Genomic DNA, 70,748 nt, shown 5'->3' with positions numbered 1-70,748 from the left:
GACACATGGAGAGACAGAGGCAGTAAGGTAATGGGGATGCAGAGAGGCTGCCAGGAGCACCTCTAGCACCAGCCCTGGCCCAGCGCTGCCTCCAGTGCCTCTAAATAACCAGCAGATGAGTAGGAGTCTTTATCCTACCTTTTACAAACACATAGGAGACAGAAGCACTTGGAGCCCTCACACTTTGCTAGAGCCACAAGCCAGCAACTGCTGGAGCCAGAATTTGAGCTCCAGTTTGTGACACCAAGCCCAGATTCTCTCTACTGTAGGGACAACTGTCCTGGTGCTTTCCTCAGTGTCAAAGTTAGTCACACTGAAAGGAAAAATCAAAACGAGGGCATAAAAAAGATAAAACAAACACAATCTATGCTCTCCTGGGCAAATGCTGCTCTACCAGGGTGCTGCCCCATCTTGGGCTCCACCCACACTGGGCTCCACCCTCTCTGGACTCTGCCCTCTCTGGGATCACTCCTCCCTGGGCATTGCCGTCCCTGGGCACCACCCTCCCTGGGTTGTCTCTGCCCTTGACTCTTCCCTCCCTGGACTCTCCCCTCCCTAGGCTCTTCCCCACCTAGGGACCACCCTCCCTGGGCATTGCCTTTCTTGCCCTGCCAGTGTGAGAATCTCTGGTCAGCCTGGCACCTGTAGGTCACTACTCACTTGAGAAGGAGAGGTCTTGTTAGCAGGTCACTAAACACTGGGGCTGTCCCACTTTCAGAATTCTACCAGAATTACAAGAAGATAATCCCTGGTCAGTACTTTTGGGAGTGTGCAGCCTTGTCTTTTTCAAGCCTGGCTTAACTCCCCAGCGCAGATGGAAGTGGGAGGCCCTGCCCCACTGAACTCAGAAGCTCTTTTTCCCTGTGGGGCACCAAGGCTTTGGTTCCGTATCTGGTTCTTCTGATCTGCTGTCTCTGCCCTGGACATCAGCTCCTCCTCAGAATCTTCCTTAGATTTCTGCTATGACTGCCCCTGGGGCCTCTTATTCTGGGCCCCTAAGATAGGCCCACTTGGACCTGGAAGGCTCCACGCCATCATCTCTGGTGGTCCTTACAGCAACCCTCAGGGAGGTGGGTTTGCTCCTCTGCAGATGAGGAAGGGAGGTGGAGGAGGCAGTGCTGGGCACACAGCAGTGGAGCCCGGACCACTGTCACCTCTGGGGGTGCACTCCCTTCCCTGACAGGCCCTGCAGCAGGCCTGGCCTCCAGCTGTGATGGTGCAGAGATGGAGGAGAGGCCAGTAGGACCATGCTGGCCTTTCACCCACAAGGGGCCTGGCTCCGAGAACGCTACAGCGCTCGCAGGCTCCAGTGTGTGGCCCACTAGGCGCTCAGGCTCTGCGCTTGGTTTAATGGTCTGCTCTTGCCATCTTGAAATGTGTAGTAAGTTTAGAAGAAGGGGCCCATGTTTTCATTCTGCACTCAGCTCCACCAATGATACAGCCAATTCTAAATGCATGTAGGGGGTGGCATCTTGGTTTCCTAAGTCCCAGGGATACTTGGGAGCTGTTTCAGGCCTCAGGCGTGACTCGGTCTTGGGAAAACAGGAGTCTGAACATTGCTGCTAAGAGCTTTCCCAGGGAGTCCAACAGCCCTGCCTGCCTCCCCAGGTGCAGGGTAAGAAAGCCCTGAGGCTTCTCCAATGTGTCAGCCAAGGTCAGAGAAACTGCTCATCTCTCAAAGACCAGCCTGTGACATCCGTGCAGCAGCGCCTTGGAGGAGGGGTCGGAACTGCTGCCACTTCTTCCCTGGCCTTCTCCCGAAGCACCAAGGAAACCGTGCCCGGGCAGGCCACACCTCAAGCCAGCAGGGAACACTGGCGGTTTATGCAGGGTCAGACTGAACAAACCTTCAGAACATTTTTCCTTTCCTTTACAAATCGTAGAATCTGAGCCTTCAAAAAGAGCACCTACTCCAGGCAGAAACCTGCACAGCAGTGGCCTCAGCTTCCCTGGAACACTTTTGGCTCAGCCGCCCACCACTCTCCCAGAAAGCCCGGTTCATGTGAACACGCCCATTTGTCAGAAGGATGTTCTCGAGCCTCAGCCAAAGTCTGTCTCTCCGCAGCACCCTCCCATGAGCTTCTGCTCTGACTCCAGGGTCCCCTGGGTCCTGGAGAGCCGTGATATATGACCCATCTCCCTGGAGGGTAGAGGGGGTTAGGCTTGGGCAGAAATGGTCAGGGTTCTAGCCAACCAGGGGCCAGGGGCTGGGTCACTTTCTGGATCAAAGTGAGAAAAATGAAGACAATGAAATATCGTTTGTAAAAGCCAAATACAGTTTCAAGAGTGTCCAAATATCTTCCTGCTTTTTATGAAATAATAGAGACAGTAAGGTAACAGGTTTGTGGGGGTTTTTTTAAGAATGTTCAGACTTGGCAAAATAAAATTGTGACAACTCTGCATGATTTTCAAAATGATTGTTTGAGACAGGGTCTCACTATGTTGCCAAGGCTGGAGTGCAGTGATCTTAGCTCACTATAACCTCTAGTTTCTGGGCTCAAGCAATCCTCTCACCTCAGCCTCCCAAGTAGCTGGGACTACTACTACTACACAAGTTCTGACCGGAGCCCAGAGGTGGGAAGACGAGATGAACACAGATGCTAGTCCCAAGCAGGCATCGGCACTGGCATACTCTGAGCCCTCAGTGGAAGGCGGCTGCTTTTACTACTAACCAAAGCAATGAAGATCAGATCAACAAGAAGTTTCTATTAAACAGCCTCCCAATACTCACACTCTCTGAAAGAGAAATCTTAACTCCAAGTCTGTATCTTAAAAATTAATACTTAATATGGAAAGATTCAGTATATTAAAATTAAATTAATTTAAAAAATAAGTTTAGCTTTAATTTAGTGTAATTTGATGTTAACTGAACATTGCTTTTCGTACGGAAAAACAGGAAACTATCTAAAATGACCAACAATAGGATAACAATTTAATGAACTGTGGTTAGTTCCCTTCCTCTTTCTTCCTGGACCTGATTTGGGGTGAGGTTAGAGAGCATCCAATTTTTCTCCAGAAGTCACTGAGACACACAGCTGAGGGGCAGCAGGAGATAGAAAGATAACAAGATTGTGTGTGTCTTCAGTTACACCAGAGACCAGCCTCTTTGCCTCATACAACACAGGTTTGAATTGAAGCAGAGCCTGACCAGGAATGACAGCGCCCTCACCCACACCCGCCCTAGACACGTAGCTGTTTACATATGTCCACGTGGACACACCACACACTACATGTGGACACGTCCACACATGGACACACCATATATAATTTAATATATTACAACTTAATATATTCAATCTTTCCATATTTCATATATTTTTTAAGAGAGAGGCTATAAGTCAAGATTCCTGTTTCAAAGAGTATGAGTATTGCAAGACTCTTTACAGAAACTTCTCACTGATTACATAGACATCACCTGTGTGCATCCATGGACACATCATACATTAACATATGCATGCATGCACGTGTGTGCATGGTATACATATGTGTACCACACATGTGCACACCCACACAGGCTCACACATGCATGCAACAGGACTTTCTGATGCATTAGGCAACTTCTGAAACTACTAAAAGGCTCAGAGGAAATGCCCTCTTCTTGGGCAAACTGAGGCAGAAAGAAAGGAAGAGAAGAAAGGGTGTCTGAGGATGCTGTGGTTTACATTCAGGGCCAAAGTCAGATGTCGAAGAGAGAATTTGCATCAAAGTGTTGTCTGTGTGTGTGCTTAGCCTTATTTATAATTATGGAAAAGCAAATGGAAATGATAACAAGATTCCATTCTACATTCATTAGATTTGCAAAAATGAAGGCGTGTAACAATATAGCATATTGGCACTGGTAAGGGGAGGAACAAGCACTATCATCAGTGGCTGGTGGGACTGTCATGGCTTCAGTCATCCTGGAGGACAATTCAGCAGCATCAAGTAGAGATGAAACACTTAGAAACTCCATTTATTTACACCCATTCTGGAGAAATGCTTGCACAGGAGCAAACGGGCACTTCAGAGAGAAGCACTGGAGCATCACTTGTAATCATGAAAGGCTGGCCATGGCCTCATAGTGGGTGCCGAGCACCTGCCCAGATCAGGACCCCTTCCCCTGGAATTGCCCTCAATAGCCTATAGGGAGCAACTTGCCCAGGTCCCATCCCATCCCTGAGGACAACCTCCATCCGAGAATGGCATGGGGGGCATGAAGGCTTGGCTCTGGCTTCAATTTGGGGTGACTTTGAAGAGACAACCCCACTACCCTTGGAATTGGCTGAGGTCCGTGGCAGCTGCATCACTCTCAACCTTTCCTTCTGTCTGTGCAGTCCAAGGCCCTCCCCTCCTGACAAGTGCAGCTCCCCAGGGTGCCACCTGCATGCTTCCTGCAGCCAGTCCCATCTCAGTCTGTTTCACTGTAAACCAGACCTGTGACAGACCAAATATCCATCAGTCAGTGAAGAGCTGACTAAAGAGTGATACATGGTTATGGTGACATAATGTAGAACCATTAAAAATCATCCTAGTTGACGCACACCCGCATGGCTACATGTCAAAAATATAGTGCTGAGCAAAACGAGCAGGTTGCGGAATGGCATGTGATATCTGGCACATACATAAAAACCCACAGAGCGTCTGTGTTCCAAGGATATGCTTATGTATAAGGAAGTAGTTCATAAAAGGACCAGAAAGACACACAGCAAATGGCAAGAAGGAGAAGAATGTCAAAAAGACATGTCACTTAATTGATAATGGTCTTTTTTTCTTCTGTGATTTTGTAAAATCCATACGTAGAAAAAAGAATGGAAGTGAATGAGCTGGTGTTGAGAGTAGGTGGTTCTGGGTGACTTTGTCCCCCCATTGCACAGACACCTTCGTGCCTGATGTCTCTTACTGACCTGTTAGCTCTTAGGAGAGCATGTAGGCAGAAAGCTAGGGAAGCGAGGCCTCAAAGTCCATCTGCACTCCCAGTCTCCTGGTGTTCTGAACTTGTGCACTGACATTTCTCCTCGGTTGGCGGGGGGTGACATCCCTAGTACTAAGGGCATTTGGAGGTCTCAGCATAAGTAAAATGAAGCTGACCCTGGAAATGACTCTTGGAAGCAACAGACTGTCCCCAGGCCAAACTAGACCGGGCACTCTGAGGCTCAGCAGTGGACACAAAAGGAAGGGAGACCCAGCTCAAAAGGCATGAAGCTGCAAACATTTCTCAAATCCCCGACAATGCCCGAGGTGTGACCACCTCATATGAGCCAGGTGGGGAGTGTGTGAGCACTCAGGACTCCCACATCACACTCAAATCCTGGAGGCCATGCTGCACCCCAACCTCTGGCACCTTTTGTGGTCATCTATGTTAGTGCTAGACCATTCTTCTTCCCTTCTCTGGACAATGCTCCCACTAGGCAGTACTTGGGCCACCTCTTCCTCTGGCTCAGTGACCATCGTCCTAGTTTGCCTGGCATGGTTCTGGTTAATGCCTGCTATTCCTGTGTAACTAGTACTAGGGTACTGGACGATGTTATGCAGTATCCCCAGTCAGGGGGAGCTCAGGAGCCAATAGCAGAGGCCAGCTTGAAACAGCGGGGTGGCTGGCAGGGCGCGGAGGGAGAGTTGGCCCTGCCTGTGTTCAAATCCTGACCAGGTCTCATACTGGCTGCATGGTCACAGCCAGGGGAGGTGGCTCACTGGGTCCTTGCTCATGATCCACAAAGTGTCACATACACAAATGTTTCCCGGGCTCTTGGGAAGCCTGTACTTCTGTCCTTGCCTGCTTCTCTTTGTGTGTAATGCTCAGGAAAACATTTGAGCCACTGCGTTCTCTGTCACCTGAAACCTTCATTTTGTTCCTCATTCTTTTTTTCCTTCCTCCTCTTCATTGTCTTTCCCATGCTCTCCTAGTGCCGTCGGCCTTTCTAGTCATACCTGAGTTAGAAGTTGCTGCGCGCACACCCCCAGGCCCTCCGTCTGCTGGGCAGCCACAGCCTCCCGAAGGCGAGCCAAGTGCCCGTGGCTCTCAGGGAAAAGATCATAACGCCTGTTCATTGCTGGGGTTCAGACACAAGCACATGTCTGATGGGCTTAGGAGAAACAGCAGGAAGAAACACAAAGAGAGAGGCCACGTCATGGAAGAACTTTCCTAAATGAGGATGTCACCCTACATTGCAGTGACTAAGAGTTCAGGCACAGTGAGAGGAGGAATGTATGCTTTAGAGAAATTCTAGTCATTCACACAATGTGTGTGTCTGCCATCAATGAAAAGGTACTTTTTCCTGGAACCTACTTGGAGTTCTGAGAACTCAAGTGCTCCCTAAGTCTGGACTGTTCTCAGAACAGAGAGGCTTAGTATGGGCATAAAAATGGAGTGCCTTGAGAAGCCAGCTTCCGGTCTAAGTGTCGTTTTTATCTGCGAGCTTTATGAGATGTCATTGACAAATAAAATTGCATATATTTACGGTATACAATGTGATGTTTGTGTACACACTGCAAAATGATTGAATCAAGCTAATTAACATATCCATCACCTTACACGTTTTGTGGTGAAAATGTTTAAAATCTACTCTCTTTTAATTTTCAAGTATACAATACGGCATTATAAATCACAGTCACTAGGCTACACAGATTTCTGGAATTTATGTATCTTTTGTACCCTTTGGCCAACATTTTCCTATTTCCCTTTCCTGACTCCTCACCCAGCACCTGATAATCCAGTTTATGTTTAGACTCTGCTACTAACTGTGCTTCTGGAGAAATCTTTTAACCTCTCCAAGCCTCAGATTCTTCTCCTAAGAAACGGCAACCATACTACCTATGATGACTGATTTTATGTCAACTTGACTGTCCTGTGGTACCAAGCTGTTTGGTGCAGCACTAGTTTAGATGCTGCTGGGAATGTATTTAGTGGATGCAATATACTTTTGCTACGAGTAGCCTGTACATGAAGCAGATTATCCGCCATAATGCAGGTGGGTCTCATCTAACCAGTTGAAGGCCTTATGAGCAGTTTCCTAGGAAGAAGCAATTCAGCCTCAAGACTATAACAGAGAAACCCTGTCTGAGTTACCAGCCAGCTGCCTGCCCTGTCAAATTTGGTCTCAAGACTACAGCATCGACTCTTGCCTGAATTTGCAGTCTGCTAGGGCTTGCACAACAGATTTCAGACTTTCCAGCTCCCACAATCACATGAACCTATTCTTTAAAATAAACATCTCCGTTTTACATCTCCCCGTAAGACTCCTTAAAGGGAGGATGTAAAACGGAGATGTTTATTTTAAAGAATAGGCTCATGATATCTCTGGGTTGTAATGATTAAATGAGAACATGGTGGGACAACTGGATTTCCATATGCAAAAGAATAAATTTGTTTCTTTACCTCATAGCATATACAAAACTTAACTCAAAATGGATCAAGGACCTAAAAATAAGAGCTAAAACTATGAAACCCTTAGAAGAAAACATAAGGGTAAGTCTTCATGAGCCTGGCTTTGGAAAAAGATTCCTAGATACGACCTCAAAAGCAAGAGCAATGAAGGCAAAATTAGATAAACTGGACTTCATCAAAATGAAAAACTTTTTTGCTTCAAAGGACATCTTCAAGAAAGTGAAAGATTAATCCACAGAGTGAGAGAGAATACTTGCTAATTACATATATCATCGGGGACTTCAATCTAGCATATATAAAAAACTCTTACAACTCAATAATAAAATGATAAATAACCTAATTTTTAAAATAAGCAAATCATCTAAATAGACATTTCTGCAAGGAAGATACACAAATGCCCAATAAGCACATGAAAAGATGCCCAATATCATTAGTCATCAGGCAGTGCAGATCAATGCTGTAATGAGATACCCCTTCACACCCACTGGGATGGCTATGATCAAAAAGTTGGATAATAATTGTTTGCAAGTTTGTGGAGAAATCAGAACTCACACATTGCTGGTGGGAGTGCAAAATTATACATTCTCTTTGGAAAACTGGCAGTTCCTCAAAAAGTTAAACATAGAGTTACCATATGACCCAACAATCCCATGCCTAGGCATGTATCCAAGAGAAATGAAAATGTATGTTCACACAAAAACTTATACAGACATTTTTATAGCAGAATTATTCATAATAGCCAAAAGGTGGAAAAAAAACAAATTTGTATCAGTTAATGAATGAATAAACAAAATGTGGCATATGCATAGAACGGAATATTATTCAACCATAAAAAGGAGTGAACTTGAGTCCAGGAGGTCGAGACTGTAGTGAGCCATGGATGAACCTGAAACATGGATGAACCTTGAATACATTTTGCTAAATGAAATAAGCCAGTCACAAAAAATCACATATTATATGATCCTATTCACGTGAAAAATTCCAGAACAGGAAAATCTATAGAAATCAAAAGTAGATGAGTGGTTTCTTAGAGCTGGGAGGCAGGGATGTGGGTGTGGATAGTGAGTAAGAGCTGAAGGTTACAGGGTTTTATTTTGAGGTGATGAAAATGTTCTAATATTATTGATTTTGGTAATGGTCATACATTTCTGTGAATACTAAAAATCATTGAATTACATACTTTAAATGGGTGAATTGTATCTCAAGAAAATCATTAAAGAAAAGATTAAACGAGACAATCTTCATGACAGGGTACAAACAGAAGCGGTAAGTATTTTCCAAAGCCATTCTGCCTTTGTCCCAGGTTTTATGAGTCAAAGCATCTCCTCCAATCCCTCACAGTTAGGCTGTCCTCAGATGCCAGACTCCAGGCTTTTCTTCTCAGAGACAGATCCACCAGTGGGGAAACAGATGCCCCTGTAGACCAAGTCCTCTCTGCAGCAAGGCTCAGGACACACAAGCCCAAGTTTCCAAAGCACAGGACTGTCAGGGCAGCGCCCGGCACAGGGCTTCGTGGATGTGGTGCTCCGCTGAGATACCTACCTCAGCATCCCTGCTCAGCTTCTAGAAAGTGCCTAGGGTGCTGATGAAGGAGGACACTCAGGGAGGAAGATGATTCCTGTGAGTGCCTGCTAGGGACCTCCTTGCCTTAGACCACCCTGATCCCCCGGACCAACATTTCCACTTCCTTGAATCAGTTCCACATCAGACACCTTAGGCAAGAGAGAGAGAAGGCTGCCTCCTGCTGCCTGGCCACGCTTTACACCCCCTGCTCCCTGCATACTCTGCCTTGCCCAGAAGTCGGTCCTCATGCTGAGACCACATCCCTATGAGTGGACCCAGCCTCGCTCCCTGGACTTTAAGCCAGCCCTGGGCCCTGAGCCCTCCCTGTTCTCAGGCCTCCCCGGTGAACCCTGCTTCCCAAACCCTTCAATGTCCTGCTCTCAGATTCCCAAGGCTGTGTTCCACTACCGACTCCCAAGCCCCCTGTGTCATCCCACCTAATGGCCTGGATTCCTGAAGGGCGCCCGGGGTGCTCTGCCTGTTGGGTTCAGGCTTCACCCTTGCATCTGTCAGTGCGGGGTCCATCTCCTCCGTCTCCTCTAGACTAATGCCCTGCAGTTACTGGAGACACAGCCTTGCCACGGCCACAGGGGTCCTAGTCCCTGCTGGAGCCTCTCTCCCCACCCCACCTCCTGCCACAAGTCCGTGCCTGGGAATACGACACAAACAGGAACCAAAGCTCAGGGGATTGTGTGTGGAATCCTCTCTCCCTTTAGCAGGTCCATGTCTCCTCAGCTCTGTGCTCTTGAGCAAGTTCTGTGCTCTGCCTAAGCCCCAGCTTCTTCATCCCCAAAGCAGAAGGAGCAGTGGCTCAGGAGAAAGGGCCTGGGTGGGGAGTGATGAAGGCATCATCCATAAACACGGCACATGCCCTGCAAATTCAGGCAGCAGGGACCCGACTCCGATCCTGGGTCGCTAGCCTTGTGGTCTTACCTTCCTGTTAAACAGTGTCATTCATGCATTCTCTCCAGATGCAAATTGCTTCCTCATTTCTTTGTGCAAATCAAGCCTTCCAAACCACCTAAGTCCCCGCCCTCCTGTGTTCAGTCTCTAGGATATCTCTGGCCGAAATTTACTGTAACTGTCTGAAAACTTGAATTTCTGCCCTCACTGCACAGAAAAGGTGTCGCGCAGGGAGGGGCAGGACAGCCATGTGCTTCCGAGGGGCTTCCATCCTGTAGAGAAGGGACTTCTATCCTTCCACCCAACCACTGTGTGGGTGATGAGCCCCCGGCTGACGGGAACTTGGTCGCTATTCTGAACCCATTACACACCTCAGAACTCGTCCAGGTTCAAAGGCCCTGGGCTCCGCTGCCTGACACACAGCACCCCCTGGAGGCAGCAGTGGGTAATGCACCCTCATGATTCCAGCTCCTGCCTTCCATCAGGCAAGTGATGTCATCTTTGAGGCTGTGAATACTTTCTAATATAGATCATCAACAGCTGGAATAATCTATGTTCTGATACTTCAGTTATCGTTTTCCTCTGATGACACAAAACTGTGAAATGCTCAGTCGAAAAGTAGGAATAAGGTATAAGCACAACCAGCCCTCCTTTCATGCTTAGCGCAATACTTCTCAGCCCCTCAAGTACTTGAAATAATATCAATTCCATACAAACTTTTCCCAGCAAATAGAAAGAGGGAGGAATAGGAAGAGAAAAAATTACTTTCCAATACTTTTATGAGGTAGACGTTACCTTGATACCAAAACCAAAAGAAAAGAAAACTTGAGAGCGATATTCCTTATAACCATGCAAAAGCCCTCAACAGAATACCAGTACATTAAATCCAGGAACATATTCAAAGGCTAATACATCATGAACAAGTGAGATTTAACCCATAAATGAGTGGCTGTTTCGAGATTAGAAAACTAGTCAATATGATTAACTATGTTAACAAACTAAAGAAGAAAAAACATCATGTTAGCAGATGCATCTGACTATATTCAAAACTCATTCATGATTTTTAAAAAATTCTCAAATTACTAGGAATAGAAAAGAATTTTCAGCTGATAAAGAGCATCTACAAAAAAAAAATCTGCGGCTAACTTTATACTTAATGGTAAACTGGATGTTTTCCCCCTAAGATCATGAACAAGGCACTGGAGACCCTCGCAAGGGCAATAAGGCAAGAATAAAAAATAGCATTCTCATGGCGGGTGCGTGTAGTCCCAGCTACTCCGGAGGCTGAGGCAGGAGAATGGCGTGAACCCGGGAGGTGGAGCTTGCAGTGAGCCGAGATCACGCCACTGCACTCCAGCCTGGGCAACAGAGCAAGACTCTGTCTCAAAAAAAAAAAAAAAAAAATAGCATCCATAAGTTGTCAGTCAAGAAATGCAACATGAACACCCCTTTAGAAAACTCCAAGGAATCTTCCAAATGTATACTAGAATAAATGAAGGAGTTTAGCAAGTTGTAAAATATATGATCAAAACATAATGAATAACTGGACATTAAAATTTAAAGAAAAAAGTGCCATTTACAATAGCACCAAAAAAAAAAATACCCCCACAAAATACATGGGTATAAACCTAGCAAAATATTTGCATGATCTATATAGTGAAACCACACAACACTGATAAATAAATCAAAGAAGGCCTAAGTAAGTAAAGAGATATAATATATTCATGGGTTGAAAGACTCCGTATTGTTAAGAGGTAAATTGTATGCAAACTCATCTATACATTCAACTCAATCCCAATCAATAATCTGATCGTAAAGTCAATGATTTGAATCAAAAATGTATATGGATAATCAAAGGAACTAGAATAGCCAAAATAATTTTGATAAACAATAACAAAGTTGGTAGATTCAGATTACATAATTTCAAGACATAAACTGTAGTAAACAAGAGAGTGTGACGTGGGTAGAAAACAGACAAATAGATGAACGCAGTGGAATAGACTGTGTAGAAATAGGCCCACACAAATGCGACCAATTGCTTTTTTATCAAGATGCCAATACACTTCGCTAGAACAAGGAAAGTCTTTTCAACAACTAGCGTGGGGTCAACTGGATATCTACTTAACTGAAAACAGATCATAGACTCACGTGAAACCTAATGCTGTGGAAATTCTAGAGTAAAATACTAAAGGAAAGATTTTGTGGCCTTGAGATCAGCAGATTTCTTAGCTGTGTCACCAAAAGCATGAATCATAAAGGGAAAAAAATGATAAATTTGGATTCATCAAAGAAAAACTTTTAATCTTCAAAAGACACTGTTGACAGCATGAAAAGACGAGGCATGGACTGGAAGAAAATATTTGCAACAAATATATCAGGCAAAAAACTTACATCCAGAACATAAAAATAACTTTTACCTTATCAATAGTAAGACAAACAACTGCCTCCCTTCCCCAACAAATGAGCAAAAGATTTGAACATCGATTTCACCATAGAAGACATACAAGTGGTCAATGAATACATAATAAGATGCTCAACGCCATTAATTGTTAAGCAAATACAAATTAAAATCACAATGAGATGCCACAACATACCTATTTGAATGGCTAAAATTTAAATGCCTCCCCTTACCAATTGTTGCCACTGATGTGGAAGAACTGGCAATCTCTTGCTGCTGGTAGAAATTTAAGTTTTGGAAAACAGTTGAGTCATTTCTTAAAATGTTAAATATACATTCCTATCCTAGGTATTATATTATTCCAGCAAAAAGAAAGACATATATCCACATGAAGACTTGCACTCAAATATCCGTATCAGCTTTCTTTTTTTTTTTTTTTTAAACAGAGTCACGCTCTGTAGTCCAGGCTGGAGTGCAGTAGTGCAATCTTGGCTCACTGCAACCTCTGCCTCCTGGGTTCAAGAAATTCTCCTGCCTCAGCCTCCCAAGTAGCTGGGATTACAAGCATCTGCCACCACGCCTAGCTAATTTTTGTATTTTTAGTAGAGACTGGGTTTCACCTTGTCGGCCAGGCTGGTCTCGAACTCCTGAACTCAGGTGATCTGCCCACCTCAGCCTCCCAAAGTGCTGGGATTACAGCCGTGAGCCACCACACCTGGCTCATATCAGCTTTCTTTGTAATATTCATCACTGGAAGCAACCTGAAGGGCTATCGACAGGTGCATGGATAACAAATTGTGGTCCATCTGTGCAATGGAAGCTACTCAGCAAACAAAATAAATGAACTATTGGTACACTCAGCAACCTGGGTGAATCCCACAATCATTATGCTGGGCAAAAGAAAAGAGATTAAAAAATACACATGGTATCATTTCATTTATAGCAAATTCTAGAAGCTACAAGCTAATCTATAGTGTTGGCAGCAAGTAAATCCATGTTTGTCTGGATATGGGAATGCAGAGGGCGACAGCAATATATGTTGCCCAGGTGGTGGCGAGAGTTTCGGGGGGGTATGCATGTGTCAAAACTGACTAAATGATACACTTCAAATAGGTTCATTATATGTTAATTATACATCAATTAAGTAGTGAAAAAAAGGACGTACTTATTAGGTAATTTAAAAGGTACTGAAAAAAATGCAACAAAGAAAACAAACGTGTGTATGCCCTTTGACTCAGCAAGCCCAGGTTTGGGAATTTATCCACAAACAAAAAAGCACCTTAGGCCCTTAAGAACGTGTTTTCAAAAGCACTTATCACAATATCACTGAAACAATATTGAAGCAAAAACAGAGACAACTTAAAATATGCCTCACAAAGGGAACAGATCAGTAAATCATCGAGAACTACTACAGGATGAGTATCCCTTATCTGAAAGTTTTGGAGAAAGAAGTGTTTTAGATTTCAGATTCTTTCTGGATTTTGGAATATCTGTATGTACATAATGAGATATCTTGGGAGTGGGACCCTAGTTTAAACACAGTATTTATGCCTCATGTATGCCTTATAACGCATAGCCTAAAGGTAACTATATCAATATTTTAAATAATTTTTTGCATGAAACGAAGTTGATGTTAAGTACTTATGTGTGAAATTTTCCACTTGTGGTGTTGTGTCGGTGCTCAAAAAGTTTCAGGTTTTGGAGCATTTCAGATTTCAGATTTTTAGATTAGGGATCCCCAGACTATAGGTAGCCATTAAAAGGATGAATTTAATGAGTATACTTCAACTGGGAAGGATGTTTGTGTTGTAAGTTTAAGTGAGTAAAACAAAATGCAAATTATCGTCTATGCTAATAAAGGGCTGACAATAGGATGGACAAATGGATGGTGTGCCCATAGATGTGTGGATGGATCTCTCCTGTATGTGCACCTCCCTGCGTGTACACAGAGACAGGTGACAATCGCTAGACATTCAAGGCTGATTATTTGTTACTAAAGGAGGCTGGATTTTAAAAGCTTTGGGAAAGGTTTGTTTGCACATTTCTACAGAAATGAGTATGTTTTACTCCTCTGATTTAAGAAAAAAGTTAAATGAAAATACATTAAAATGAATAAAAAGTCAAGGTTCAATTTGCTTTGAAGTGCATCTAAAAATGTGTTCGTTTGCAGGGGACAGGAGGCTTGTAGAGTAGAGGAGGCTAGTGAGGCGGAGCTGAGATGAGAAAGGGGTAATAAAATGTCTGTGGTAGAATCTAGGGAGGCAACCATTAAACCAAGGTGGCTCTAACTCCCTGATTTTCTAGAAGAGCAAATTGAAACCTAACTCAGACTCATTTACTGTAAGCAGCTAATTTAAAGGAAACCGAAGCTTAAGTCCAGCCAATCTCTGACGGCCAACTGGACATCAGTTGCATGGTCTCGAACTTTCCACCAGGATGTTCCAAATCATGCAAGGGCCGAAACGCTAAGCAACCAAAGCATCTGTAATATTTATTCCACTTCCGCCTTCACCTTGTGGAAGCCTCCCCTTGTGCTCCCTTGCAGAGCCCCAAACTACCCCTTGTGGGGAGCTACCGGATTCATGAATCGCTGTCTGCTCAGATAAGTTCTTTAAAATGTGAACATGTCAAAGCATTTCTTTAAATGATAGCATATAGATATTTGCTGTACCACTTGAACATTTCCATTATAAAACATTGAGGGGAAAACTAACATAAAACAATAGACAGACGAGGGCTTTGGCCATTTAAAAGACAACATCTGTGATGCAATAGGCAAGACGCTCCTTCCTGTACTGCCCGGCTCCACATGCTCCCTGACCATCCCTGCAGCAGCCCTGATGTGTCATTGTCCTCCTCTTAACCTGCACTGCAGGTGCTGCAGGGCTGGGCTCTGGAGCCTGGGTCTGGGCATTTCTCCTTAGATATGTAGAGGCCCAAGAAAGGTTTGGAGCCTAAGAAGCCCTAGGACTCCAGGTGTCCAGGGCAGCCCCAGCCTCTTGGAATGACTTTCCCTAATACCACAGGGGTGTTCTAATCCCAGGCAGAGCCAAGCTGCCCCTCACCAACTCCTATGTCCTCAACTTCCTTTCATAACTTCTGGGATGGTAACACCTAATCCTCCAGCAATACTGAGGCTTTTCTCTTTATTCTGTTTTCCCTTTTGAAGAAGCCAAGGCTCGGAGCAGTCGAGTCACCTAATCATGGTCTCATGTCACCTGATCAAGGTCTCATGTTACCTTATCAAGGTCTCACCCACTCACCTATTCAGTTCTCGCCAGTTCAGTTCAGGGTGGCTTCTAAGCTACCCTCCACAGCTCTGCCCACAGGACATTTGTATAAGTGAGGGGGTGCAGGGCCTTCCAGCCCCCTCCAACTCCAAAACTCAGCCTCCAAAATCAAGTGGACTCTCTGAACCCACCCCGGGCCTACAGTTGTCAGGGACTGGATGGGAAGATGTAGAGCTCTCGGCTTTCACTCTGGGGACTTACCCAGAACATATTCTCCTCATGAGCTAAGGAGGCTGGCCCCCCTGGAGTTTGGAGAACTCTGAGGACAGAACTTACTCTTCCACCTGCTTGGGCCTTACCCACAGGAGAAGCACTGCCTCTCTACCATGCCCCATCCAACTCAGGCACCCCAGGGACTTGCAACAGACTGATTTTTTCTCATGTCCCTCTTAAGGCTCCCGGCTAGCCACACAAATCAAATCCCAGTGATAGGTCCAGACATCCTATCCTGAAACTACATCTTAGTAAGACCCCAGGGAATCCTTTCTCTAAAGACAGTCTTACTCCTGTTCTCCCCCAAGCCCTTTCTGGGCCAGAAGCTTTGCCTGGACTCAAGCAATGGCAGACAAGTGCCCTCTGAGGACACAGAAGTGCGTGCTCAGAACTGTGATTCTCCAAGTGGAGGCAGAGGAGAAGGCCCAGCCTTCCCAGCAGGGCTAAGGATATGCAAGGAGTGCATTCATCCCGAGGTGTTGGCAGCATCCCAGCCCCACCCCATTCTCATAGTAAATCAGGCTCACTTCCATTGGCTGCATACAGTGGAGTGATGTGACCATATGTCACTTGAGCATTACACAAATCCTAATGAGCTAAAAATATGTTTGTTTTAGCTAATTGACCTCTTTGGCCTTCATAAAGCAGTTGGTAAACATCCTCAGACAATCATTTCCGAAGAGCAGATTGTGGGTCTCAGCTGTGCAGAGAAAGCCCACGTCCCTGAGACCACCTTCTCCAGCTGCCTGCTGAGGCACACAGGGGCGCCTGCCTGCTGCCCGCTCAGCCAAGGCAGTGTTGCTGGAGCCAGCTTGGGACAGCTCTCCCGACACTCTGCCCTGGCCTTGTGACCACTCTCTGGGCCGTAGTTGTCTGTCTGTTAAGTGAGGAAAGGCCCATCTCCAGAGGCATTCAGCGGCAAAGCAGGGATTCCAGGTTCCGACCCCATAGCAGGACTTCTTGGATTTCTACAGCCAGTCAGTTGCAAGCAGCACCCACACTATTTCTATAAGAAGTGGCAGGAGCTGGGATCTGAAGAGTTCCGCAGTCTACCTTTCCCTGTTTCTTGTGCTTTATGCAGTCAGGAGGAATGATCTGGATTCCATGTGAAGCCTGGGACCACAGAGGCCCAAGACTTCCTGCTTGATTCTCCCTGCAAACTGCGGGCTGTGGGCTGAGCCTTCAAGAAGCAGGAGTCCCCTCTAGCCATTAACTCTCAGAGCTAACCTCATCTGAATGGGAACACTAGTCCTGTGATGTCTGGAAGGTGGGCGCCTCTACACTCCACACCCTATGTGGTGGTCCAGACACATCATTCCTGGCATTAAAAAGCTGTAGGGGGACCCGTCCTATTCCCTGGAGGCATTAAAGGGACATAGAAATAAATCTCAAGATCTGAGGCTAATGCCAGCCTCCGACTCAGCCTCTGCACTGTATGGGCCAATTGTAGCCCCAAGGACTTCTTCTTGCTGCACCCCCTATCTGTCCACACCTAAAATGATGGGCTTCTATTAGTTACAGAACTCTGGCCTGTTTTTTGTTTTTTGTTTTTTGTTTTTTTTTTAGCTATGAAACAGAGGTAATATCTAATACAGAGAACTTACCAGTAATGCTTCCTACTTACTGGGTACTGGGAAGAAGTGCTTTATACATATTTTCTCATTTAATCTACACAATAAGTAATTAAGACATTTCCCTGAGGCCACGGGAAAGACAGTGGCAGAACCAGTTCTCCAAGGAGGACTTGCAAGTTCTTAACTGGACTTTGCAAGGCTCTGGTGGCAACTGTCAGCTTGTAAAGGATGGCGCACAGTGTCTGGCATGTAGCAGGAACTAAAATAATGGCAGTGATTAATGTTGTGATATGCAGACACAACACAGCAAGATAAGATGCAATGTACCTTCTGGGTCAAACCACCCTGGCCACTCCTCCCCGATACCCAGGGTTGACGTGCTTGAATTAGACAGGATTAAAGGCTTACTGGAGCTGGAAGCCTTGCCCCAACTCAGGAGTTTAGCCCCAGACCTTCTGTCCACCAGCTGAGAAGGACAAGGGCGGAAGGCAGCTGCACAGAGCGGGGCCACGGCCTTGCACACAGTCCAGGGAGCCTTGGTGCAGGAGCCAGGCCTCCCCCTGGGTCCCCATGATGAGAGAATGGGTTCTGCTCATGTCCACGCTGCTCTGTGGCCTGGCTGGCCCCACACACCTGTTCCAGCCAAGCCTGGTGCTGGACATGGCCAAGGTCCTCTTGGATAACTACTGCTTCCCGGAGAACCTGCTGGGCATGCAGGAAGCCATCCAGCAGGCCATCAAGAGCCATGAGATTCTGAGCATCTCAGACCCGCAGACCCTGGCCAGTGTGCTGACAGCCGGGGTGCAGAGCTCCCTGAACGACCCTCGCCTGGTCATCTCCTATGAGCCCAGCACCCCCGAGCCTCCCCCACAAGTCCCAGCACTCACCAGCCTTTCAGAAGAGGAACTGCTTGCCTGGCTGCAAAGGGGCCTCCGCCACGAGGTTCTGGAGGGTAATGTGGGCTACCTGCGGGTGGACAGCGTCCCGGGCCAGGAGGTGCTGAGCATGATGGGGGAGTTCCTGGTGGCCCATGTGTGGGGGAATCTCATGGGCACCTCCGCCTTAGTGCTGGATCTCCAGCACTGCACGGGAGGCCAAGTCTCCGGCATTCCCTACATCATCTCCTACCTGCACCCAGGGAACACCATCCTGCACGTGGACACTATCTACAACCGCCCCTCCAACACCACCACGGAGATCTGGACCTTGCCCCAGGTCCTGGGAGAAAGGTACGGTGCCGACAAGGATGTGGTGGTCCTCACCAGCAGCCAGACCAGGGGCGTGGCCGAGGACATTGCGCACATCCTTAAGCAGATGCGCAGGGCCATCGTGGTGGGCGAGCGGACTGGGGGAGGGGCCCTGGACCTCCGGAAGCTGAGGATAGGCGAGTCTGACTTCTTCTTCACGGTGCCCGTGTCCAGGTCCCTGGGGCCACTGGGTGGAGGCAGCCAGACGTGGGAGGGCAGCGGGGTGCTGCCCTGTGTGGGGACGCCGGCAGAGCAGGCCCTGGAGAAAGCCCTGGCCATCCTCACTCTGCGCAGCGCCCTTCCAGGGGTAGTCCACTGCCTCCAGGAGGTCCTGAAGGACTACTACACGCTGGTGGACCGTGTGCCCACCCTGCTGCAGCACCTGGCCGGCATGGACTTCTCCACGGTGGTCTCCGAGGAAGATCTGGTCACCAAGCTCAATGCCGGCCTACAGGCTGCGTCTGAGGATCCCAGGCTCCTGGTGAGAGCCATCAGGCCCAGAGAAACTCCTTCTGGGCCCGCGCCCGACGCTGCAGCCGAAGACCCACCAGGGGTGGCCCCAGAGTTGCCTGAGGACGAGGCTATCCGGCAAGCACTGGTGGACTCTGTGTTCCAGGTGTCAGTGCTGCCGGGCAACGTGGGCTACCTGCGCTTCGATAGTTTTGCTGACGCCTCCGTCCTGGGTGTGTTGGCCCCATATGTCCTGCGCCAGGTGTGGGAGCCGCTACAGGACACGGAGCACCTCATCATGGACCTGCGCCACAACCCTGGAGGGCCATCCTCTGCTGTGCCCCTGCTCCTGTCCTACTTCCAGGGCCCTGAGGCCGGCCCCGTGCACCTCTTCACCACTTACGATCGCCGCACCAACATCACGCAGGAGCACTTCAGCCACATGGAGCTCCCGGGCCCACGCTACAGCACCCAGCGTGGGGTTTATCTGCTCACCAGCCACCGCACCGCCACGGCCGCGGAGGAGTTCGCCTTCCTCATGCAGTCGCTGGGCTGGGCCACGCTGGTAGGTGAGATCACTGCGGGCAACCTGCTGCACACCCGCACGGTGCCGCTGCTGGACACACCCGAAGGCAGCCTCGCGCTCACCGTGCCGGTCCTCACCTTCATCGACAATCACGGCGAGGCCTGGCTGGGTGGTGGAGTGGTGCCAGATGCCATCGTGCTGGCCGAGGAGGCCCTGGACAAAGCCCAGGAAGTGCTGGAGTTCCACCAGAGCCTGGGGGCCTTGGTGGAGGGCACAGGGCACCTGCTGGAGGCCCACTATGCTCGGCCAGAGGTCGTGGGGCAGACGAGTGCCCTGCTGCGGGCCAAGCTGGCCCAGGGCGCCTACCGCACAGCTGTGGACTTGGAGTCTCTGGCCTCTCAGCTCACAGCAGACCTCCAGGAGGTGTCTGGGGACCACCGCCTGCTAGTGTTCCACAGCCCTGGCGAGCTGGTGGTAGAGGAAGCACCCCCACCACCCCCTGCTGTCCCCTCTCCAGAGGAGCTCACCTACCTTATTGAGGCCCTGTTCAAGACAGAGGTGCTGCCCGGCCAGCTGGGCTACCTGCGTTTTGACGCCATGGCTGAACTGGAGACAGTGAAGGCCGTCGGGCCACAGCTGGTGCGGCTGGTATGGCAACAGCTGGTGGACACGGCTGCGCTGGTGATCGACCTGCGCTACAACCCTGGCAGCTACTCCACGGCCATCCCGCTGCTCTGCTCCTACTTCTTTGAGGCAGAGCCCCGCCAGCACCTGTATTCTGTCTTTGACAGGGCCACCTCGAAAGTCACGGAGGTGTGGACCTTGCCCCAGGTCGCGGGCCAGCGCTACGGCTCACACAAGGACCTCTACATCCTGATGAGCCACACCAGTGGCTCTGCGGCAGAGGCCTTTGCACACACCATGCAGGACCTGCAGCGGGCCACGGTCATTGGGGAGCCCACGGCCGGAGGGGCACTCTCTGTGGGCATCTACCAGGTGGGCAGCAGCCCCTTATATGCATCCATGCCCACCCAGATGGCCCTGAGTGCCACCACAGGCAAGGCCTGGGACCTGGCTGGTGTGGAGCCCGACATCACTGTGCCCATGAGCGAAGCCCTTTCCACAGCCCAGGACATAGTGGCTCTGCGTGCCAAGGTGCCCACGGTGCTGCAGACAGCTGGGAAGCTGGTGGCTGATAACTACGCCTCTGCCGAGCTGGGGGCCAAGATGGCCGCCAAACTGAGTGGTCTGCAGAGCCGCTACTCCAGGGTGACCTCAGAAGTGGCCCTGGCCGAGATCCTGGGGGCTGACCTGCAGATGCTCTCCGGAGACCCACACCTGAAGGCAGCCCATATCCCTGAGAATGCCAAGGACCGCATTCCTGGAATTGTGCCCATGCAGGTGAGACCAAAGAAAGACCTGGCTGAGCCCAGTCCCGGGAGTGAGTTGACCCATTGTCCGCACATGCAGGGCTCTGGGCATAGTGCGTGACAATGGCTTTTAGATTTGTTCTCATGTTTAAGTTTTGACCAGTCAAGTCCTTTCCTTTTTCTCAACCTGTTCCATCCACTCTCTGTGACCCTGAGGTTGCTGAACACCTCTGTAGAACATTCATATTAGGTTGGTGCAAAAGTACTTTCAGTGGCAAAACCCGCAATTACTTTTGCACCCACCTCACAGGAAGCCAGTTTGAAAGCCAACCAATACTCACAGGAAGCCAATTCGGAAGCTCCTGGGATAGAAGGCATTTCAGCCTTGGCTGGGTGGAAGGTGAGTGTTGGCAGGGCTTCTCATTGTCAGTGTTGGGGAAGAGGCCAACACCTGGCAGAGGTGGCCATGGGCTTCACCAAGTGCCCCACCGCTGGCCGGGAGCTCCATCTAGGCAGCACTCACACCTGCACGCTGTTCTACCTGTGGTTTGCTGCATCGTCACAATTGGGCAGGGCAGCATTTGTCATGGGATCCCTTGCAAGGAGGGTCTGAGACCAGGGCTTGGGTGCAGACAGTTTGTCTGGGAGGCGGTTGCTGAAGCAGGCGTGAAGGAGGGAGCAGGGAGAGTGAGATGGGAAGCTGACAGGCAGGTGCTTCAAAGCTGTTCTGCTGAAGCCAGGACCCTGACGAGTGTGGGGATGCTCCCCAGCACAGCCCTCTGCAGGCGGGGCCCAGTGGCTCCTGTCCCGCATTGGCCAAGAGTTGCCCTGAGAACATGACTCAGGGTGGGACAGGCTCCCCCTTCTTGGAGAAGGCCCGAGCTGAGGGTGGAAACACAGGGCTGTGCTATAGGACAGCCTGTCGGTGGGGTCGTGTGCAGCTGAAAGCAGAGGGGGCTGAGAGTGCCAAAAGCATCTGCTACAGAATTGTCATCCCCATTTTCTGCAACTGAGGCCCAGAGAGGAGCAGAGGGGAGTGGCCTGAGGCCAGAGAGCTGTGACTGAGGGCAGGGCAGGGCCTGGAGGGCAGTGTCTCTGTCAATGAAGGCTCCTTGCCCGTCAGTCTCACCAAGACCTGCCTCCCTCCAGCAGCCTTAGTGAGGGAGGAGGAGGTGCATCCACTTGGGAGTAGCCTATGCTAGGCTTGCAGAATCCCCAGTTTCCAAATCAACAGCTCCTTCCTTTCCAGTATAGCCAAGGTTCACGATTTGGAGTCAGATGTGGATTCAGATTCTGGCTTCACCACTTACTGACTGTGTGACCTGAGACTAGTTACTTAATCTCTCTGTGCTTCAGTTTTTCCATGAAAAAGATGGGGATCATGTTATCTCCTGTAAGGTGGCTGTGAGGATGATGATAAGCTCTACAAAATGCTTAGGGCAGGGCCAGGCGCCTGGTAAAGGTAACTAACATGTTCCAATCCTGCCCCAGTGGAGCAGCTTAGAGACGTTAGGAAGTATCTGGTGAGGTCGGAAAGGTCAGAGGGGAGACCATTCCTGGGCCTTCTAGCTCAGGACACCAGGGCATGTGGGTGGCAGACAGGAGCATCCTCTGCAAGGAGGCTGCCCATAGATCACACATGTCCCAATGGCATGTCACATCCCAGACATGCCACTGGGAAAGTCCCTGGTGTCTACTAACTCCTTCAGAAATGTTAGTTCCTGTCCCATGCCCTTAATATTTCCCATGCCATAAAGGCGATCCGTGGCGCCTGCTTTCCTGGGCTCTAAAACTGGCTGCTCCTCCTGACACTGAGTAGGACCTCCACCTCTTACAGATCCCTTCCCCTGAAGTCTTTGAAGAGCTGATCAAGTTTTCTTTCCACACTAACGTGCTTGAGGACAACATTGGCTACTTGAGGTTTGACATGTTTGGGGATGGTGAGCTGCTCACCCAGGTCTCCAGGCTGCTGGTGGAGCACATCTGGAAGAAGATCATGCACACGGATGCCATGATCATCGACATGAGGTCAGTGGCCAGGGGTCGGTGCTTCCTAGCCAGGACGCAGGACTGCCGGGGGACAGTCAAAGCTATGGGCCACAGCAGGGAAGAAAAGGAACCCTACAACACAGCAGAGGACCTGAGGGGGCCAGGCCTCCTGCCTGTCAGGGATCCGGCCAGCTAGCCCAGGCGATCTGCTTTCATTGCAGGTGGGACCCAGCACTGGTAGTTTTTGCAAGCTTCCCCAATGATTCCAATGTGCATTCCAGATTGAGAATTACCCCAGATTTGCCTGGTCATAGGATTCAGTGGGGACGAGAGGAAGGAGACGTTAAAAACACTGATTCCTGGGCCCCACTGCCCCCTTACTGACTCAGAAGCTCCAGCGGACAGGCCTGATAATCTCTATTTGACAGGCATCCCAGGTGATTCTGATGGTCAGTGGCATGTGAGACAGCCAGGCCCCCCACCTGGGAGTGCACCTCACGTCATACAAAATCAACTCTTGACAATCTCCTGGTCATATGAATCCTACAGGCAGAATTTGGAAATCACACAGGGAGAATTTAGAAATTAATCACTATTGTTATCAAAAGAATTCTTTGCATCACCAAATGATGGTCAGAAGGATGTCTTCAGCTAGCCACCTCCCCTCTGTTTCTGTAAAAATATGCCTCATATGTCATGAGTTTACATCATGGACCGGGGTAGGAGGCGGATGAGCATCCTCAGGCAGTGGCCAGACCTGGCATCCCATGACTCCAGGGTTCATCAGTGGACGTGCCCCGGCACCCTCCATGGGCAGGCCGCCTTCCTCAGATAGGACCCTTCCACGCTCCCCTGTTGTCTGAAAGAAGTGGCAGGGGGTGGCGGAGCAGAAGCATTCACCCAGCTCCAGTTCTCTAGCCCTCAGCGCTCACTCACATGGTTCTTAGTGGTCACTAGGTGGCTCTCGGTCCTGCACCCGCTGCTTCTCCTCCCTGGGAGATAAAACATCAGCTCTGGCTCCAGTTTTGTGTGTGTTCACAGCCTGAGCTTGGGGCTCCTATGGGCTCTGATCATTTTATTCTTTAGAAGTTCTGTTGAGCACCCGAATGACACTCATGCTAAGTCCCTTTCTTCTGAATATGCCAATTACACTTTTTAAAGAGGAGATGGCCCCAGCCTGCAAGTACACTTTGCTTAAAGACACTTCCACCCCTGAGGTTTGTTGGGAGGTTCAGACACTGACATCACAGGCCCCGAACCCAGCCAGGCCATCCCAGGCCATCAATTGGACGAGGCTCTTTAACACATCACTAGCCCCAGTGGGGAGACAGGGGCCCAACGAGGTCACACAGTGGGACAAGTCTAAATGGCCTGGGAGAAATCCAGGCTCCCCTGCTCCCAATGTGGCTCCACAAGCCTGAATATTTCAATACACTAAGTGCCCTGTTTGCCCTGTTAAGACACCTGAACTAAGACAGCTGGTAGGTGTCATAAGATTGTCACAGAATGCAACTGGGAAAAACAATGTTTCCCAAAATGTGTTCCACTTATAGGCAGATATGGGTGCAGGGGAGCAGTCCATGGTCAATAAATGGGGGAAATTTATCAACCGGTTTCTTACTGCAGGACTTGGCAGGGCCTTTAATATATTAACATGTATTAATTATATAGCAGACGGAAAGGATAACATATTTGACCACTAAGTTTCTTGTTCTCAAGAGACTAGTACCCTTGGAAATACTCTGGAAAATGCCAACCCATGGAATTCTAGTGCAGTCTAGAGGCACTAGACTGAGGCTGCCAAGAATTAGAACCCTCCACAGGACAAAGATCCTGGCCTCCCCGAGGGGCACAGAGGGCCTCACTGTGAGCTCAGCCCCTGAGCAGGTTCTGCTTCCCGTCCTTCAGGTTCAACATCGGTGGCCCCACATCCTCCATTCCCATCCTGTGCTCCTACTTCTTTGATGAAGGCCCTCCAGTTCTGCTGGACAAGATCTACAGCCGGCCTGATGACTCCGTCAGTGAACTCTGGACACACGCCCAGGTTGTAGGTATGTGGAGAAGCTTTCCCCTTTCTGCTGTCATTCTAGAAGCTTCTGGGAAATCAGGGAAAGACAGCTTGGGTGTAGGGAAAAGTCATAGTAACCGGAATGTAAGGCCCTGTCCTAGTCCAGGCACTAGATGTGCATGATCTGGAATCCCTGAAAAGCATGTATCACTATGCCAGTTTTCTACAGGAAAAAAAGGGGGGATTGACTAGGTCAAATATCTTTTCTAGGGTCATGCAGCTAATAAGTGAAACCCAAAATGTGAATATTAGTTTGTCTAATACCAAAATTTCCCCCAGGCTTAGCACCATAATCACCAGCCTGCAGCACAAATGCAGAATTTGAAGGATTCTCCCCGCCCCTCACCAACCCCAGTGGGCATTTCCAGTGCTCACTGTACTTGAGCTCTCAGTCACAGTGCCACAAACTTGCCTGGAAAGGTCATGATGCTGATCGCGCTTCTGTTCCCTGCCCTGGGCCCAGAGCAGTGGCTACAGGAGCAAAGGCAGGCCCTGAGCTTTACAGAACCATGACTCTCAAAGCCCCATTCCAGGGTGGATGGCCTCCATCTATCTTCCCTGCCCAGTGTGTAAGACCAAGGAACTTGTGCTCCTATCCAACAAGAAAGGACTGGAGAGACTGATGGGGGTGTGCTTGTGACCAGAGAAACACCCCACCATTTTCATGTCCACGCTTCTGTAATTCACAGGCATTTTGCTGTAGCTTCTAGGACATACATTCCATAGTATTACAAAGTGTAAATACAAATCAGAACCAGGTGAATTCTAAGTTCAAATAGATGTTCAAGACTGGAAGTTAAAGATAGACTCAGTTCCACAGAAAGTGAGGTCCCAGAACCACGAGGTCCAATATGGGAGCCACAAGCCACCTGTGGCCACCGAGCATTTGAAATGTGGCTCTTCCAAGCTGAGATGTGCTGGAGGTGTAACGTGCATACCAGATTTTGAAGACATTATGAAAAAAAAAAAGAAAATACCTCATTAATAATTTTATTTGATTACATTTTGAAATGAATGTATCTTGGATACATTGGCTTAAACAAAACATGATTAAAATTAACACCATGGGTTTCTTTTTGCTTGCTTAACATGGCTACTAGGGAACCTAAAATGACATCTATGGCCAGCATTCTGGCTCACATTGCATTCCTGTTGGACAGTGCTGTCCTGGAGGGTTGTTCTTATGACATCACAAATTGGGCTTTTTTGAGTCCAAACTGAAAAGGAAGTCAGTTCAGTTTAGGTGTTCTCATTATTCATGAAGAGAGAGGACGCCCCTTTCTCAGAAGAGTCAAGCCTTTCCTATCACTTGGCATAAAAAGGCCTCGTTGGGAGTTGTCAAGCACTGAAATCATCGTGATTGGGCATGCATTCTTGTCCCCATTTTACGGATGCAGAAATGAAGGCTCAGAGAAGTCAAGTGGCTCACAAGTGGACACGAGGACACAGACCTAAACCCCGGGGCTTCCTCCATCACGGCAGGCCCAGGCAGGATAGAGAAGACAGGTGCTCCAGGGTCCTGACATGACCCCCATCCTGAAGGGCCTTCTGTCTTTCAGGTGAACGCTATGGCTCCAAGAAGAGCGTGGTCATTCTGACCAGCAGTGTGACGGCCGGCACCGCGGAGGAGTTCACCTACATCATGAAGAGGCTGGGCCGGGCCCTGGTCATCGGGGAGGTGACCAGCGGGGGCTGCCAGCCACCACAGACCTACCACGTGGATGACACCAACCTCTACCTCACTATCCCCACAGCCCGTTCTGTGGGGGCCTCGGATGGCAGCTCCTGGGAAGGGGTGGGAGTGACACCCCATGTGGTTGTCCCTGCAGAAGAGGCTCTCGCCAGGGCCAAGGAGATGCTCCAGCACAACCAGCTGAGGGTGAAGCGGAGCCCAGGCCTGCAGGACCACCCGTAGGGAAGGGCCCTGTAGGCAGAGCCCCAGGGCAGACAGAAACTCTGGGACACACACCAAGGGCACTCCTGCAGATGGCCCGGCCTGAGGTTCCCAGGGGCAGCAAAGGGGCCTGCTGAGCTCTGGTTAGGTTACAGCTGGAGGTGTGTGTACACACACACACACACACACGCATATACACTTATATATGTGTATGTATATATATGTATATATATATGGCTTTCCAGTAACAACCTAAATTTTAACAAAGGTTCCTTCTAGGTGGTAGAACTTGGGGTGGTATTTTTACCTTTATTCCTCATACTTTGCTCTTTTTCTTAAATACTCATTAATGTGCATATATCATTATTTTCAGATGCAGCCATCATTATTCCAAACTACAAAATAAAGAAGATAAAATAAATTATATAACCGAGCCATTAATCGCAATTTAGTGATCACTAGTGGTTGTTAAATCTCTTTTTTCATGAGTTCTCCATCCACATTATTTAGCTCTTCTGGATCTGCCCTGCTGGCCTCTATGAACAGCTGATTTTGTTTAAGATGTGGCACAAGATGCTGTGGGGTCAGCAGGTGGCAAAGATCCCACGGATCTTAAATAGGGAAAGGGCTGGTGCGGCCCTTCTGCTGGTGATGTACATATGCTGGCTGTATCTCTTCTGAGCCACATGCCAGCTGCATAGCTGGCCACTCTCATCTTCTACCCAGGAGCCAGCTGAGACACAGACAAACTCCACAGCTCACCCGAGGTCACACATCCAGCACGGTGGACCTGTGTCCTTTGGGCCACCCAGCATTTGCAGCACCTTTGGATGATCAGAGAATCACTGCCCATAGGAATCAGCCAGAAACAGTGATGTCAGCCCCGCCTGGGTGGGAAACCAGCCCAGCCACTTCCCCAGCTGAGTGGTTCTGGGCAATTTGTTTCACCTCTCTGGGCCTCAGTTTCTTCATCTGTTCAATGGGAGAAATAATACTACACTTGGAGTTGTGAGAATGAAGTGAGTTAATCTAGTGCCCAGCCAATGTTAGCTGTCGTAATTTCTCCACTACAAAGCAGAACACCCCGGAAGCCCCACTTTTCCAGCCCTTCTGGCAGTAGGGCATGGGCATGTGGTCCTGCCTTGGTCAACCAGAAGCTCCTGTGCAAGATGTTTAATCTGGAGCAAGTGGCCAGGGAGCCTGGGCAGTGGCCACCTGCCAGAAGCCTAGTGTACAGGGACAACACAGCCATGCCTTGTGCTTAGCAGGGACAGCAGCAGCACCCTCAAGAGGTGCTTCCCAGACTTCCTGGTGTGACTTTGGCTGTGGTCCTGGTGGAGTGACCCATTGTCCCAACCCACTGCTCAGCCAGGTCCCCCAGCCTGCCCATCTAGGACTGGGCACCATCCGGGCTCCTTCATGAAATCGCTGTCTGCTTCCATCCACCAAAGACTTCATTTTTCTATATTGAACAGCACAGTCTGGTGCAGCTGGTTAAAGGGTAGGTGAGATCTGAACCCATAGCTGTACAGTTCCAAAGATCCTTCTGTTTCCAGCACATCATGAAGAGACCCTGGGCCTGATCTGGAAAGGGGGTTTGAGATAGAGAGGAGCGAAAGTCCTCTGCGTAGCAAAGTACAGGCTCAGCCTTCCTAAATGCAAGCTTTTTTGCATTGTTACCTGCTTGCAGGCACAAGACTGGAGAAAAAGGAAATGGAAAACAAAATCCCATCAGGTCTCTTTTCTGGTGGGACACCCAGATGGCCGACAGCTGCCTAGAAGTTCAGATGAGCCCTGGGCCCCTTCAACTCTCTATGCCCTGGTCTAAGCTCATGGCCTGCACCCTGCCCAACCCTACTTACCTCCAGCTCACATCTTGCACACAGCCACACCTCCTTCCAGACACTCAGACTCCCTCCTCTCTGTCCCCCCACCTCTCACCCAGTGTCCACCAATGATCAGGACCCAAGATAAGTTAATACCTGAGTTAATGTCACTCTGCTCTGCACCCAGCCTGCCATCTTCTTTCACTTGTCTTGGGGTTCCAGCTTTGTGCCTAAATCCCTGACAGCCTCCTGCCCCATCTCTGTGGCCTGACCTGCAGCTAGGGGTTCATCTTCACTGGAAGGGCACTGTTAGGTGATGCAGACACTTCCGGAAGGTCATATTTATCTGTCCCTCTTGCAGATGTGGTGGAGAGGTAAGTCACCCAGGACCAAGCAGGGGTTCATTTGACTGGCATCCAGGGGTGCTGGAGTGCCCCCAGGAGTCAGCTCAGCCCTGTTGTGACAGCATGTATAATAAATGGATTATAAAGGCCCTGGCAGGGACTCAAAGCTGGCTCTCTGGGGCAAGACAGGCCTAGGAGCTTCCCTATTGTTCACCATCAAAGCCCAGGCCACACTCTGGGCAGCCAAGCCAGAGTCACTAGGTAGAGAAAGGAACTCAGGGTATACTGGGCCCATCTCTCCCTGCCTTTCTTTCCCCTCCAGGGCAGATCCCGAGGATGCCAGGCCAGCCACAGGGCAAGTGGTGGAAACAGAGCTGTCTCAGACCTGGTCCCTGGCGCCAGAGAAGACTTGGGGGACCGGATGTTAGCAGCAGTGGCAGGGCATGGGCACAGTCCACTCATGGGCATCTTTGCAGTCTGACGAGGAACTGACAGCACAGAGCTGGGAGGCGTGGTGGGGGTGGTGACTCTGAGTACTGGGGGCTCATTTCCAGATGCTCTCAGTCAGCAACAAGCCATGCCTCTGCCAGCCTCTGTAAGAAGAGGAAGGAAAAGGTGATCTTCACCTCCAAGTCCTTGCTGGAGACGTGGTGACCCCCATCCAGGGAAGGAGGGACCAGGGACTATTGCAGTGATATGCTTCATCCATAGGGAATGCAAAAGGGCCACATGGGGACTCTTGCGGGCCTCCTGCTTTCAGGTTAGGCTGAAGCAATGAGGGAGGAGCTTCCTCTTCCTGTGTCCCTGTGTCTGCTCCGCACAGGCCCACACAGTAGAAGGCCCTGACTGTGCACCAGAGGGCCCTGGTTACCCACACAGCTGTGATGCGGTGAAACGATGTGACTCAGAAAGAAAAGCAACACAGCCGGTTCACACTCCAGGCCAGGAAACCCACCTCCAAGGTCCCTGCCTGGGGGCACCCACCTCCCATCTCCTGGTTACTATGGGATTTAGCTGCCACCTGGCCTAGGTACCCTCTCTGCTTTGCTGACCAGGGCGGCCAGCACTAAAAATAGCCTCCTAATCCAAGCAGCTTAGAATAGCAATGGGATCAGACGACAGTGGCTTCCTCCGTCTTGCCCCAGGAAAACACGAGATGGCAAGATGAATGGAAAGAAAACGTTAGAGAACCCCTCCCATTCTCCCTGCAGGCAGTGCCTCCCCAACCCCTTCAAAACCGGTTTCTGGGTCGGGTGTGGTAGCTCAGGCCTTTAATCCCAGCACTTTGGGAGGCCGAGGCGGGCAGATCACCTGAGGTCAGGAGTTCAAGACCAGCCTGGCCAACATGGTGAAATCCCGTCTCTACAAAAATACAAAAATTAGCTGGTCGTGATGGCAGGTGCCTGTAATTCCAGCTACTTGGAAGGCTGAGGCAAGAGACTCACTTGAACCTGGGAGGCTGAGGTTGCAGTGAGCCGAGATCGAGCACTCTGGCCTAGGCAACAGAGCAAGACTCCATCTCCAAAAACAGAACAAACAAACAAACAAACAAACAAAACGGTTTCTGAAACTTCTTCTCTCTTAGGAAGTGCCACAACCTAACACGTGTTGGAGAACGGCTTATTTTTCAAATAAAAGGTTTATTCTATGAGGTTCTGATCTTGCTATGCCATCTGTAGACCTACCACATGACTTCTAAAAACACAACAAAATTAGGCAAATGACAAGCGTGTGTGATTCCCTCTGAAGGGAAGTGGCCTTCAGGAAGGCCTGCTGCCTCCAGATGGCGCCATCACTTTCCAAGGGAATGAGGAGTGCAAGCCTGGCCTGGGGGCTACTCTGGCGACTTTCACCCCTGATAAGGGCTCTTTCTCTGTGCTCACAGGAACAGGGTGGTACGGCTGAGGTTAGAAGCGCCAGGCCCAGCACCGGCGTGTTCCAAAGCTGGGAGCATAACAGAGTAAGGGGTCACTGGCTGGTGGCGACCCTGCACCGTCACCACCACTGACATGCTTCCATGAATCCGTGCCACTTTGGCCACCCATCAGTGTTTGCAAAACTATTGAGTCAGTTGACAATGAATTTCATATAAAGACCTGAACTCTGGCCTTTCTCAAGGCCTGCATCCAGCCTGGCTGTGCAGTCTTCACCTAGGCATTGAGCTCCCTACCATTGCCACTTACAGGCAGCTCTATCCACTCATTAGCCTGCTTCAATAGACGTTTGAGCTTAGGATCCCTGGCCTAGAGATGCAGGAACTGGCAAGAAGTTGAATTCCAGGAGCCCATCTTTGTAGTGGTTTTACTTCTCTCCCAGGTAAAAACAAAAAGAAAACTTGGCCTCTGTTAAAATTGAGAACCAAAATGAATCTGAATTCAGAATGTCTCAGTTTAGCCTTATTAGCATATTTTGAGGACTTTTATAAATCTGAATTGAATGGCTGCTGCTGGGAGATAATTTATTAAGATAGAATTTGCCATGTTTCCAGCTACTGTAGATATTTTCCCTCCTCTGTTCCACGAGGTCAGTCAAGACTTTCTGCTCATCGACTCAGTGTCTTCGTGTCACATGCCTACCAACAGCTTTGCCAGAAAGCCACCAAGGCCCTAGATCCTAGGAGAATGGAGGATAGAGGCAAAGCTGGCCAGAACAGCAAAGGGACACCCTGGGGCACCAAGTGACAGGGTACAATCTTAAGGTGGGGCATTGAGGAGCTTTTGTAAGCTTGAAAGACAGGTTAGGAATTCAATAGTGACAGGGTGAATATCTTACCAGGACCACAGGACGGGGTGCTAAGCTGATTCAATTAGACATAGAGAATTTAAGGAATGCAGTAATTCTTACCCAGGATTGTAAAACTAATACCTGCTGATGTGATATATTGTGGCAACATCTCATGCCAACTCTTAACTGGCGTATAGAAGGTGACTGCCTAGTCCATTTGGGCTGCTATAACAAAATACCATAAACCGGGTGACTTATTAACAACAGAAATTTATCACTGACAGTTCTAGAGGCTGGGAAGTCCCAGATCAAGGTGCCAGCAGCTTTGGCGTTTGATGCCATCTTCCTAGTTGGGAGATGGCAACTTTCAGCTGCATTCTCACATGGTGGAAGCAGGGAACTAGGTCTCTGAGGTTTATTTTTATTTTTATTTTTTAGAAACAGGGTCTCACTGTGTTGCCCAGGCTGGAATGCAGTAGCACAATCATAGCTCACTGCAGCCTTAAACTCCTGAGTTCAAGTAACTCCCCTGCCCACCCCACCCATCTCGGCCTCCTGAGTAGCTGGGACTATAGGCACACACAGCACCATATACAGCTAATTCTTGTATTTTTTGTAGAGAGGGGTGTCTCACTATGTTGCCCAGGCTAGTCTCAAACTCCTGTCCTTGAGCGATCTTTCCACCTCAGCCCCGCAAAGTTCTGGGATTACAGGCATGAGCCACTGTGGCCAGCCACTGGGGTTTCTTTCTTTTTTTTTTTCCCGAGACAGAGTCTTTCTCTGTCGCCCAGGCTGGAGTGCAGTGGTGCAATCTTGGCTCACTGCAACCTCCACTTCCTGGGTTCAAGCAATTCTCCTGCCTCAGCCTCCTGAATAGCTAGAATTACAGGTGCCCACCACCACACCCAGCTAATTTTGTGTATGTGTGTGTGTGTGTGTGTGTGTGTGTGTGTGTATTTTTACTAGAGATGGCATTTCACCATATTGGCCAGCCTGGTCGCAAACTCCTGACCTCATAATCTGCCCCCTTGGCCCCCCAAAGTGCTGGGATTACAGACATGAGCCACTGCGCCCAGGCTCTTTTGTAAGGGCACTAATTCCAACCTCCCAAAAGCCCCACCTCCTAATACCATTACCTCAGGGGTTAGGTTTTAAATAAGTTTTGGGAGACACAAACATTCAGACCATGGAAGTGGTAGAGAGAGCTTGGGCAAAACCATGATTTAACATGTCTACTCTTCAGGAGATACAGGAGGGCAGAAATGGAGAAGGGCTAAGAGAGGATTTGACTCCCAAAGAGACTCTGGGAACCCAGCCTGGTGATAATTAGGGACCGCAGTATTAACAAGCTGTAAACCCATCACTTCCACAAATCACTTTTGAGTTTGTCCATTTAAATGGCTGGCTGTGAGCAATTTGGATCTACATCCATTTTTACCAAAATTAACTCCAACTTAAAAATCAGAGTTGGAGAAGATAGTGTGTTGTTTTTTATAACTTCGAATTTTCCTAAATGCCTATCCTGCTTGGGAATGGTGTAACTGGTTGAGGTTAGTAATAATTACAGGTGAGGCTGTTCTAGTCACGTGCAGTGTAAACTGTCGCTTGGCCTAGCTGAGGTTCCGCATGGATTGTGGATGGGGCAAGGTCCAGCCCTCTCAGTGGTTCTAACCTTGACCTCACCACCACTTGTCCTGCAACACTGAGCACATCAGCTCATGTCTGTGGACCTCAAAGTCCAATGTTGTACAGGGAGGGGGTGGTCTAGAAATCTAAAATCCCTTCAGTTCTAAGTGTCTATCATGTCTTGGCACATGTCTGCCTTTCAAAGAGATTTCACAGAAATTGCAAACCAATCACTTAAGCCAGAGAAGGACAATTGCGCACAGCACTTGATAGATCCTAAAACCCTCCCGAGAAGCTGATTTGAGATGTGGCAAGTGCCAGGCCAGGACCAGGCTTCTCACTCATTCGTTCATTCATTCGACAAATGTTTGTTGAACACCTACTATGTGCCTACATTTCTGTAGATGCCAGCAATGCTGCAGGTAAAAAAAAACCACCAAAAATCCCTCACAGAGCTTACATTCTAGTGATAGGAGACACGGTGAGCAAGATAAATCAGTGAAAGACTTAGTATGCAAGATAGTGACAGTGCTGGAGAGAAGGGTGATAGGAAAGTGTGTGTGTTTACAAGCAGCAGGTGTGAGTTGAAATTTGAGACAGGGAGCCTACACCTGCTGCTGTCCCAGTTCCTGAACCATCCACAATGCCACCTGACCACACTGGGCTGGGCAGACAAGTGGCAGGCTAAAAAGGACACGAGCTCAATCTGGGGTCCTGGAGTCTTATTCTTGCACTGATGCTCCTGAGCCCATGGTCTTAGGAAAGTCCTTGACCTCTTGGAGTTTAATGTCATCTGCAGTAGAGTGGGAATTATTAATAACAATCTGCCTCCCGGCTACTGCGTGTCAAATGCATAGTGTGGGGCCTCATGCCGAGACCTTGAGTTGCCCTTTCCTGCCTCACCTGAGACAGCACACGGGGAGGCTCCCGTAGCTTCGGCTGCCTTCTGTGCTCAGCCTCTCCATGTGTAAATGGTACCCCCACACAGCACCTAAAGGGGCTGGCAAGGCTGAGCTTTCCTTGTCTTGTCTTAGCAAGCAAGGGACCTCCCAGTGTCCCTGTGGGAATGATGATGCCTTATTGGCACCTGCAGGGAGCACCCTTCCCTCTTCTAGATGTGAAAGACAATGAGCTCAGGGGGTTCAGACTCCCTTCTCCAGGCCACGCTTCCCACTGCAGCTGGAGAGCACCCCCAAAGTGCCTCTCTGAGCCAAGCCCTCAGTCCCCTCGGTCCAAATCGCTCTCCCGTGAGGCCCTACTACCCCTGCCCCTCCATCTCCTCCTCACACCCTGACACAATTGCAGACTCTGGACTGGTCTTTCTCCTCAGCCACTGCTCCCCTGCCTGCACCACCAAATCACCAGCACATACTTGTCTTTGAGGCTCAGCTCAAAGTGCCCAGGGATGCTGAATAAATGAATGGAAATGGACCCACTCACTCAATCCCTTGCCAGGCCAGGGAGACAGTGTAGGTGAAGGAAGCTCAGTACACATGGAAACTTCCAGCTGCATGGCAGCCTCCTGCAACCCTCCACAGCCAAAGGAAGATTGCACACATATTCAGACCCAGCTTCTCACAAAGAAATTATTTCTACAATATTTATTATGCACCAACAATATGGCATGCCCTGTTCTGGGCACCAGGGATGCACAGTAAACAAACCAACCTCTATTCCCAAGGAGGTGACAGTGTGGACGCAGCAAATCAACAAGACGACAAACAGAAAGATAGTTGCAGATGGTGAGACATGCTGTGAAGGAAGCAACAGGGTGATGCGGCTGAGAGAGACAGAGGCTGCAGGGCTGCTTTATGGGGAATCTGGGAGACCTCTCTAAGGAGCTGACCTGTGAGAAGAAGCCCTGTGGAACCACAGCAGGAGCAGCAGCATGAAGAGCTAGAAAGAAAATGCTGAATGAAGCCCAGGCTTGAGAAACGGCACGAGAGCTGCAGTCAGAACACGGGAGCAGACAGCAGAACAGCAGCGAGGTGGTATAGCGGGGTCCCCTCTGCCCACCGCCACCTGTGGGCCTCATAAGGGCAAGCTCAGCCCATGAAGGTAGCAGGTATAGCTTCAGGGAAGTGTCAGAAACACTGGAAGTGTTATAGCGTCATCTGCAATTGACTCATTGTAGAAATGGAAAGGAAACAGCTCTTGCCTCCCAGGGCTATTGTAGGACTCACTGTAAAATCTGTATTCTTCCAGTGCTTATGCTATTGCCTGGCACAGAGGGAGAGCGAAATGAGTGCTTAAAATTAACACGAGGCAGGGACTTGCTCATGAAGCAGCTGGCAGGTCTTGCTGGGGTTAGGCCTGTAAGTGTGAAGGGCAGCCACAGGGTTGGAGGCATCATCTGAGTTACACTTTCAGAAGAGTATCTGGTTGTGTGTGTGTGGACAATGGATGGGTGCATGGTGAGAGGCAGGAATGGAGGGAGCGAGGACATCAGAGCAGCCAGGTGGGAGTGCTGCTGCATGGAAGGGTGGACAGAGGAGAGCAAGAGAAGAGGTGCAGTCTGGGGGGCTGGCTGAGATCCCTACCTGCTCACCCTGGCTTATTCCCAGCCACAAGCCTGAGCTCTGTGCCGGGGACTCATTGGAGGGCTGGAAACCGCATATCAAAAGAACAATATCTGACAGTGAGGTGGAAACTAGTGCAAAAACGACACTGGCTTGAAAATTCCCCACAAAGGGCTTTCACGCAGACTGACCTGTGCAATGTCAAAGAGTATGGCCTGGGCTCCACACATCCTTAGGAACAAGGGCTGATGCGGGTACCTACAACAGCTACTGACCGAAACGCAGTAGATAATGAATGGTACCTAGAATGCTCCCCAGCCTCACGATGTGGAAGCCTAGTTTTTGCACATGTCCTATTCTTGGAAGGTAAAAGGGCATGTGTGTAGGTGGTGGGGAGGGGGTTCTATTTCCCCTATTCATATGCTCACAGTGTGAAGAACTATGGACCAGGTGTTGGCTGGAATTACCTGTCCCAATTCCTCACCCTCCTGTGGAGGGGATGGATGCTCACTCCCTTGTCATAGCTTCACCAAGGGCAGCCTACACTTTTCCACTCCTCAATATTGGGCCTGGTCCTGCCACTTGTATGGGCTGAGAGGACAGTGGCAATGTGACCCAATCAGAGGCTTGCGGTGTGCTTGTTAGACTCACCCTCTTGTATTCTTGGCATAACCGCGAGAGAAGCATGCTCGCTCTGGGTAGTTCACCAGCCGAGGAAGAAAATGAACATGACTTGATCAAATCTGAGACTTGCTGCCAAGCCCAGCCAAGCTCAGCTTAACCTGAGCCAACCCACAGACTCATGACTTAGACAGATGCTTTCACTTATCTGCCATGGAGATCTTGTTAATAACAATAGCTAACTAGTACAGACGTCATCACAAACCTTGTTGACTCAGTGCTCGGGGTCTGCAGGCAGAATGCTGGCCACTTTCCATACACCTTTCATGTGATCTGAACGCCAACCTAAGACACAGTGTTATCATCTCCATTTCACAGATGAGAAAATGGGGACTCAGCAGGTTAAAGCTCTTTGTCCAGGGTCACAGCTAGTATGTGAAAGAGCCCAGATTCGAATCCAGGCTCGTGTGCCTCCAAAGCCCACGATGTGTGCCAGGAGTTTTCCCTGCTCTCTGTGCCTGTTAGGGCCTCTACCCTGGATTTGCAAAGCCCATCACTTTATTTCAGGACTTCATTTCCTTCAAAACACATCATGCAGGTGTGGCTTTTTCAAATTATGCCTGAGCTGTTTATCCATGAATGCCAAAAGCGGCAGCTCTGCAAAGGACCATGACAGCCCCCTCAAGGCAGGCCCAGGGAGCCCCCCTCTGCCAAAGGCTGGCTGCCGCACCTGGCAGGTCATTCTGCGGCCACCTGCTAGCTGTGAGAAGTCATGTGCCGGGAGAGGTGGTGGCGCTCCCGGAAGTGCTCCTGGCACACAGGGCAGGCGAGGGCCTCTTCTCTCCGCTTCTGAGAATGTGGGTCAGGCCCCGTATGCTCCTTTTTGTGGTGGGATCGCATATGAAAGACCAGGTCGGATGTTAGGCGAAAGGACAGGTTGCACTTTGCACACCAGTTCTGGGTGGACAAGCCCAGGGAGGTGAGGGTGGGTGGCAGGAGGGCCCACGAAGTGGTGGAGGATGATGAGGGTGGGGGCACCTGGGCCCGGGTGTGCTCCAGCCACAGTGTAGGGGCACCCAGGAAAGTGCTACAGAGTGGAGCATTCTGTGGCAATGCTTGCAAGTTCCAGAAATCACCAACCAAAAGCTTGGGAGTTGAAAGTCGACCCCAACAAGCGAGGTCTGCGGTGTTGAGGAGTCCAGACAGCTCCCCCAGGGCGTCTGCAGATTCCCCTGCAGGGAAGACTGAGGTTGGCTCAGGCCTCTCTGCTGGTCGCTTGGTTGGTTTGCTAAAGGCGCTTCTCTGCTCACCTCGTGCTCCGCTGGGCCACACAGAGAAGACTCTGCTGCCAGCTGGGTCTCTGGGGATGTCCTGGGTCAGCTGTGGGGCACCAGGCTGGCCTGTGGGATCATCGTGCTCCCTCTCCTGGGCCTGAGCATCCACCTGCCGGTCCTTCATCCTCGGCAGCTCCGTGAAGGCGCTCTGCCTCTGCTCTCCAAGTGCCTTCGGGGGCAGCGGCTTGCCAGGTCGGGGCTTGCCTGGGGCTGCCAACAGTGCCAGCTCCGCACTGTCCACATCCCGGCCCACCCTGCCCACAGCAGCCTCAGGGCCCAGGCGGTTCGTCTTCTCGAGCAGCACTGGCTTGCAGCCCCGGCCCAGCTCAGGTTCGCTAAGTTGCCATCTGTTTTCAGCCGATGGGCTCAACGGGGCTCCCTTCCCAGCTGCCATGGTGATCACCAGGGGTGGGGCCACAGGATAAGCAAGGTAGCCACTCTGGCAGCCATCAGTCTTTGGGGGTTTGGGGTTCTGGAGGGCTTGGCCCAGCAAGGAGCCATGAGATATGGAAGCTCCCTGTGACACTGGGCTGGACACACTCGGCCACAGGGCCCTGCAGAGAGAGGAAGTGACAGGCAGTGAGATGGGCATTCATCACTCAGGCACAGTGCATCATGAGCTGGTATCAGACAGGACCCTGACGCTCAGGCCTCCTCCGCTGTCTGTGGGATGGGTGTGCTGACTGCACCACCTCTCAGGAGACAAGGAGCATGGATGGCACTGTCCTCCAGGGCCCACCTCCCTGAGGCAGAGTAGGGACTGAGGTCTCTACTGAAAATGCCCATGGGCAGCAGCCTCTACAGCTCAGTAGAGAGAAACGCAGGGTTCCCCTGTCAGAAGTGGTTCCTGGGGATTAACAAGGCATGAAATGGAGAGTCTGGAGGGGAAGGGAAAGAGCCTGCTCTGGGGGCTGCGTTAGGGCTTTGGGGGCCCTTCAGAAGTTTCTGGGTCATCTGTCAACAAGTAGACTCCATCATGAGGAAGCCACACACCCTCAGCCCCTGCTCCATGCTCGAGCTCACTCTGGCCCTGGCTGAGTGCTGAGGGCACAGGGAGGCTGCAGCATCAGGGTCGCAGTGTTGGAGGACCATGGACTTCATGGTCTTTGCTCCTCACGCAGCCCTCTCTGTCCCAGCCCTAATGTCAACCCATTGCTCCTCGGGCTACCAGACCTGCCTCCCGGCCTGGTGGCCCCTTTGTCCACATCACATTCCCTGTCAGCTTCTACATGGTCTCCAATTTTCTCAGAGCCATGCTTCTTGTGAGAGTCATGTGTCCCCACCCTTCCCCCAACTCCCAAGTACACATGGACAGCTTCATTCCCATCGTACCTGTGAACTCATTCCAAAATGCACCTCAGGCACAGCCTCCCCTTGAGGCTTCCCCAGTGCTGTCAGACACAGACAACACGCCCTCTTCCGTGCCATCACTGTCCTGGGCACCAAAAGCCTGCATGCACCACGTGCAACATTATATTTACTTGTTTGTGGTCTGCTAGAGGCAAACTCTAAGAACCCAAATATGTCAATTCACCTTCACATCTGCAGTACTTAATCATGCCTGCAACAGGACAGGAGCTCAGGAAGCCTTTGCTGAATCAATGAATGAATGAATGACAGGACAGCAACTGTCAGAAAGAAGTCAACTTTCTCCTCCCAAAGAGTGTGGCCTATGACCTGCTCCTCCACAGAGAGGAGAATGTGAGCCCACCATATTCCCATAGGACCAAGGGAGGAGACACCCGCATGGTGAGAAGGGTGAGGAACCGACTGCAGCCTGCCTCTGAGCTTCTCCACCTCCTGCTCCTTCCCTGTGCTCCTTGCCGGGCACTTGGCCCCTGCCCAGTCCACAGCTCAGGAGCAGGTGGGGAAACCACTAGCTGTGGCAGAAGGGCATGCTTTGCTTTCCAACTCTGATGTAAGATCAGACTATGAAGCCCCACCAAGGGCGTCCAATCTATTCCCATTTCCTCATCTCCCCTTGGTTCCAACCCCAGTGAGAACCCACCCAGCTTTTCCTTAGGGAAATAGCCCAGCAGCCTGTATTCTCAGAGCTCTCTGAGAATACAGCTGATTGGCCTGTGGGTGCCAAGAGTCACCTTAAGGGTGGAGGTCACACAAGGGCCTGGAACTCTGAAAGTACTCTCCCTCAGGCGCTGGACTAACAACAGTCTGACCATGGCTGGAAGAGGCAGGCTGAGGGGTCAGATCCGCCTAACAGGAGACGGAAATGAAGTATGGTTTATAGTGGTGAAAGCAACAAGCAAGTAAATGCATAACTCCAGAAACATGGTGAACTAAGCAGGATGCATATGCAAGACGAAGCCCTGTGCAGCCTCGGACAGTGATGCTCGCTATGCTTATGAACGAATGCTGAGGAGGCAAAGGGACAAAAAGATTATAGATTTGGTGTAACCTATTCTATGCACACACACACACAAAATGCATACACCAAAGGAAAAACCCCAGGAGGAAACACAGAAAATGACCACCAGGTCATTTGTTCATTGATTCCCTCTTCCGTTCATTCCGCAAGCATTCACTGAGAGCATCCAGCATGCGGGCCCTGCGTGAGGTGCGCTAGTGACAGTGGTGATGAGGCAGTCCTGAGTTCAGCTGTACAGAACACAGGGACCTGCACATGTGCCAGTGTTGCAAACAGGCAATGGTGGCATCTAAACTGAGCTCTGAGGACCCAGAAGGGGCTGCCCAGGGTTCACAAGAAGCTTGCATGGGGCCTGTGGTGTGGAGAACCTGAGCGCTCTCTGGGGAACTGAGCCTAACACAGTTCTGCAGTGGGAGAGTGCCCGGGGAGGGGCAGGATCCAGAAGACAAAATAAAATGGACCTGACTGTTTTTAGAAATAAATGATTCATTTTTTAAGTGTGGCTATAAAGACTATGCAATAGTATGGGAAAAAAAGCTTATAATACAATGTTAGTGTCAGATATAAATATGTTGTAAAACAAAACAGGAGAAAAGCCTATCTACCAAATAAACAAAAACATGAAAGAAAACATACCAAAGCAATAGATATGTGAAAAATAATTTTTACTATGTACATACACCATATAACATATAGTATACATAGTATGTGTACATAATATACCATATAATACGCTATATATGAAATGTGCTATATCCTATGATGATGCTGGTATCATGGAATTTGGGGGAGTTTTTTCTCAACTTTCCAATATTTTCAAACTACTCTAGTCTTATTTTAGCATTTTGTTTTGTTCTGCAGTCAATTGTTTTAAAGGCGGCAGTGCCCTTTTCTGCCTGGTTGGGGTCAGAATTCTGTAAGGGATTCTCACAGCCCAGTGGAGCTGAAGCCTCTGTGACTTCAGAGATGCTACTTTCCTAACTGCTTCAGGAAATAATTCTGAGGTGAATTCCTCCCGCTGTCTACTCTCCTTTGGAAAAGAGGAGTCCTAGCCCCCATGCTGGAGTGCTCTGGCTGGAGTCTCCTGGGAGTGGAGGGGCCTGCCCAGTGGGTGGGCTATTTCTCATGGGGGCTTCACAGTCTGTTTCACACTGCCTAGAGAGACCTCTCCTCTGCCAAGCCTGGAGCTGAGCATTCCCTGGGCCACAGGAACAAAAGGAGAGCTTTGGAAGAAGGGTGAAATGCCTGGGCACTCGGGTCAGATCAGATCAGCTTTTAGGCAAAGTGCATTTCATTTTCTGTTCATTCATTCACTCAGTAAACATGCACAAAGCACCTACTATGTGCCAGGCTCCAGTCTACATAAGACTGGTGACTCTCAACACTGACTGAATTCTAAGTAGTTGGAAATGGCTGGAGAGTAGGGTGAGTGTGCAGTGTGGCCCGCAGTGTGGCCTGGAGAATGCATGTGGAATTCAGAGCAGGAAGGTCCCCTATGGAGGCCCAGAGAAAACTTCAGGGCTGTATGCAGTCCTGAAACAGCAGCCCTGGCCCTGCCCATGCTTGAATGCGGGAAGAGAACCTGAAATGTGGGGACAAAGAGCAACTGGCCGAGAATAGAGCCACCAGTGATGCTCAGGGGAGGGACACCCTCCTGTCAGCCCTCCCCACACACCCCTTCCATGCACCAGCCTGTCTCCAGTAACATGTGGCAAGGTCTTTGCTGGAAGCTCAAGCCTCCTCTGCTTTCTAAGCATGGAGAAGACAGAGACCAGTGTGAAGCACAGGTCAAGAAAAAAAATAAAGAGAAGGAGAAAACAGAGAAAATGCATGAAGATTCCTAGCTCTAAACCTTCTTCCACCTCCATCATTGCCCCAAATTCCTCCAGGGCTCTCTGTCATGAAAATTTCAGAAAGTGCATGAGAAAACTTTGCAAATGAAGTCAGGGGTCACAGGCAGGGGAAAGTACTGGTCTCAAACTAGGCCAGATAAAGAAAAATATCAAGGACATCAGGACAGCACCGACCTCGCCCACAGGACGTCTGCCGCAGTGAGCTGCCACGCGCCTGGCCTAAGTGAGAGGTGGACAAACTCCCCTAGCAGCCATCATGTGGGAGTTCAACCTCATGTGTGTCCAGGGCTCTTGATGGGTGATGGAGGGATGGGCAGAGGCTGCTTCATCCCCCCTGGAATCAGGCACCTCCTGCCAGGTGTTTACACAGATGTGAGGAAGGAAGGAGGCCACACCTATGGCAGACTAAGCTCTGTGGTTTACTCTGCCTTGGCGTGTCATGGGGCTACTGACCCCCATCACACTAGATTTTTCCAACCCCAGCAAGCACGCAGAACTCAGCCACCCACACAGAGTCTCAAAAATAAAGGCTCTAGTGCTTGGCAAGTAAGAAATTAGGTCCATGCATGTGGCAAAAGTTAGACACGGTGAGCTTTGCTGGTTTTTCCCTCTGTTTTCCTTCCTCGGCAACATTCTTAAAAGAAAAATCAAAATAGTAATTACAACAAAAATGTCCTTGTTATCCTTCAGAGAGCACAACACTGTATTTTCTTTACTCTAATGACTATTGCATCTACTTCCAAGCTTCAGACTATTAATAATACACAGGAACACCAAGAAGCAAAATAAAACAGAAAGGCACAAAAAGTAGAATGGGAAAGACGTGGGTTCGAATCTCACCTCCACGCATTTATTATGGAGATTCAGTTGTGTAATGCAACTTCTCTGAATACTGGGCAATCGTGAAATGAGTGGGAAAATAATGCATTTAAATAGGAAAATAATATCCAGAAGGAGGCTCCCACCTCGCCTGGCCCATGTCAGTGCCTCAGGAACGTTCATTTATTTCTTGGTGGTCAAGGGACAGGAACAAAATGTAAGGCATGGAGAAGTAAACAAAAGAATCAATGACTGTACAGAGCCATGCTGCTGGGACACGGGACACCTTCTCCAAGCCCATGATGGAGAGAGGCAAAGTCTTCCATAGACGGAACATCACTCTCCTAACTAAAATACTTGCATTCTCAAAGATACAAAATGTGCCACTTTCTTAACTGAATAAACGCAGGCAGCGTGGCGAGGAAGGACGGCCCAGCAGGCCTTGCCCAGTGTACCCTGAGAGAACACCAAACATTCCGCTCTTAGGTGCTCCACCCACCTACACTGTTTTATTCCCATGTCTTCACCAGATGTTGAAACGTGCTTCCAAATCAAACCCAGACGTAAGACAAACCAAAATAACAAGGAAAACTTGCTGGTTAAGACTGAGAAACAGCGTGGGGTGGGCAAAAGTTAAGACGCTTGGGTATGAGTCTCAACTTCAGTGTTTCTAGACGGCCTTGGGCAGGTCCTTGTCCTTCAAAGATCTTGCTCAGCTGCAAAATGAGGAGGCTGGACCAGGTGGCCTCTATGGTCCTAAATACCATAAGGCGCCGAGTGACATCTTTATGTGGCATTATGATGCATCTCTTGTGATCAGTCTGGTTTTTTAGACATTATTTTGACAAGCTAAAGGGCAAAAAATGCAGATCTAATAATCAACTGTGCCACAGTGTGATACTTCTGTCAGCCATAGCCATACCCAGACTAAGTTGCTCTTCTAACATTCATGAATATTCAAACACAAACAGGACTGTGGACTCCTTCTAAAAGAGGCAGATTAACAGGTCCCAGGAGCAGATCCCTGGTTACCTTGACACTCCACAGTGATTTCTCACATCCCTTAGGTTCCAGCAATCAGGGCTTCCTACCTGCAGACAGCAGCCTCCACCCGGGTAGTTTAAACAGAAAGGAACTTATTAAAGGCTATCATGCAGCTCATTAAATCTCTGTGAGAGCCAGAGACCAAGCTTGGGTGCTCTCCAAGGGTCAGGATAGCCAGAAAAAAAGCCTAGCCCTGGCACTGTCTAGTAGAAACTCTGCTGGTACCAGCACCCATCACAAGGGACCAAACTCCTACAAACTCCACCACAGCCACCCCACAAGACCAGATGTCCCTGCCACTGTGACTGACAGATATCACCTGCCTGCCAAAGACTTCAGCTCATGGGACTCGACTGCACATCCAGGGCTGGGTGATGTACCTGGCTGCTTGTGGGGATCTATGTCAAAGGCCTGCACCCTGGCTGCAAAGGAAACACGGATTTAGCATCCCAACCTCTGCAGTGCAGGAAAGCCAAGTGAGATGGGGTTAGAAGCGGTTGTTGACTGAACCAATGACAGTATCTGTTACTGTGGCACTTAATAAAGCTCACCCCCTGAGGAAACTGAGCGGACACAGCCATGCAACTCTGTCTGAAGGTTTTCCTCTCTGCCTGCAACTTGATTTTCTTGGCATGCAGCCAGTGGTGTGCTGGAGCCAGCTCACAGCAGCTTGTGAGATGATCAGAAATGTTTCCAGTTAGCTGTTTTAACTCAGACATTATTCAAAACTAAACTATACAAACTTACAGTCAAAGAAATTGTATTAAAAACACAGGCAGTACATACTCAGAACCCATCACTTCCTAGTCATTCTACTACACGTTCCCATCGCCTACGCTGTGGATACTGCTGCACCTGCCAGTGCGGGGGCTCGCCGTGGTCCACTCCTCACGCCATGTCCGGGGATATCGTGAGCGGCCAGGAATCAGGAAATCAGCCAGAATGGGATTATTTATGGAAATGCTATAAATCAAGGCTTGATTTCTTGTTTTGTTCATTGTCTGGACTTAAGAAAGTAATGGGAAAAAATTGTCAATAATGCAGATTAAACTGAAATTGTTGTCTTGTCGATAGCTGTTGTATTTTGAATAGCCCACAAAAAGCTAAGGGACTATTCTTCTAGTATTCCAAAACTATTATGTGATTTAGGAAATAAGTTATTTAGATCACTGACAAACAAGTGAAGTTCTGACATATGTTCATTGTTCCACTTTCATATTACACTTCACTGTAAATGAAAATATCACCCAAAATCCATGTTGGAGCTACATGCTGAGAACCAGCTGTTAAACACTTACCACACACCACAGCGTGTACCCCACACACTTTCTAATTCTGGGCACCAGAATAATCAGAGAGACCTTACCGGAAGAGGCAGGAGGCCTCCAAAGGGCAGAAAGATACAAAGAAAAGAGAGGGCAGAGAGAACGGCACACGCGAATGCCAGGCAGTGACAAGAGTGGGTCAGACGTAAATCAAGAGTGTTTGTGAGGACTGTTTATGGGTAAGATCACATGGTCTAGCCACAGGGACCCACACCACATCTCTCAGGGGAGACAGTCATTCTTTTATTCTGTGATAACAGGATGAATAGCATGGAAGTATTGCTCCACATGCAGTGAGAGAGAAAAACACCTCTTCGTAACAGGGCCTGGGATGGAGACAAGCCCACTTGAGTGGTTTGGGAGAAATGCTTCAAGATCAGGGATGGACCATGGACTGCCTGGGATGCCTGAGGAATGTCCCACTGACGAGGTGATATTATCTCTGGGTGTTGATGGATGAATGCGAGTTCACCAATCAGGGATGGTAAGATGGCACAGGCAAAGTCCTAGTGGAAAAGAAGGGCTGGGTATATTTCATTCGTGAGGAAAAGGCTGAGGAGCAGGAATTCGGTGAGACAGAGAGGATCCCTGTAAATGACCACTTTTCATTCACACTAAGCCAGGTCAGACCCAATTGTGAAATTCAACCCTGTCAAGGGAGGTATGGGAGAATAAGGAGAGAGAGTTAGAGTGGGAGCCAGGAATTTGCCCAGCTCTTTGCTCCAAAGAGCTCTGGGCTCCTTGACATCCATTTGCACTCATATCCTCCATGAAGGGTGTACTCCCACTGTTCGAAGTCAGAGAACTCCCCACCCCATCCTCCTTCTCCCCCAGCCCTAGCACAAATGGAGGGGCTGAGGCAGTCACACTATGCCCAGCCTTCCAGACCACCAGATCCAGCAGAATGGGGGCTCAAGCCTGAGGGTCCTCACTGGTTCCCAGTGCAGACACCTACAGAGGAGCCTGTGGCCAAACTCACACTCAGAGACATGAAATTATAGAGGTCCTCCAGGGGAAATTATAACCCAGTGCTATTTCTCTCCAGAGCTTGCAGCTCTACCCTTGTATGCAGACTTGAGGTGACCCTCAAGAAGCAGCCCGGAAAGCAAAACAACTGGGCTGCATCTGCGAGCTGCTCACACCAAGACACCGTCAGGGCTGCCGCACTGACTCGGGGTGCAGAGACTACCTTCAGCAGCCTGCCTGGCCAGAGTCAGTGTTGCCCCTACCACCCACTGGACCGTTGGTCCCTGGGGAGAGACAGCCTGTGCCTGGCCTATCTCTGCAGCCCCCACAGGGCATCTCAGGAAGAGTGGGGTGGACTGCAGGGTCCTCCTTTGCCCCAGGTTTTTATACCAGCTGACAGGAAAGGAGGAATATGCAACCTCTATGACAAGAGCAGTCAGATGGCTTGGTTCTGTTTTATGGTACTCAGCATCCTTCCTAACCAAACCCAGTTTCAGTTTGAGAAGCTGCTTATGTGTGTCTGGTACTGGAACTCTGAATAGCTCAATCCTGGTCTTTTTTGAGCTTATTTCTCCAGTTCTTCCTCTGACACTGTGATCTACCTGCCACCATAACCTTCTAATTAATTCCTTCTTGACAAAGTTGGCCAGAGTCCATCGCTGTGGTTTGCATCCTGATTGCTATGGATGTGACAACTCACCTCAGCTCGGAGCGCTATGCCTCCAGGACTCTGTCATGGAACAATAACAATCACACACAGACACACACACAGACACACACACACACACACACACGGCTGCCACCTAGAGGCGCCGGCAATATCACACACACACACACACACACACACACACACACACACACACACGGCGGCTACCTGGAGGCGCCGGCTCAGCCCTGCCCCTGCATCTGTCAGCATCTAGCAGCAGCTGCCACATTCACAGAGCCCACAGGGTTTCCGCCTGCCAGCTCTGACTTAATTCGACTGCATTTGCACCCTGGTTGAGGGCAGTTTTCCTTCCTTGCTGGTTGCCATACTCATTTTTTCTCCTGACCCTCAGGAGTGCCAGGCCACTTCAGGTACCTGGGAACCGGGCTCTGCAGGCATAGGGGCACAGAAGGACAAACGTTGGAGCAATGCACATGCAGGCTTGGCAGGATGGGTCTGGCTGTGCCTGGCCCCCACCCCCACACTAGGGGGCAGCCACCTCACCACCTGGCCCTGCCCCTAGAGAGAGCAAGTGTAACCTCATCTCCACTCGCCAGAAGTGCTCACTCTTGGTTCTCCCCACACATGAATCCACTCGCTTCTCTGCTCCCCTGGCAGAGCTTCGCGAATGGTCTGCCTGTGCCAAACTGGACCTCCATGGATGGACCAGCTTTCAGCCTCACCCTGGAAGTGCCCATGGTGTGGAAGGGAAGACATGCACTGACCACATGTAAAGGTGGCACCCATGGGGAGGTGGCATCAGCCTTGCTGGGATGCCTTCATCCCTATCCGCTCTCACCAGCCCCACCCTCAAGTTCTCGAAACTAGAACTCAAGGTCTTCAAGTGCCCCCTCCACTGGTGAGAGGTACTGGCAGAGCCAGACTCCACTCAGCATTCCAGAATTTTCATCCTTAGAAAATATTTATCCCAGGGCTCAGGGAGAATCTAGGAGTGGATGAGAGCCTCCATGGCTTGCTATGCATAAATATAGCCTGGGCCAAATAAGCTTCTTCCTCTCCCTGCTTCCCGCCCAGCCATGAAAGGATGTACCTGCATCCAGCCACTTCCTGCAGGAGCTCTCAAGGAGATGAGACAGAGAGGCCAACCCTCTCATGGAGTGAAAGCATGGGATAAATCAGAGAGAAAGCAAGAAAAGTGAACGTAAAACCTCAGCGTGCCCTTTTGTCACAAGCTTTTGACTAGCTCCTGCGGAATATCGCCACCCCGCCTTGCCCTGCAGACCACCCTGTGTGACTTCTGGAAGTCCAGGTCCTTTGCCGCATGAAGAGGATGCAAACCACGTGGTGCAGCAGGCTCCGCAGCACTCCTGATGCCCTTTTTGAGTGGATTCCTCAGAGGGGGTGCCTGATGTCAGAGAAGAATGTCGGCCAGTGTCTCCCAAAGAGGCAGAGGCTCCTCCCATCACTCCTCCCTGTGATCCTGAGCAAAGCACTCAACCTTTCTGAGCCTCAGGTTTCCATCTGTAAAATGGGCTCAGGCTAAGCTGTCTCTCCAGAGAAACCCAGACCTACTCATGTATGACTAATTGGATGAAGCCAGTTCTCCTTAACAGCAGGATGGAACATTTGCTTTCAGGATGCTTCAGGGTATCAGAATAGAAGTCACCATTTATCGGCTACGTAAGTGTCTACATGACAAACAATAGTATTAACAAATGAAATAAGGCAACTTGTTCATTTCATTTTCATAAAAACCATATGAGGGAAGCTATGTGTCTCAATTCAGATGCACTTATCTCCAATCTGCCAAATGCCATCCTGATAAACTCAGGGCAGCATCTCAGCTTTCAGAGACCATTGTGGATCCAGACACTGCCAACTGCTGAATTAAATATCCCACCCAGCTTCACACTACATCAATGTTAACATCCAGATCTTAATAAGGAGCAGGAGGATGGAGAAAATGAGGAGATGAAACTAGGAACTAGCTGGGGACCTTTCATCCCACCTGGGACCACAGAGGGTCACCGCTGTGGCATGCATCAGCACTGCATGGAGTAAGGTCAGTGATGCCAGGGCACAGGATGTCCTCCAGAACCCCGACAGAACAAGGGCCACACCAAAGACCTGCAAGGTGGAAAATGACGTGAGTCTGGCATGACTTGTCCCCAGAGAGCCCCCACCAGCTCCTCATGCACATCTCTCCTTTGCCCACAGACTCACAGCCTTCTTAGTCTAGGATCTTTCCCAGGGCCAACATCAGATTTGAGTCTCTTCCACCTGCAGGCTTCATCTCCAACATCTCTCAGACAGCACCTCAGATGGGGGAATCTCATTCCAGGTCATGCTATACCCTGGCCAGGGCATTCTCTGGGTCAGAGTTCTGAGCACACACACTGCAGCCCAGCGCTACCTGGCCCCTGCTTTCCTCCAGGGACCTGCCTGCGCCCTTTGCAACTGCAGATCCTCCTCTGTCCAGACCGCTGTGGGCACAGTGGAGCTGTGCCTTCCTCCCCTTCACAGACACCAGCTGCCCTAGATGGCGATGGATCTATGAAGCTCTTGTTCTCCTTGCTCCGAACATGATATGAAAAGATGCTTTGTGGTCGTCAGCTCTCCTCAGTAGGTTCAGTTCACACCCGGGCTCTCACCCCCTGACACTCTTTACTGGCCCTCGTCACTCTGTCATTGTGAGTGTCCTGGGAAGGGCTCCTCTTGTCCTCCTTGGCTCTTGTCCCTCTGACCTCAGCAATCTTTCTGAGCCGCACAGATGTCTCTCATTGCCACCCCATGTCTTTCCTACTTGAAACAAAACAGATTTAATTCCAGGACTCACCCACCACTTTCAGAGCCCTCAGATCACGTGAATCATAGAAATCAAGTGATGATCTTTGAAACTTTCTGAAACTGAGCTCCCCAAGTCTACAAGGGATCTAACCATGCCTGGCCTTCCCCACCAACAAAGGGCACATCTCCCCAAGGCTTCCAACCACCCTGGGCCATCAACCAGGGTCCCCTATTGCCCAACTCAGCAGGTGCTGCATCCTGGGAAATGAAGCCTCACCCACCCCACAGTGTTAGGAGCTTGTGGTTCTCGGTTTATCACCCATCCTCTGGGCCCTGACTGCACACTGATCATTCACTCATCTGGGAACCACTGGCCACATTCTCCCACATTATCACCTTAACCAGGCTGTCTCGGGTAACCTTCGAGCCTTCCATCCACATAGATTTTAAGTGCACGGGCTCCAGGGTCAGAGGCCAGCTCTGCTCTATCCAACCTGTGACCTTGGGCAAGGCGTGGGTCCTTTCCAGGCCTGTTTTCTGATCTATAAAGAGGGTCACCTTGGTGTTTTCTTCACTGGGTTGTTGGAAAGATTAGAAGGATTAATATAGAGAAAGTGCTAAGGAACCTGGCTCAGTAAACATTAGGGGTATCACTTCTTACCGCACTGAGTGCAAAGGGACAGAGTCCACCCCATGGCAGCCTTCCCATTACTCCTGAGCTCTCAGGGACCAGTGCACAACAGTGTTTAATGAATGACCAAACAGCCTGGGCATTTTTCTCCTTCCCGCTCCACCTACAGAAGAAATAACTCTTGGCAAACAGCTGGATAACCTCTTTTCCTGGGATGTCTGAAGTCACTCCCTAACCCAAGCCAACTGGCCAGCCTCAAGCTGTTCTGAGCTGCAGGTCAGGCACCAGATCTTATTCAGAGACACCATGTACCCCCACCGCTCCCCCCAACAGTGCTTTGCTGCATCTGCCTTTCTTTTCAGCTAAAACATGCAAGAGCAGAAAATACCTCCTGTCTTCTAATCCTTTGGTATCCCTAGTCTCTGCAGAGGCTTCCCAGACCCTTTTGGAAGATTCCAGAGGACAATCATCTATAGGCCTTTTCTGCATTTGGATTGTGAGGTCCTGGGGTCTCCTAAGAAAGGAAATACACCTGTTTCCAGGAATCCTCCTGGCTCTGGCACACTGAGGAAATTCAACACTGAAGGTGATCCAGGCTTTCCCAGAGGCTGGCTGGTGGCACTGGGGAGATGAGCAATTCCTGGTCAGCCCCTACCAGCTCTGTGGCCAGCTATGCCTGGACCCCTCTAGCAGCAATGCCTGCTGCATTCCAGGAAAGCCAAGTGCAGGAGACTGCGGACACAGCCAGTACCCATGGAAGCAGGGAGAGTGGCCCTAGTACAAAATAACTTGGCCACGTGGACCCTCATAGGGGTGGATGTGATCTCACTACCCACTCAGATGCCTGAGACTGTGCAGAAGCAGGGCCAGTGAAAGCAGAGGAAAGATCCAGTGCTTCAATGGGGCCCTGCTGTGCAGATCGAGAGTCTGCCATGGATATGACTGAGGATGGCCAGGACATAGAACAGGGAGCAGTGTTCTGCCAAACAATGCCAATAGGCAATGGCTGGTGCTGTGTGGAGTGATATTTTAGACGTTATATGTGCCAGGGCTGCAGCAACATGGAAGTCACATAATGAGACTGAATTAGCCCTGGTCACTCAGGCTCCAGGGCACTATTTGTGTTCCAAATCCACCTTGCCACCACCTGCCGGACCTCAGACAAACACTCTGGGCCTCCGTCTCTTCATAAGTAAAACAAGAATGGTGATCTTCACTTCAGGCACTCACGGACAAGACTCAACAGGGCTCTGTGCACACCAGATAGCAAGAGCACAAGGAACAGCAGCTCTTTTCCTAATACAACTAGAGAATAAAGGTGGAGCCTGAGAGGGTGGTCTCAATTCTACTGGCAGCCTTCAGGTAAAAAGTCCATGATTTTACCTCAACTACTCCTTCTGACCTTCCCAGGTTCCAACAAGAGCATCATCTAAGGATAAAAAGACAATGATGTTGTTACAGAGGCACAGACCACTAATGAGGAAAAATAAGTTTAAAAATATTTAAATTTGTCTTTTTTTTTTAAATAATTGGTGTGATTATATGTTTCAAACAAAAGTTGCCACCTCTTGGATGTCTGAAAAGAAATCTGCCTTGGCCGGGCGCAGTGGCTCACGCTTGTAATCCCAGCGCTTTGGGAGGCCGAGGCGGGCGGATCACGAGGTCAGGAGATCAAGACCACGGTGAAACCCTGTCTCTACTAAAAAATACAAAAAATTAGCCGGGCGTGGTGGCAGGCGCTTGTAGTCCCAGCTACTTGGAGAGGCTGAGGCAGGAGAATGGCGTGAACCCGGGAGGTGGAGCTTGCAGTGAGCCGAGATCGTGCCACTGCACTCCAGCCTAGGGGACAGAGCGAGACTCTGTCTCAAAAAAAAAAAAAAAAAAAAAAGAAAGAAATCTGCCAAGCAAAGCAGACATGATGATTCTAAATCATTTGCAAAGTCTTTTACCCCTCCCCCCCAGAATCCTCATATGTTGGGGATCAGGGATTAGACATAAAGGCAATTTAACTTTTTAAACCAGAAAAAAGCCTCACAAATCACAGTTCCATGCACATACCTATGAATTTGTCCAGAATATCTAGCATATGCAAATTCTTTCACCGAACACACTGCAATGTGCCTTCATCATACTTAATTTCTGTTTAATTCTGTGTGATTTATCTATGGCCAAATTTCCATTTCTGTATCAATCAAAAGTAAATTAGTTGAATTTTCATTAAAGGTCATAATAAACTACAATATCATGTTAACTTATTTCCAAGAAGTGAAAGCTTCAAGCTTTATTGGTAATTAAGATCTTTACAAACAAACAAGGGCTCTTTAATAACTTAGTGCATATATGTTATGTATTTGTGTATGTTTGAACATATAAATATGTATGTGTCATAAAAATCATTAAAAACTAAACCACATATCTCTGATAAGATTACATTTTAACCAAGAAACAAAAAAATTGCCTCGATATAGTTCTATTTTATCCTTCAAAAAGAATGAGGCTTGATTTTCTAGAGTTCATCCCTTATGCATCTACGACAATCTTTGATACTAACAGGAAATATTTTCCCCTTGGCCCTCCTATCTAATGTACATAAAATAATTACTTTCAAATGCCATAATTACTGCCATAAAATGTCTAATGTCTCCCTCAGGAGTAATTAAGTAATTTCATTTCTGTACATCAGTGGCATTGGCAACTACATATTTTAGAAATTTACTGTTAATTTCTTATTTCCAGGCTCCCTCAAATGTTTCAGGTGCAAAGCTCTGGCCTCCCACTCTCTTCCTGCAACCCTGCTCTGAATCCTGTCCCCTCCCTCCCCTGCACCTGGCATTGCATAGCCTGCCCAGAAGGCAGGTGTGGGTGGGAACATCCCCTAAATGCTTCTGCAAGGCTTAGCTTCCTGCTGTGCTGTCTGTGTCTATTAGTAAAGGCAAAATGTCAAGGAAAGGATTCAATCAACCCCTTGTCTCTAAAACCAGGTATGTTATTTCAGCTTATTCTAAAAACTCATTATAATGTGATCATTTGGTATTGTTTTGTTTCCTAGGAAAGGCAGTGAACAGGTTACATGTCCAGATCTTTGGATATAATCTGTTGGAGAAAGGATCTGGGGCTGATGCATAGTTCTTACCCTACTGCCCAGCGCAAGCCCGGGCTGAGAACAACAGAGCAATACAGGATAAACCCCGGGAGAGACAGAGGGAGGGATGAAAAGTACTGCAGCCTGAAAGTCACCCTGGGAGAAAAAAAAAATCATAGGCAGAATTCTTGAGTGCTGAAAAAACAGGGGGGAGAGGGGGAAGGTAGGGGAGAAGAATAAACAAAGAGAGGAAAAGAGAGAGGGAGAGAGAGAGACTGACACAGAAGTAAATGAAAACAGGAAGACAATAAAGAAGAGACAGAGGAGAAAAAGTGAGAGAAGAGAAGGGGAACAGAAACGGGGATGGGACTCGGAGACGACGTGGGAGAGAGCTAGAGGAAGCTGGCGACACTGGGAAGGAAAGGACCCCACAGTCAAAGGCAGGACTCAACAACCCTGTCCTGGGGAAAGGCTGATGTGGAAGTGAGATGGACCCCGCCGCCCGCGCCCGTTCGCGGCTCTGTCCCTGCAGACAGGAGGGCGCGCCTCACCTGAGCTCTCTGGAGACGTGGAGCAAGAGGTGCACAGCCTCCTCCTGGCCAAGAGCACAGCGCGTGGCTCTGAACTTCGCGCTGGAGCCCTGAGGGCGGCCAGGGCCCGCCCCCAAGCCGCTCCCGCCTTTGGGGCGTGGCCTCGGCGTCGCCCACCCCCAGGGAAGCTCCAGCCTTCGGGGCGGGGCTTGCGGGTGGGCGGCCCCAGCAGGGGAGGGCGCCTCTGGCCGAAGAACCCGCAACCCCGGGAGAAAACCCCCTTCTGACCCCCTTCTGACCTTCCGACTTTCTGACCTTCCCCGGCTCAGCTCCGCGGAGACGCCCCCAGCTGGCTTGGTCAGGGCCGGGCGCCATCGCCTGCGGGAGGGCGAGGGCGTCCTTTGGAGGCGGTGCCTGCTCTCGCCGACGCCCTCTGGTCCTGGGCGCCCGACTTCTCGCTCCTGGGCCCACGGGGCCTCGGCGATGCGGGCGAGGGCTGCGCGCGGTGCCTGCGGCTCCAGTCTGCGCCGAGGACCCCCACCGCCTCCTGGCCCTCTTTCCCCCCTCAGCCTGGCGGCCCCTCGATCCGCACCTCCTCCCGCCGGAATCGCCCAGTTCCCCCCGGGAGCGCCCGCCGCCTCTGCTCCCCAGACCTCAGCTGTGACCACGCAACGCTCTGCCAGGAAGGCGAGCTCCGCGACTCGGGCCATGGTGGAAAATGACAGTTCAAGTGCGTTAAAATTAAGAATTTATACTTTGATTAAAAAACAACAAACGGAGTGAAAAAGCAAGCCACACACTGAAAGAAGATACTTGCAGCAATTGATAAAGGATTAATATCCAGGATATATACTTTTAATGAATTAGTGTGAAAGAGAGGAACACCCAAAGCAAAGAGTGGACACAGACATGAATAGGCACTTCAAAGAGGAACCATTAACGACCAAAATCATGTGAACGGACGAAGTCTCTAGGGTAATTAGAAAATGCAAATTAAGACCACAAGGAGATGTTTAATCATTAGGCATAAATGGTAAAATATGATAATAACAACTGTCATGGAAGGCATGAAGCAAGGGAACCGTAATATGCTGGGGAGAAGTACACCCAATGTCATTGATTATAAAAGACCACTAATTTAAGATATTCTGTTATACTAAATACAACTCCAAAAGAGGGGAAACAAACTGACAACCAACCAACTCAAATGCTTTTCATCACTTGCAATTTTTAAGTTATATAAAGAAAGATCTATTTTAGGCTGTATTAATCCATTCTCACACTGCTATAAAGAACTGCCTGAGACTGGGTAATTTATAAAGGAAAGAGGTTTAATTGACTCACAGTTCAGTGTGGCTGTGGAGGCCTCGGGAGACTTACAATCATGGTGGAAGGGGAAGCAAAATAGGTCCTTCTTCACAGGGTGGCAGGAAGGAGAAGAATGAGAGAAGTGCAGAATGAAGGGGGTAAAAGCCCCTCACAAACCCATTAGATTGCCTGAGAACTCACTCACTATCATGAGAACAGCACAGGGCAACCACCCCCATGATTCAATCACCTCCCACTAAGTCCCTCCCCCTACATATGGGGATTACAACTAGGATTATAATTCAAGATTAGATTTGGGTGGGGAAACAGAGGCAGGCCATATTATTCCACCCCTGGTCCCTCCCAAATCTCATGTCCTCATATTTCAAAACACAATCATGCCTTTCCAACACTGCCAAAGTCTTAACTCATTCCAGCATTAACCCAAAAGTCCAAGTTCAAAGTCTCGTCTGAGACAAGGCAAGTCCTTTCCACCCATGAACCTGTAAAATCAAAAGAAAGTTAGTTATTTCCTAGATATAATGCAAGTACAGGCATTGGGTAAATACACCCATTCCAAATGGGAGAAATTGGCCAAAACAAAGGGACTACAGGCCCCATGCAAGTTTGAAACCCAGTAGGGCAGTCATTAAACCTTACAGTTCCAAAATGACTTCCTTTGACTCCATGTCTCACACCCAGGTCATGCTGGTGCAAGATGTGGGCTGCCACAGCCTTGGGCAGCTCTGGCCCTGTGACTTTACAGGGTACAGCCACCCTCCCAGCTGCTTTCTTGGGCTGCCTTTGAGTGCCTGTGGCTTTTCCAGGCACAAGGTGCAAGTTGTCCTTGGATCTACCATTCTTGGATTTGAAGGGCAGTTGTCCTCTTCTCACAGCTCCACTAGGCAGTGCCCAAGTGGGGACTCTGTGAGGGAGCTCCAGCCCCACATTTCCCTTCTGCACTGCCCTAAAAGAGGTTCTCCATCAGGGCCCTGCCCTCGTAACAACTTCTGCCTGTTCATCCAGGTGTTTCCACACGTCCTCTGAAATCTAGGCAGAGATTCCCCAACCTCAATTCTTTTTTTTTTTCTCCTGACATGGAGTCTCACTCTGTTGCCCAGGCTGGAGTGCAGTGGCATGATCTCAGCTCACTGTGACCTCTACCTCCTGGGTTTAAGTGATTCTCCACTTCAGCCTCCCAGGTAGCTGGGATTACAGGCACCTGCCACCATGCCAGGCTAATTTTTCTATTTTTAGTACAGACAGAGTTTCACCATGTTGGCCAGGCTGGTCTTGAACTCCTGGCCTCAGGAGATCCGCTGGCCTTGGCCTCCCAAGGTGCTGGGATTACAGGCTCACGTGAGCCACCACACCTGGCCCCAAACCTCAATTCTTGACTTCTGTGCACCCACAGGCCCAACACCATGTGCAAGCTTCCAAGGCTTGGGGCTTGAACCCTCTGAAACAATGGCTCAAGTTGTACCTTGGCCCCTTTAACCACGGCAGGAGCTGAAGCAACTGAGATGCAGGGCACTATGTTCCAAGGCTGCATAGAGGAGATGAGAGCCAATGGCCAATGAGCCTGGCCCACAAAACCATTTTTACCTCCTAGGTCTCTGGGCCTGTGATGGGAGGAGCTGCTGTAGGTCTCTGAGATGACCTGGAGACATTTTCCCCATTGTCCTCATGATTAACATTCATCTCTTCATTATTTATGCAAATTTCTGCAGCAGGCTTGAATTTCCCCCAGAAAATGGGTTTTGCATTGCTATCACATCTTCAGGCTGCAAATTTTCTAAACTTTTATGCTGTGCTTCCTCTTGAACCCTTTGTTGCTTAGAAATTTCTTCCCCCAGATACCCTAAATCATCTCTCTCAAGTTCAAAGTTCCACAGACCTCCAGGGCCGGGGCAAAATGCCACCAGCCTCTTTGTTAAAACATAGCAAGAAGCACCTTTATACTAGTTCCCAACAAGTTACTTATCTCCATCTGAGACCACCTCAGCCTGGACTTCATTATACATATCACTATCAGCATTTTGGTCAAAGCCATTCAACAAGTCTCTAGGAAGTTCCAAACTTTCCCACATCATCCTGCCTGTTTTCTTGTGAGCCCTCCAAACTGTTCCAATCTCTGCCTGTTACCCAGTTCCAAAGTCACTTCCACATTTTTTGATATCTTTACAGCAGCACCCCACTACCTGATACCAATTTATTGCAGTAGTCTGTTCTCATGCCGCTGTAAAGACCTGCTCAAGACTGGGCAATTTATAAAGGAAAGAGAGATTTAATTGACTCACAGTTCAGCATGGCTGGGGAGGCCTCAGGAAACCTACAGTTGTGGCGAAAGGGGAGGCAAACACGTCCTTCACATGATGGCAGGAAGGAGAAGAATGAGAGAAATGCAGAATGAAGGGGGGAAAGCCCCTCACAAAACCATCAGATCTCATGCAAACTCACTCACTATCACGAGAACAGCACATCACCTCCATGATTCGACCACTTCCTACGAGGTCTCTCACTCAACACGTGGGGGTTGCAATTTGAATTATAATTCAAGATGAGATTTGGGTAGGAACACAGAGCCAGAACATATACACCTGCTAGAAATTTTCTAAAATCGTATGCCACCCTTGTGCATACAAAAATGGAGAAAATAAAATTGATTAAGGTATTTCTACAAATGTTTTACAGTAACACTCTGACTTCTGAATCCCGTTTGAATCCCACTTGGTTGTGCCAATGTTTTTCCACATGCTATACCCTCTCTGCCATTCAAAGCCCTGGTCATGCAGCAGTTTTGACACTGGGATGTGAACTCATTCACACTCCTGCCCTAGAGATGGGGCCTGTGTTCCCTCCCATTGACTCTTGGTATCCCACTGACTGCTTGGATTAATAGAGTACAGTGGAAGTGACATTGTGTGATTCCCAAGGTGATGCCATAAAAGGCTCTACAATTCCTCCTTGTACCTCTGGTAGAATTCGGCTGTGAATCCATCTGGTCCTGGACTTTTTTTGGTTGGTAAGCTATTGATTATTGCCACAATTTCAGAGCCTGTTATTGGTCTATTCAGAGATTGAACTTCTACCTGGTTTAGTCTTGGGAGGGTGTATGTGTCGAGGAATTTATCCATTTCTTCTAGATTTTCTAGTTTATTTGCATAGATGTGTTTATAGTATTCTCTGATGGTAGTTTGTATTTCTGTGGGATCGGTGGTGATATCCCCTTTATCAATTTTTATTGCATCTATTTGATTCTTCTCTGTTTTCTTCTTTATTAGTCTTGCTAGCAGTCTATCAATTTTGTTGATCTTTTCAAAAAACCAGCTCCTGGATTCATTAATTTTTTGAAGGGTTTTTTGTATCTCTATTTCCTTCAGTTCTGCTCTGATTTTAGTTATTTCTTGCCTTCTGCTAGCTTTTGAATGTATTTTCTCTTGCTTTTCTAGTTCTTTTAATTGTGATGTTAGGGTGTCAATTTTTTATCTTTCCTGTTTCCTCTTGTGGGCATTTAGTGCTATAAATTTCACTCTACACACTGCTTTGAATGTGTCCCAGAGATTCTGGTATGTTGCGTCTTTGTTCTCGTTGGTTTCAAAGAATATCTTTATTTCTGCCTTCATTTCGTTATGTACCCAGTAGTCATTCAGGAGCAGGTTGTTCAGTTTCCATGCAGTTGAGCGGTTTTGAGTAAGTTTCTTAATCCTGAGTTCTAGTTTGATTGCACTGTGGTCTGAGAGACAGTTGTTATAATTTGTGTTCTTTTACATTTGCTGAGGAGTGCTTTACTTCCAACTATGTGGTCAATTTTGGAATAGGTGTGGTGTGGTGCTGAAAAAAATGTATATTCTGTTGATTTGGGGTGGAGAGTTCTGTAGATGTCTATTAGGTCCACTTGGTGCAGAGCTGAGTTCAATTCCTGGGTATCCTTGTTAACTTTCTGTCTCGTTGATCTGTCTAATGTTGACAGTGGGATGTTAAAGTCTCCCATTATTATTGTGTGGGAGTCTAAATCTCTTTGTAGGTCACTAAGGGCTTGCTTTATGAATCTGGTTGCTCCTGTATTGGGTACCATTCCTTCTGAAACTATTCCATGGAAACTAATCAATAGAAAAAGAGGGAATCCTCCCTAACTCATTTTATGAGGCCAGCATCATCCTGATACCAAAGCCTGGCAGAGACATAACCAAAAAAGAGAATTTTAGACCAATATCCTTGATGAACATTGATGCAAAAATCCTCAATAAAATACTGGCAAACTGAATCCAGCAGCACATCAAAAACTTATCCACCATGATCAAGTGGGCTTCATCCCTGGGATGCAAGGCTGGTTCAACATATGCAAATCAATAAATGTAATCCAGCATATAAACAGAACCAAAGACAAAAACCACATGATTATCTCAATAGATGCAGAAAAGGCCTTTGACAAAATTCAACAATGCTTCATGCTAAAAACTCTCAATAAATTAGGTATTGATGAGACGTATCTCAAAATAATAAGAGCTGTCTATGACAAACCCACAGCCAATATCATACTGAATGGGCAAAAACTGGAAGCATTCCCTTTGAAAACTGGCACAAGACAGGGATGCCCTCTCTCACCACTCCTATTCAACATTGTGTTGGAAGTTCTGGCCAGGGCAATCAGGCAGGAGAAGGAAATAAAGGGTATTCGATTAGGAAAAGAGGAAGTCAAATTGTCCCTGTTTGCAGATGACAGGATTGTATATCTAGAAAACCCCATTGTTTCAGCCCCAAATCTCCTTAAGCTGATAAGCAACTTCAGCAAAGTCTCAGGATACAAAATCAATGTACAAAAATCACAAGCATTCTTGTACACCAATAACACACAGAAAGCCAAATCATGAGTGAACTCCCATTCACAATTGCTTCAAAGGGAAGAAAATACCTAGGAACCCAACTTACAAGGGATGTGAAGGACCTCTTCAAGGAGAACTACAAACCACTGCTCAATGAAATAAAAGAGGATACAAACAAATGGAAGAACATTCCATGCTCATGGGTTGGAAGAATCAATATTGTGAAAATGGCCATACTGCCCAAGGTAATTTATAGATTCAATGCCATCTCCATCAAGCTACCAATGACTTTCTTCACAGAATTGGAAAAAACTACTTTAAAGTTCATATGGAACCAAAAAAGAGCCTGCATCGCCAAGTCAATCCTAAGCCAAAAGAACAAAGCTGGAGGCATCACGCTACCTGACTTCAAACTATACTACAAGGCTACAGTAACCAGAACAGCATGGTACTGGTACCACAACAGAGACATAGATCAATGGAACAGAATAGAGCCCTCAGAAATAACGCCGCCTATCTACAACTATCGGATCTTTGACAAACCTGACAAAAACAAGCAATGGGGAAAAGATTCCCTATTTAATAAATGGTGCTGGGAAAACTGGCTAGCCATATGTAGAAAGCTGAAACTGGATCCCTTCCTTACACCTCATACAAAAATTAATTCAAGATGGATTAAAGACTTACATGTTAGACCTAAAACCATAAAAACCCTAGAAGAAAATCTAGGCAATACCATTCAGGACATAGGCATGGGCAAGGACTTCATGTCTAAAACACCAAAAGCAATGGCAACAAAAGCCAAAATTGACAAATGGGATCTAATTAAACTAAAGAGCTTCTGCACAGCAAAAGAAACTACCATCAGAGTGAACAGGCAACCTACAAAATGGGAGAAAATTTTTGCAACCTGCTCATCTGTCAAAGGGCTAATATCCAGAATCTACAATGAACTCAAACAAACTTACAAGAAAAAAACAAACAGCCCCATCAAAAAGTGGGCAAAGGATATGAACAGACACTTCTCAAAAGAAGACATTAATGCAGCCAAAACCACATGAAAAAATGCTCATCATCACTGGCCATCAGAGAAATGCAAATCAAAACCACAGTGAGATACCATCTCACACCAGTTTAGAATGGCCATCATTAAAAAGTCAGCAAACAACAGGTGCTGGAGAGGAAGTGGAGAAATAGGAACACTTTTACACTGTTGGTGGGACTGTAAACTAGTTCAACCATTGTGGAAGTCAGTGTGGCGATTCCTCAAGGATCTAGAACTAGAAATACCATTTGACCCAGCCATCCCATTACTGGGTATATACCCAAAGGATTATAAATCATGCTGCTATAAAGACACAGGCACATGTATGTTTATTGCGGCACTATTCACAATAGCAAAGACTTGGAACCAACCCAAATGTCCAACAACGATAGACTGGATTAAGAAAATGTGGCACATATCCACCATGGAATACTATGCAGCCATAAAAAATGATGAGTTCATGTCCTTTGTAGGGACATGGATGAAGTGGGAAACCATCATTCTCAGCAAACTATCGCAAGGACAAAAAACCAAACACCACATGCTCTCACTCATAGGTGTGAATTGAACAATGAGAACACATGGACATAGGAAGGGGAATATCGCACTCTGGGGACTGTTGTGGGGTGGGGGAGGGAGAGGGATAGCATTAGGAGATATACCTAATGCTAAATGAGGAGTTAATGGGTGCAGCACACCAACATGGCACATGTATACATATGTAACAAACCTGCACATTGTGCACATGTACCCTAAAACTTAAAGTATAATAATAATAAAATTAAATTTAAAAAAAGAAAATGGAAAAAAAAAAAAAGGCTCTTCAATTTCTGACTTGCTCACTGAAAATACTTATTCTTGGAACTCTGAGCCACCTGTTAAAGCCCGAGCACCTTTAAGCCACCATGCTGAGAGGAAGCCCAGGTCATACAGGGAGGCCACATGCAGAGTCTCCATTCACAGTTCTAGCTGAGCCCAGATTTTGAGTCCTCCTGCCGCCAGAACCCACGCTTGTGAGTGGAGGAGCCTCCAGAAATTCCAGTGTCCAATCCTTCAAGTCATGTTGGGCTGCTCAAGCCTTCCCATCAGGGGCTGCAGACATGTGGAGCCCTCCCCACTCTGCCCTGAGTGTCTGACCCTCAGAACTTGTGAGTGTGATAAAATGGGCCTTGTTCTGTGTCCCTAAGTGTGGGGTGGCCTGGTGCACAGCAGTAGAGAACCAGAATGTCCCTCATTCAAAGGACACTGGTAACACTGCAGTTTCCATCTCCCTCCAGGTCTGCCATCCCCTGGGGGACCTCAGTATCATGCAAATGACCTCTCACTGCCAACACTCTGGCCTCCCAGTCCTTGACCTCCTCACCCACAGTGATGTCCTCACCTAAGTCACCTGGGCTAACTTTCCCAGTAAACAAAAAGGCAGGATCTTGGGGGCAGGTGGTGGTTTAAGGGACACTGTCAGGGCTATTGTAAGGGAAATAGAGGTTTTGTCTTACACCCCCTTTATAGATCCTATGACTCCCCCTGGTGTTGTCAACATGCAGGACATTGGGCAGAGCTGCAGGTCACAGTCACCATGTCACCCTTCCTGTCAATCATAACAGAGAATTCTGCCCCCAGGGTAGGGGGACAGCCAGGCAGGTAGCTGGAGGCAAGTCTCTCAGAGCCAGCTGCTGACCCTAGTCTCTGTAACCTGGGCATTTTCCAGGTGGAGGACCTCAGTGTGCACTGGTGACAGAGCATGAGGGTTGCAGCCCCTGGGCACAGGGGGAGGCAGCAGAGAAGGTGGCCAGAGGTAGCCTGTGCTCAGCCTACCAGGGCCCTGGCACAGGGACCTAAGAGTGAGGTGGGGTCACAGGAGCAGCCAGAAAATGGGGAGCTACTGCCATAGTGAACCCTTCTTGGCACTCTTCTTGCTGTTGCTGCTGCCTTCTCTGCCACTTAGTTTGGGGAGCTTCAAGTACTAAAGCCCTGGCTGGAGAATCTTCTACCACCACCCACACGCAGTCTCCATAAACTTCCAAGACTACCAAGACCGGAGTGCAATCCATGGCTAAGGCCACAAGGAGAAGATTCTGAAATACTGCAATATAAGCGCTCCTTCTACAACTTGGAGAGCCACATGACAGTCTCTGCACTTTCAGGAACAGTTTGGTCTGTCTTGGGTTGGCCCTGGGAAAGCTGGGATGTGCATTAGGCACCTTCTGGCTCTCAAAGAAGGAAAGGGGGCCAGTGTTAAGCCTAGGAGAAGTTGTCTTGGTTCCCTTTCCCACTCCTCCTGCTGGGTGGGAATACACTCTATGCTTACTCACTAGTAGCAGTGGTGCAATCTTCAGGAGAATGTTGAAGCCCTTTCTGGTCTCCAAAGCCCTCCCCCTGCACTCCTGGCAACCTCACTACAATCCTGGACTGTGAGTAGCTCAGGTATTTTTCTATCTGGCTTCCTGGTCAGGGGTGACCCCTGGAGGTTGGAGAAGTACCCAGAGGCAGGTGGTGGGACAAGACTCAGGCTTCCTGTGCTGGGCTGTTTCCAGCATCGCAGGTTGAACTCCCTCTGATGTTTATAGTTTCCCCTGTATGCTGATGCTTGGGGAACACAGACCCCAACCCACCAGTTCCTAAGCAAAGCCAGCAATGGCGGGGGCTCCCTGCTTGCTGGAAGTCCCTCCTCCCTGTTCAGCTTAGGGACTTCCAAGATGCCCTGGACAGGTCTTGCCCCCTTGATCCTTAGCACAGATGCCCTGGACAGGCCTTGCCCCTTGATCCTTAGGGGTGGTGATTCTCCTCTTGGGCATCTGATTGGACTTGGACAACGGATGGACTTCATGGGGGGCTGGCAGCCTTGTTGAGTCTATTGTTCCAGAGTGGCAGTAAAGGGTCCAAAGGGTCCTCTCAGCTGCCCCCTGCTACAAGTCCTCTACCCACTCCCCTAGTGTTCTGCCTGGGACCCCAGTGAGGGCACAGCTCAGGCCTGGGATGGATGGGGAAGGTCTCTGGGTACAGGTGGTGAATGTGAAATAACATTCAGCACTTGCCGCATGCCAAGCAGGGTGCTGAGCACATCCAACCCCCCAAGGAGCTAGCCATGCTTACGTGCTAGGTAGGGAGGCACAAGGTGTTCCAGCCTGTGCACAGGGTAAGGACTGGATGGGCCTCTGGGTCCTGGCTGAGCCCTCTTGTCCTTCCATTCTCCAGTGCTCCCAACCTCCGGCACTGGATGGCAGGTGCTGGCTGGCTGCCCCACACATCGGCCTGCCCCAGGCTGCCATTGCACCAGATGTTGCTGCCCATAAGATTCCAGGGGCCTCTCCCCAAACCGCTCAGGACCCCAACAGCTCACTGGACTCCCTAGCTAGGTGGTGGCCCCAGAGGGCTTTTGTGGTCCAACCTCAGCAAATGCAGGTGATGGGAAGATGGGGTGGGGAAGCTGTGGGTTTTTGCCTGAATCATGTTCCCTCTGCTCTGCCTTGTTTGCTGGATTTCAAGACTCATAGTTCAGAAAGTGCTTAGGACCTGGAGACTGTAAGGGCCTCAAAGCTGGTCAAGCTCAATCTCTTCCCATCCCGCTTGGGGCAGGGACCCTTTATCTCTGCTCACAGAACCCCATGACCTGGGGCACACATCCTCCTGAGCCAGCCCACTCTTTTGGAGAGATACTTCCTTGCATGAAGCACCATTTTTATACTTCCCCAAAAATGACCTCATCTAGAATAAATAGGCTTCATTGTCCTCTTATTAATGCAGGAAATGTCCTTTTTGTTTCATTTTGTTTTCCTGCTTAATACTGTTGTGTTCCCCAGGAACGTTTCCTGCTCCAGGCTGACAAGTCCTCAGTCTCCATGCCTTCCTCACCTACTGGCTTCCTTGCTCACTTCCTTCAGCCTGGGCCTCTGATTTCAGGCTGACCTAGTGACCGTGCACTGGGGGCCTGCGCTGTGGGGTCCCCTGCAACAGCCCACGTTTCCCGCTTATCTTTACCACCAGCCATGAAGTAGGGGTGGGGATGATGTTTAGCCCTGGGGAGAGGAGGAAACTGGCTCAGACAGGTTAAGTAGCATGCCCTAGACATTTAGCGGATTCAAACTTGGGTCTTATAACTTGTGTCTACCTGATCTACAATCCATGCTATTAGATTTTTTAAGTTATTAATTTTGATAAAATATATACAACATAAAATCGACCATTTTAACTAGTTTTAAGTGTACAATTCCTTGACATTAAGTACATTCACAGTTTTGCACCCATCACCACCATGCATCTCCAGAATTTTCTCATCCTCACATACTGAAAATCTCTACTCACCGAACAATTACTACCCATTTCTCCCTCTTCCGACTCCTGGTAATCTCTATTCTGTTTCCTGTATGTATGAATTGTCCACCACAGGTATCTCACGTAAGTGGAGTTATACAATATATTCACACAAACATACAATATTTGACTTTTTCTATCTGACCTATTTCACTTAGCAAAAGGTTTTCAAGGTACATCCATGTTACGCCATCTATCAAATTTCATCCGTTTCTATGGCTGAATAATATTTCTCTGCATGTGTATGTACCACTTTTTGTTTACCCATTCATGTGTTGACGAATACTTGGGTTAGTTTACCATCTGGCTATTGTGAATAATGCTGCTATGAATACTGGCAAACACATATCTGTTTGAGTTTCTGCTGTCACTTCTTTCGGGTATATACATATTTACAAGTGGAATTCATGGATCATATGGTAATTCTATGTTTAACTTTCTGAGGAACTGCCAAGCCGTCTACCACAGTGGATGCACCATTTTACGCTCCTAGCAACAATGCACAATGGGTCCAATTTTTCTACAGTCTCTCCAACACTTGATATTTTATCTTTTTTGATAATAGCCATCCCAATGGATGTGAAGTTGTATCTCATTGTGGTTTTCATTGGCATTTCCCTAATGACTAGTGATGTTGAGCCTCTTTTCATGTGCTTATTGGACATTTGTATATCTTCTTTGGAGAAATGTCTACTTAAGTCTTTTGCTTAATTTTTGTTGGACTTGTTTGATTTTTGTTGTTGATATGTAGGAGTTCTTTATATATTACGGATATTAATCTCTTATCAGATACTTAATTTGCAAATGTTCTTTTCCATTCTGTGGACTGTCTTTTCACTTTCGTGATACTCTCCTTTGATGCATAAAAATGTAATTAGCATGGACAAAGTTCAGTTTTTGACTTTTTTCTTTCGTTATCTGTGCTTTTGGTGTCATATCCAAAAAATTATTATCAAATCCAATGTCATAAAGGTGTTCTCCTATGTTCTCTACTAAGATTTTTGTAGTTTTATCTCGTATATTTAGATTTTGATTCATTTCGGGTTAACTTCTGTAATGGCATATAGTAAGGGCCCAGTTTCATTCTTTTGCACGTGGACATGCAGTTTTTACAGCACCATTTGTTGAACCTACTGTCCTGTTCCAGATTAGATAGTCTTGGCAACATTTTTTAAAAATCAATCAACCATATACATAAAGGTTTATTTCTATGCTTTCTATACTGTTCATTGGTCTATATATCTGTCTTTAAACCAGTACTACATTGTTTTGATTGCTGTAGCTTTGTAATAAATATTGAAATCAGAAAACACAATTACTCTGCTTTCTCCTTTTGAAGATTTTTTGAGGGGCTAAGGGGTAGTATTTGTAATCTCTTGAGATTCCATGTGAATTTTATATGGATTTTTCTATTTCTGCAACAAAAATGCTGTTGAGATTTTGGTAAAGATTACACTAAATCTGTAGATGTCTTGGGCTAGTATTGTCAGTCTAACAATATTAAGCCTTCTAATCTTTAAACATAAAATGTCTTTCGATTTATTTCTATCTTTAAATTCTTTTAACAATGTTTCGTGGTTCTCAGTATACCTATTTTTGCCTCCTTCACTTAATTTATTCCTAAGTATTTTATTTGTGAGGTGCTATTGTAAATAGAATTGTTATCTTAATTTCATTTGATTTTTTATTGTTAGTCTATAGAAATGCAACTAATTTTTGCATGTCAATTTTGTATCTTGCTACTTTACTAAATTTATTTATTAGCTCTTACAGTTTTTTGTGGAATCTTTAGGGTTTTCACATGTAAGATCATATCATTCATAAACAGGGACAATTTTGCCTCCTCTTTGCAATTTGGATGCCTTTTATTTTTATTTCCTGCCTAATTGCTCTGGCTTAAATTTCCATACTATGTTGAATGGACACAATGAAAATGGACATCCTTGTATTGCTCTTGATCTTAGGGGAAACATTTTTTATCTTTCAGCATTGAGTATTTTAGCTGTGTATTTTCATATATGGCCTTCTTCATGTTGAAGAACTTTTCTCTATTCTTAATTTGAGTGTCTTAATCAAAACAGATATTGAATTTTATCAAATACTTTTCTTTATCAATGGAGATCATGTAGTTGTCTTAATTCTACTAATGAAGTGTGTAATACTGATTTTTTAATGTTGAATCATTTTTAAATTATGGAAATAAATCTCATTTGTTGGGGATATACAAATCTTTTAATAAACTGTGGAATTCAGTTTGCAGTATTTTGTCGAGGATTTTTGCGCTAATATTGATAAGGGATTTTGGTGTATAGCGTTCTTACAGTGTCTTTGTCTGGCTTTTGTATTAGTGCAGTGCTGGCCTTTATAGATTTCGTTTAGAAGTGTTCCATCACCTACAGATTTTTGGAAGAGTTTGCAAAGGATTTTTCCTTACATATTCGGCAGAATTTACCAGTGAAGCCATCTGGTCCTGGACTTTTCTTTGTTGAGAGGTTTTTATAACTAATTCAATCTCCTTACCATTGTAGGTCTGTTCTGATTTTCTATTTCTTCACAATTTTTTTAAATTTTTTATTTTTCATCAACTTTTATTTTAAGTTCCGGGGTACACGTGCAGGATGTGCAGATTTGTTACATAGGTAAATGTATGCCGTGGTAGTTTGCTGCACAGATCATCCCATCACCTAGGTAGTAACCCCAGCATCCATGAGCTGTTCTTCCTGATGCTCTCCCTCCAGCAGGCTCCAGGGTGTGTTTGTTCACCCTCATGTGTCCATGTGTTCTTATCATTCAGCTCCCACTTATGAGTGAGAACATGTGGTGTTTAGTTTTCTGTTCCTGCATTAGTTTGCTAAGGATAATAGCTTCCAGCTCCATCCATGTCCCTGCAAAAGACATGATCTCATTCGTTTTTATGGCAACATATTATTCCATGGTGTATATGTACCACATTTTCTTTTTCCAGTCTATCGTTCGTAAGCATTTAGGTTGATTTCATGTCTTTGTTGTTGTGAATAGTGCTGCAATGAACATACACAGGCATGTATCTTTAAAGTAGAATGATTTATATACCTTTGGGCATACAGCCAGTAATGGTATGGCTGGGTCAAATGGTATTTCTGCCTCTAGGTCTTTGAGGTATCACCACACTGTCTTCCACAATGGTTGAACTAATTTACACTCCCATCGACAGTGTAAAAACATTTCTTTTTGTCTGTAACCTTGCCAGCATCTGTTGTTTTTTGACTTTTAAATAATCGCCATTCTGACTGGCATCAGATAGTATCTCACTGTGGTTTTGATTTGCATTTCTCTAATGATCAGTGATGTTGAGCTTTTTTTCATACGTTTGTTGGCTGCATGAATGTCTTCTCTTGAGAAGTGTCTGTTCATGTCCTTTGCCCACTTTTTAATGGGGTTGTTTGTTTTTTTCTTGTAAATTTGTTTAAGTTCCTTGTAGACTCTGGATATTTAACCTTTGTCAGATGGATAGATTCCAAAAATTTTCTCCCATTCTGCAGGTTGTCTGTTCACTCTGATGATAGTTTCTTTTGTCAAGTTTTTCTTCTGTTGCAATTATTTTTGGTGTTTTCATCATCAAATCTTTGCCCGTGCCTATGTCCAAGTGGTATCGCCTAGGTTTTCTTATAGAGTTTTGGGTTTTACATTTAAGTATTTAATCCGTCTTGAATTATTTTTTGTATAAGGTGAAAGAAAGGGGTCCAGTTTCAATTTTCTGCATATGGTTAGCCAGCTATCCCAGCAACATTTATTAAATAGGGAATTTATTCCCCTTTGCTTGTTTTTGACAGTTTTGTCAAAGATCAGATGGTTGTAGGTGTGTGGTCTTATTTCTGAAAATGAGAGTGGGAAAATGACTACCAATTTAACAGTAATAAAAAATATTATAATGACATACTATGAACATCTGAACACCAACAAATAGAATTTAATAGATGAAATGGGATAATTCCTAGAAACACACAGTCTATCAAAATCTAATCATGTTCTTTATGAGCACCCAGATTCATAAGAACACACAAATTCATAAAAAACATTTTATCTATTTAATTCCATTTGTTGGTGTACAGATGTTCATTATATGTGCTTATAATCTTTTTTATTTCTGTTAAATTGGTAGTCATAATCCCACTCTCATTTTCTGATTTTAGTAATTTGAGTAACCCTTCTTTTATTCTAAGTCATCCAAGATAGAAGTTTGTCAATTTTGTTGATCTTTCCAAAAAAAAAAACACAGACTTTTGGTTTCATTGATATTCTCTATTTTTCTGTTCTCTTTTTCTTTTATCTCTGCTGTAATGTTTTTTTTCCTTTGCTGTCTTTGGGTATAATTTTCTTTTGGTTTTCTAGTTACATAAGATGTAAAGTCAGTTTATTGATTGAAGAGCTTTTCTAACTTGTTCATTTAGAGTTATAAATTACCCTCTTAGCACTGCTTTCCTTGCGTCTCATAAGTTTTAGTATGTTGTGTTTTCATAGTCATTAATCTCAAGGTACAGACTGTCCCTGACTTATGATTGTTCCATTAATGACTTTTCAACTTAGCAGTGGGTTTAATGGGGATATACCCCCATTGTATGCCAAGAAGCATTTGTATTTTCTAATATTCTTTGTGATTTCTTCTTTGTCCTTTTGTTTATTTGAGAGTATTTTGTTTGACTTCCACATATTGGTGAATTTTTTAGTTTTCCCTCTGGTATTGATTTCTAGTTTATTCCATTGTGATTGGAAAAAATGTTCTGTATGATTTAAAACTTTCTAGATTTTTTAAGACTTGTTTTGTGGCCTAACATGTGATCTATCCTGGAGAATATCCCATGTGCACTTGAGAAAAACATGTATTCTGCTATCTTTGAGCAGAAGGTTTTGTATATGTGTGTTATGTATACTTAGTTAAAAGAGATGTTCAAGTCCTCTATTTTCCTTTTTCTATCTTTTCTTACATTCTGTCTGATTCTACACTTGATTAAAGTTGGGTACTGAAGTCTCCAACTATTTTTTTTTTTTTTTATTATACTTTAGGGTTTTAGGGTACATGTGCACAATGTGCAGGTTTGTTACATATGTATCCATGTGCCATGTTGATTTCCTGCACCCATTAACTCGTCATTTAGCATTAGGTGTATCTCCTAATGCTGTCCCTCCCCCCTCCCCCCACCCCACAACAGTCCCGGAGTGTGATGTTCACCTTCCTGTGTCCATGAGTTCTCATTGTTCAATTCCCACCTATGAGTGAGAACATGCGGTGTTTGGTTTTTTGTCCTTGCGATAGTTTACTGAGAATGATGTTTTCCAATGTCCCTAC

At 47.8% G+C, this 70,748-nt stretch overlaps 2 protein-coding genes and 1 long non-coding RNA gene across 5 annotated transcripts; 1 reads left to right on the top strand and 2 right to left on the bottom strand.

The window, feature by feature from the left end:
* Nucleotides 1-17,758: 17,758 nt before the first annotated feature.
* Nucleotides 17,759-27,863, top strand: RBP3 (retinol binding protein 3). The gene is made up of 4 exons (XM_003278171.2): nt 17,759-20,928; nt 22,735-22,925; nt 24,795-24,937; nt 26,514-27,863. Exons 1-4 carry the CDS (start codon nt 17,875-17,877, stop codon nt 26,867-26,869), a joined length of 3,744 nt encoding a protein of 1,247 aa, XP_003278219.2. The 5' UTR covers nt 17,759-17,874; the 3' UTR covers nt 26,870-27,863.
* Nucleotides 27,864-34,954: 7,091 nt separating this feature from the next.
* On the bottom strand, nt 34,955-54,028 carry ZNF488 (zinc finger protein 488). 3 transcript variants are annotated; one of them, XM_030798492.1, is made up of 7 exons: nt 53,954-54,018; nt 53,454-53,558; nt 51,704-51,749; nt 50,351-50,483; nt 50,086-50,231; nt 48,911-49,029; nt 34,955-38,396 (listed from the first exon to the last, which is right to left on the bottom strand). In XM_030798492.1, exons 4-7 carry the CDS (start codon nt 50,382-50,384, stop codon nt 37,265-37,267), a joined length of 1,431 nt encoding a protein of 476 aa, XP_030654352.1. In that variant the 5' UTR covers nt 50,385-50,483; nt 51,704-51,749; nt 53,454-53,558; nt 53,954-54,018; the 3' UTR covers nt 34,955-37,264. The 3 variants fall into 3 exon arrangements, with proteins under 3 accessions (XP_030654352.1, XP_030654353.1, XP_030654351.1); XM_030798493.1 differs by lacking the exon at nt 53,454-53,558 and having other exon boundaries at nt 50,086-50,263; nt 53,954-54,028; XM_030798491.1 differs by lacking the exon at nt 53,454-53,558 and having other exon boundaries at nt 53,954-54,028.
* LOC115831221 lies at nt 45,494-48,890 on the bottom strand. The gene is made up of 3 exons (XR_004026746.1): nt 47,993-48,890; nt 47,110-47,330; nt 45,494-45,775 (listed from the first exon to the last, which is right to left on the bottom strand). It is a non-coding gene; the product is annotated as an uncharacterized LOC115831221 (long non-coding RNA).
* Nucleotides 54,029-70,748: the final 16,720 nt, after the last annotated feature.

The sequence above is a fragment of the Nomascus leucogenys genome, chromosome 18 (assembly GCF_006542625.1).
Source record: "Nomascus leucogenys isolate Asia chromosome 18, Asia_NLE_v1, whole genome shotgun sequence".
Classification (NCBI taxonomy): Eukaryota; Metazoa; Chordata; class Mammalia; order Primates; family Hylobatidae; genus Nomascus; species Nomascus leucogenys.
Note: the sequence above shows the minus strand (reverse complement) of the source record. Positions and strands in the feature narration are given on the sequence as shown.

Coding starts and splice junctions, on each gene's coding strand:
- RBP3 (XM_003278171.2), top strand. CDS start 17,875: ATGATGAGAGAATGGGTTCTGCTCATGTCCACGCTGCTCTGTGGCCTG. Junction 20,929..22,734: donor CTGGAATTGTGCCCATGCAG/GTGAGACCAAAG, acceptor CACCTCTTACAG/ATCCCTTCCCCTGAAGTCTT. Junction 22,926..24,794: donor GCCATGATCATCGACATGAG/GTCAGTGGCCAG, acceptor CCCGTCCTTCAG/GTTCAACATCGGTGGCCCCA.
- ZNF488 (XM_030798491.1), bottom strand. CDS start 50,384: ATGGGGTGGACTCTGTCCCTTTGCACTCAGTGCG. Junction 50,232..50,350: donor GTCCCTTTGCACTCAGTGCG/GTAAGAAGTGAT, acceptor CCCTCTTTATAG/ATCAGAAAACAGGCCTGGAA. Junction 38,397..48,910: donor GTGACCCTCTGTGGTCCCAG/GTGGGATGAAAG, acceptor CTCTCTCTGCAG/GGCCCTGTGGCCGAGTGTGT.